Below are 72089 nucleotides of genomic sequence, written 5' to 3'. Positions count from 1 at the left end.
GTGCGCGATCGCCAAGAAATATCGCGTATCTCGTGTATGTATAATCCTCCTACAGAGTCTTACGTTGGCGGCATCGAAGAGTTACGATGGAAAAGGAGTACGACGAAAAAACGCGCGAACCCTACACGCGGTTAACTACCTGCAAGTTCCGGTCCACTGTGAACAGGTAAACCGGTCCAGCAGCGGCCATTATAACGACGCAAAAATATAGATGCCCCGAATACTTGCGGGAAAATACGCTCTACTCGGACCGTGATATTAACACCTAGAAAACAAACGAGTGGACGTAATCGTATAAAACACGATTTCTCATTGACACGCCGTCTAACGCCGACCAGTTCTTGTAAAATCTATTCGAGCAGCAATTGGTTTCGATATCGAGAGACAACAGGTTCGACAGAAAGAAGAGCAGCGGTGTACACATAAGTCCAGTAGGTATAGCCGCATCCAGTGCCTGCGAACAGGTAAACCGGTCGATTCTTTATTTTCTCGTTTGCTTTTTTCGCGCAGTCTGTCCTTTCCACGGCGCCTTCGACGCCGTTCCAGAGCGAAAGAAGGGCATAGGCAGAAGCATTTTTATCGGATGAGTCTCGGCCGCTTACAGGAGCGGTCTGGGGGCCTGAACCGGGTTACCTGATACCAATGAATGAATACTCCTTATCCACAATGCGCTCGCTCGCTCCTCTGCTTCTGCTCGTCCCACAAAAAACCTGGCCGTTCTCGCTCTGTTCTCCGGCACGGTGTACCAACACCCTTCCCGTAGCTACGTGTCACGTTTAACGATCGCGCAGTTGCACACGCACGTGCATCACGGTTTGATGCAACGCGAAACCCATCCCACAAGACACGAACAGAGAAACACAGATACGGAAAGGATAGAGAGGTCGAAATACAGAGAGAGAGAGAGAGAGAGAGAGAGAGAGAGTGAGAGAAGGTTGCAATTAGCTAATCTCTCGAGTAGAAACGATAATTGGTATAATCGATGCACCAATTAGAGAGAACGCGAAGCTAACGAGATTCGACCGGGCCACGCCGTCTAACCAACCGCTGCTCTCTCCTCTCTCTTTCTCTTTCACAACTACCCTCTCCTTCCTCTTTCTCTTTCTTATTCTTTTCATCATCCACGATGCTGCTCCTTTTCGCGTTTGTGGATACCCTCTCGAGGGAGATCTTCTTATCGTGGCCAACCACCGTATCGGATCCAGAGGGAGGAATACGAACCGAAGAAAAGCTTCCCATCGACCAGTGATAATAGCCATTTGGCGAGTATTATCTTGGAAAGCAATCCTAATCAGACGAACCTATGGTCGACGAACTTGGAGTAACGAAAGGCAACGATGCACACGTATGCGCTGGAATTTGGGAAAGAAGCGTGGGTACTCGGCCGCGTTGGTTGAGAGATGCGAGAAAAGTATGTGCGGCTATGCGATGGAATTTTTATTTCCTTCTCTTCCAGATTCTTTTTTCTCGTTAGAAGGTTAGAATGAATAGACGTAGGGAGCAGAAGCGGCAGGAACGATCGGAGAACACCAAGGTGAAAATAACGGACCTTTCACACCGCCATACTATACTCTTTAAACTCCAATATGTGCATCCATATACATACACGTGCGTACATCTATATACTGCATACACGGGCACGAACACCTACAGTGCCTCTATATGTATGTATGTACGAACTTTGGTCGCTCGCACGGTCAAAGGGTTAGGATATACCCTCTACGTTTCCCTTTACAGGGCCAGAAGCACTTTTGTCCTCGACAACGAGTATATAAGGCACGGAATATGAATTGGCGTTTCACGCTTATTGTGCGACAGGAGGTGAGAGTGTGCCGAATTAATAGCCACTCCAGAGAGACCCGGGTTTCGAATATACCGTCGTGCCACGCCGTTCAGAGAAAGAGGAGGCGAGGGTTTTCAACTCTCACCCCCGTGCCTCCCTCGAAAGTGTACCCGAAAAAAGCACGGCGTGAACTAGTCCACGTTAGTTCGCTCTGTGCACAACACTTCACAATGAAGGTGTTCCTCCGTTTTACAGACTGTATGACGAATCGACGCTGGCTTATATACGCGAAATTCGCTTTGACACGGTACTGTTCTGTGTTTAGCAAACTCCTTGAATTTCGCCTGATATTTTTTTATAAACGCTCGAAAGTAAAGTACTGGCTCATATTCTCGTATTTCCTTTCGTTTGTAGAATGAAATAATAAAAGTACCGGAAAGACCGATTTAAAAATTAATCTAATTACATCGGCGCCGGTCGTAGAAAGTCGATAAAACTCCACACCCGATCCTTTTTTCCCTGATGCTTTCCTTCCCAGTTTTTATTTCGTTCCTCTCTGTACTTCTTATCTCTTCTTGTTCTTTCAATCCATTTGGTATGCCACGGCTAAACTCGATAAAAAGTTCAAAGAATACGGATGTTCGATAACGTCCTGGTTGTTCTTGTACGACACCTTACAAAGCAGTCGATGGAATCCTTCTCCGGGTCAGTTTTACGCAACAATTTTGACATTGTCTAGTTCCCTGTCGATGCGGGTATGCGAAGAGCGGGAAATGAGTTGCGGTGGACTATGCCGAACTTTAGATTGAATTCAACGCCGGAGTTCCGAAAAAGAAATCCGAACTGGACTTTCTTCGGTTATGGACTCTCGTGGGTTTCCTTATTTCTTTTTCTCGTATATACGTGTACGTTCTTTCGTCATTGGTATACGTTAGAGACGTATCCAATTTTCGGTGGATGAGACGGAATTTTTGAACTCGTTGGGAAGATCTTGCGAAACGAAGGGACATCAAAAGTCGTTCGTGCTCGTTCCTTTTTGTTCACGTTCGACATTTTTATGTGGATACGTCGTTACCCGTGCTTGCAGATACGTGCTACTTTCGTTTGCCTTTCGCGACGAGAATTCGTTTTGACACTTACGTGTCTTACGGTGAATATCAACGTTGATAAAGCGTTACGATCAAAAGGAATTAAATGACAAAGAGGCAATCCAATTTCTCGGCATGTTGCGTTTGCCGTTCGTCATAATTACATTCAATTAAAAGCCCAGCAGGTCACCACGTCCACGATAGAACACGCGTATATCGATAGATATATCGAGGCATATTCGCTGGAGCACCGCACAAGTGCGAAATCGAACTGATCCATGGAGAACCCGTATCTATAATGCATTCTCGTGCGACCACCGTAGCTGGCACACGGATGCTCTCATACACCGGCGCTCCTACAGATACGAAGCTACGTTTATTTCCGAATGGCGCTCTGTACGTAGTTCCGGCGTCGACACGATGCGACAGCCCGATCGCGGCACAAAACGGACGCCCCACCGCTTAAACTAAATAATGCATGAGATGGATCGAACGCAACATTTAAATACGTGTATTCAGTTCGAACGGTTGCTACTACCTTGGCCTTGCACGATCGGTGCCATTCGGTTAAACGATCGAATTTCTTGAAAATCGAAATTTCCCTCCTACTTTACTACGCTACTGTGTGATATTAAAAGGGACGAAGAAACATTTGGCAGTTGTTATCGTTACATGGTTGATATCGTTGCTATCGTGTTAGCTGTCGATATCCATAATGCCGCGAGAAAAGTACTTCGTAAGTTTCGTGCGAAACACGGAGCCATAAAGATCCAGGAAGGTGGAAAAAGGAGGAAAATAGTACGTAGTCGATGTCGCAGTAAAGTACGATCGTTCTTGCATGACTTATGGGCACATTTATAGGCACGAAACTGGGTTACGTGAAGACTGGTTTAAGAATTTTATTACAAATTCCCCAAACGCCATTGCTATGCCTTATATAGCGAAACTTTTACACTTTCCTAGTTTCGAGTTAGCATAGAAGTTTGCGTTATAGTTTCTAATTTTAAAATCTGATTCGTCGCGGCTAAACTTCCGCGAAACTATCCTGTAACCGACGCACAGCTTGTCTCCGCGTATTTCGTATTTACGACGAATGAAGGAAGGATCGTAGCAAATTTACTAACAAGACGTTTCCGTTTCGATTCCGTCTTGCTACCTTCTAAGGGAACGAGTCAGTCGTGAGGAGAGCGCATCAAAGAGAAACGCGATAAGAAGAGGAACATACTGATACCTTGTTGATCAGCGCCGCTGTGATTAATCCTTTAAAGGAACTGGATCTAGTAGCCCTAAAAGAAATGCTCGTAGCCTTATTAACTTTTACTGGACGATGCAGGATGCGTCGGTTACTAGAAAAGCATCACACGCCGGGAAAGCTGACTCGTACGGTAACAAGCGTCGTTTACGCGCCGCTTAAACTATTCGCGAGGATCGAAACGGCGGGTGAATATAAATGAAGTTGTCTTTTGAGGCGCGCTGCCGCGTCAACTTTCGTCCATGTAACGTAATGAGACAGCAATCAGGGGGATTATCGGAGGTGTGACTTTGTCGGTTGCTCGAAAAAGGGATTACGGAACGCGACCCAAGCCACGAATGGAATAATTCAAGGCGGTTTGCAAACATTAACACGTAACGAGATAAATACGCAATTTGCGAGTTCCAGCAAGTGACAAGAGTGGCGTTTCTTAAAAATTTTATAACTACGACCAATCAGAGATGGTTAACTTCGTTTAAGGACAGTTTAAGAACCTAACTCGCTGCCGCATGAACTTTCCTCTAAGAAAATTCGAATCTAAGGTGTCCTCTGCCGAGTGATCTCGTTTATTTCGTCTCGTCTGCTTCGCCGTTAAACGCTTTCCTGTTTTTCTCTCTCGTTCTTTCGCGTGACTCGTGACAAAGAAACGATCATCCAGCTTGGATTACGAGCACATTTACGAGCAGTCCAGCCAACTCGTCCTTCATTCTCGTTCTCGTCAGTGTTCGTGGAAAAGCAAGACCGCCGGATTGAATCGAAAAGAGAGTCTCGAGGTAGGAGGAAGAAGAAGAGACGGAGAAACGTCGAAGTTAAAACCCCCGGAGGTACAATTTGGCGGGAAGAAGCGCGAGAAAGCGGGCAGGCGACGTAGTTCTACCGTGTTCGAGCTTGACGGCACTCAAACTGGAATTAATGCGTAATTAAGGCGCGTTCACGCGATTGTCGTCGCGGCTCAAGGGCCACTTAAGCTACGCTTCGTCCTACACTGGTTCATCTCGCTACCTTTAAATTGTTGAAATCGAAATGAACGGCGTTGATTGCGGGACGAATCCATTCGGCTCTTTGTTTCAAAGAATAACATGGTTCTTCCGCACTTTTTCCCCCTTTTTCTCCCATCCGTGTATCCGTGACTAATTTCGTTTTAATGCTCGCTCGTCTCAGTCAAGCTCCGCTATTTTACCTTCTGGACACGCTTCATCGTATAATTACCACGGCCATAGCTCGGTATGTTTACACAATTAAGAAAGTCTACTACTGAAGAAGTGCGAACGAGCGTGTACAGCTATAGAATCAGAGAGTCTAGAGGAGAAGTCGGGGAGGCTGAGAAAATTTCTCGATGGAACTTGCCAAAGAGCTTATCCAGAGAAGACGTCTATTCACAGTTTCGGTCTTTGTGGATTTACAAGATTACCAACTTTGCGACCAGCTCGCGTTTACCTCCAGTGCCCGGCGAGACCCCTTGCTTCGGATTTGCATTCTTTAAGAAAAGTGACATCAAAAAGTTTCCTTTGCTATTTCACCTTAAACCGGCTACACATTTTATTCGAACTAAACGGCCACGTTTATCGATCTTTTACCTTTATTCGACGTAATTGATTAACACGAATAAAATGTTATGAGTATGATTCGTTCGGAGTAAAAAATAAAACACTATAAAACGTTTCCTTTTTTGGTAGTTTTAAATATCATTCATAGCATCGTGACGACAAAATGATTTTAAAATTTTCCTGTCCAGCAAACTTGAAATTTCAATCGGTGAAACAAAAATACAGAACGCTACGTCATATCGCGATAACACACAACGCATAAAAATTCACTTTTAATAACGCAATTTTCTGTCAAATGCAGGCGAAAAAGGTGGATGTAAAAAACGATGAAATAAAAACGGTCGCTGGAAAAAGATACGCGTGGAATGCGCAGCTTGACCCAGTTGACAGGATGGATTTTGCACGAAACGCGCGTACTTCAACCTGTCCAAATCAACCAAAGCTTCTCGATGCGACACCGGCCGTGTATAGCCAACTTAAAATGGAAAACGAATTTTCGAACGCTTTGTCGAGCGATTCTCGAGCGATCGTTGCTCGCAATAAAAGTTAACGGCAGCTGGAAAATTAAGATCGTACAGCTTTTTATCCGAGAAAATATTCGAACGATTCAATCGCGAGGCTGTGTTTTATCAGCGCATCGCTCGAATTAAAATCGATAAAGTGATTCGTGTACAGAGAAACGAGTACGTGCTCAGGACACGATATTTCCGTAGATATTGCTCCATGTATTTATTCCGTGATGAATTATCGGACAGCATACCTTTCATCGTACTAAATACATATTTCATAATTAAACGCCGCGAAACTTGGGCTATGCCGAGAATGTCGAACATAAAGGGGATCGTGACGAGACCGGGGTGAGTTAGAAACGTGAAATTGTTCGTATCCCTTCGTGAAATATCACCCCTTCGTTCTCTGTCTTAATTCCGAATATTTAAATAGGGGGTACATTACGCGCAGTCCTGCCCTGAAAAAAATTAGTAATAACGTTTAGAGCTAGGGGCAACTTTCATTTTATTTCATTTCGCGCGGAAAAAGTATTTGTACATTGGAGAAAACGGAACTGATTGGATGGCTAATTAAAAACTATGTCGCGCGCAGTACAGATCTAAAAATGAACGAAATTAAATTCCATTTTTTGTTGTGTTTCCCTTTTCCCATTTTCTATTTCCTTTTACCTTTTAAATTATCGTAGACTGTGCGTATTCGAAGGAAAAACGAAACACGAAGTTTCTCTATGACTACGAGTAATGAAATTCTAATTTTAGATGGAGGGTTAGCAGGAAGTACACACTTATGAAGGGATATCCCAGCGACACTTAAGAGCTTAATTAACGCTACGCGAAACGTGGCTGCTTTTTGCACCGATGCATACCTTTCGAGCGGCACTGGTCCAAGCCAACCGGCATTTCTACCTTCGTGTGTGCACGGTGGAGGTCCTTGTATGTGCACGTGTATGAAAACATCAAGGGAGTCGAAATTAGGTTAGAACACATTGAGACGTTAGGGATGACTCGATTAAATGTAACTCCCATCTGTTTAGATTTGATTATGGCACATGCCTTGATGATCGCTGAGGATCGATCGTATCTACGATATAAGATCTTCAAGGATAAATATTTTCTCGTTGGAATTTATACAGGTAAATAAATATCGTTTCACAAATTTGCTTCTGAATAACGAAATTTATGTTAAGATAATTTACGTTGTCGGTGTCATATTTTAGTAAATTAATCGGATCCTTTTCGAATAGATTGAGTATATTATAAGGAAATATGACTAAGAACAAAATCTATAAATCTAACTTTCGAAGTAATATGTTATAAATAGTGATATAAAAACCGAAGAAAGTCACCAGGTCGGTCCAGACGGTCGTTAGAACGACGATAGTTAATCTCTCGAATAAGTTTAATAGCCACTTCTAAACTGTTGAAACGATCGAAGAGGTGCGCCAAATGTCGATAATGTACTTGGAAGCATACACCAGTCCGACAGTCCGCGCCCTTTCAATTTCGCTCATAACTAATGGCTCGAAACAGAAGACGATACACGATTTAATATCAGGAATTGATATACCGCCTAAAGGAAAGTAACGCGTCACGCAATTAATTCGTGGAGAAAAAGTATTTCGATTTAATCGCGGACCACCTTGCATCGCTTAAAACGCAAGTTTCTTTGTGAGAGTACCCCTTGCATTCATTAAACGCGATTCGCCGACATTGACATCTGTCGAGAAAATTTTCTCAAGATGAAGCGAACACCGAAAGAAGAGACAAAGAAGAAGAGGGGAAAAGAAAGGAACGTGCAAAGGCGAAAGAGAGGCGTTAGAAAGCAGAGAAAGGGTGGGAAGAAGAGGATAGGAACTTTAGACTCATTACTCAACCCCAGGATTCGGTAGAGAGGAAGGGCCAAGACTGGTATGAATGTCTCCTTTATTTCATTTTACGAAATAACACCGTCGTTTAACCCACTGGAGCTTGTATCGTCCAGACATCGTAATGGTGCTCGAAATGAGAACACGGTTTTTGTGAATCGCGATAAATAGGAACAGCTTTACGGCTACAGAAAACGTGTATGTCCAGCGCATAAACGCTCACCGATGGACCACCGAGTATTTCTGTTTCGCTGAAGAAATTAATGGGCAAAAGAAATCTTACTTGCAAACAGAAATATCATTGTTCGACGCTCGCTTAATTTAACGTATCCACTTTGTAACATTTCGTTGAATCTCTTTTCTTATCACGAATTATATTTTGTAGAATGTAGAATAATGCTAGGACGCAGAGTCAGTATGATATTTGAATCACTTGTATATTATTATAATGAGTAATAAGAAAAGTGGAGTGTACAAATGGATGGGAAAAGTAAGCCACCGTTGCGGGATGGTTATTCAAGTTAGCAGGAGTTTGAGGATTCCGTGAACCTCATAGCGGCCATGCGGACAAACAGAGTATCAATTTCCCCGGGAAATCCTCGTGTAATCCGCTAACAATGGACACTGGGGTTGGTTGGTCGACCCAAGATTCTCTTAGGCAAGCGCTGTATTTGAAACATTCAATGAAGATCAATTGTCTTATAAATGATCCCCTGATATATCCACGTAGAAAAATATTTTGACACTAAGCACTCCTCTTATCGTATTTCCACCTCGATACTTTCGTACATCCCCTTGTTTCGTTCTATAAGTTCTGTGTACGAGCGTGAAAGTTTTAGAACCGTACCGATAAAGTAACCAATAGTTGTTATCCCTTTCCCGATAAAAGCTATATTTTTGATCAGATGCTTCGTAGCACGATTTCACGTCCGAAGATGTATTATTTACCGCACCGCCTACCGGATATTATCTCCTACTAGAAAATCGTTTGGATTGGTCGATGCGTACCTCGATCTTCTTGCAAGACCAGCTAAGACGAAAATGAAGGGAAAAATCGTGCACGTTCTCGAGAAAGTTTCCAAGGCGAATTCGCGTTTCTCCAGTAGTCGATCCTTACTGCGGATCAATTTAAAAAATTACGAAGAACAATGCTATCGTTATTTTCTGCGAAGATACGTATATCGTGAATTACGAATCTTATCGTTAAAAACTTTCTCGCCGCTTCTTAGTGCCGGCATTTCGTGGAAGATCTACGATCTCTGATTTATTATTCCATTTAACGTCTACACGTGTTGGGGCGAATGAACTCTGAAACCCTCCTTTAGTACGAAAGCTCCGTTAATTGCGGTATCGAACTTCGCAATCTCATTCGTCTTCGACCAACCGTGACGACACCACCTTCGTTCGAACGTATCGGTTACGGCCACTCTGACCGAGTGAAACGGACAGTTAGACTGAACGAACGAAGTCAGAGAAGTAGGGTTGTTCCAGCGGTCGCGGACTGTGGCGAGGGTGCAAGAGCTCGTGCGTGTTCGAGAGACGCTAAGAGCGTAAGAGACCGAAAGTGATGCGAGCGTGTGGAGTACAGAGGTAGAGAAGAATATATTATACCTAGCGTCAGCTGTGCTTTATAACCCAAGCATCAGGCTAGCGTCACGGTGTGGGTTTATATCGCGATACACAGTGCATCTGCCAACCCCTGTTCTCTCATGCGATCAGCTCCGCTCCTTTTTTCCTCGAGGTGCCATTCCTTCCCTACTCCGTTCGCCTTCGACTATCTTCCCTCGTTCTTCCCTTTCTCTCCTGCTCCGCTATACCGCAAGAGCAGTGGTTTTTGCGCCTCTGATCATTACACAGTCGTGCAGCTACACAGCTACACCGGCCATCTCAAGAAGAGATGAAGTTATCCGTGCGTACGTGAGCAAGGTGTCAATACTTTTAGCCAGTCATGGAACTGGCAAAAACGATCACCGTCTCGACCGCAATTTAAAAAGACCAAATGGAATGCGTTATGACAGCAAGAACTGGTTCTTTATGAACATTTAATTCGTTTCGTTCGACGTTTTATGAGTTGAGAAACCTGGCGATTTCCAAGCACCATTTTTTCTACTTTTGGTTTATCGATGAATAAAACTCATCACACAGTTGGAAATGCCGGTTATCGTCTTATTTCCTGCCTCGAATTTCACACTCACGCAGCCTCGATTCTCGTTTCCCTGCAGATGTCGTATATTTGTCGGTCGTAATCACTAGACAGTCGGAAAAGTGGTCTTAAGACGAAGTCATTTATATTGTATAGCGTTTTGCTGCCGCATTCCCAAAGACGAGATGCATCTATAGACGAAAGGCGAAGAGATTTGAAGCGTAAAGCATCAAACAGGAGCCGTTGCATTGAAGAAAGCTAAGCCCTTATGAACATTTAAGTAACTCCCTAATGGAAGTTTAGATCTCGTCGCACCGTAGAAAGTTGATAACTCACCAGACACCCACCGTACACAGCCAAAATCTCGTTCGTAATTACGGACCTTGATGAGTACATACTCTGTCTCGAGCTAGCGTACAGTCAGACATGTTGACGTACCAGCTCCGTTGTTGGTAAATTTTCTAATTAAAGCAACTTTATCACGATCCTAAATGTCTATAAAGTTTATTAAAAAAATTCCTTATAATTTTTGGAAAAACGGGATCACGTCAATTTGTTTGCCAAATTTCCCTCACGACGCGACGGTACATCGAAAGTTCAATTTGAAATTACACGATTATCTCGTATCACTAATTCGCTGCATTCTTACACTTCACATTACGTTATCAGACGTTTATTACTAATCGAATAAGACATATTCTCGCGACATTAGTCGCGCTCATTGTTTCAGAATGCAACCACCAAGAACGTGCCATTATACGACTCAAGACCATTTCATAGATCGGTAAAGCATGTGCTTGTAAAGCAGGCTGTAGTCTCGGCAGCATGCCGCGTATTAGGGCACGTGTGTACGATTATATATCCTCTCTACTGTGCACACGGTCCGCACACACTACTGTGAATTAAATTACGTCAGTCTATATCGTGTAACAATGCGCTCGCAAAATTACACGGGGAACCTGCACCTCTGCACGTCGTCAGTGGGACGTGTTACAACTGTAATGAGGCAGAGTGATTTCACGATGAAACAGCGAGAGACAAGAGAATCCCGTGTATAAACCTAGAAGCCGCTGTGAATCAAGTTACATTTATCTTCTTCTTCTTCATTCATGCTGAACTGTTAAGCTTCGCCTTCGGAGAACGATCTATTTGTCAGGAACGCCTTTCACCTTACAGAAAACTAAATTTAACTGCTTATACCGATCAACGTTAATCCCCAATTTATATTTTCCGACGTTTATTTATCGCAAATTAAATTAAAAATTAACACTCGCGTTACATATCGAGTGTTTGAAAACATGAAATCGTCTTCATCAAGAGGACACGTAATTTGTATAAATCGTTATTAAATTGTCTGAATAATAGATAAGCTACAACGCTTTTATAACAAATATAATGTTCAATATGCAGGACGTATTTGGCGATATCATGGCACAAGAGCGTGTTCAATTGCAGAAACTGCTGAAGTACTTGCATCGCTTTCCGATACTATTGACAAGTGATGTATACGGTGCATATGAAAAATATCTATCCACGATACATTACACGAGAACATCATTTCGCTATGTAGCTGTTAATGGAATACACGGCGATCAATTTTATCAGAAATTTTTTACAATATACGAACATAAATCCCATTACAACACCATTCTATCACTAATATTTTTCCCGATATAATTTAACAGCGCGATTGCATTTTCACTGGCTGTATAATTGATCGACGAAAACGAGGCAGGGCAAAGAAAGGAATTGAAAAGAAAAGAAGGGTAAAAGAACAACGACAAATTTTCGCGCGGATTACGCAACGTATCGCGCTCATTTTCATACCATCCAACGACGTAATCAAACGGCGCAATAAATCACCATCCTCGGTATGTTTTGTATTAATAAAAATTCCATTAATCTTCGCGGTACCGAAAGTAAAATAAAGGAGACAGGGAAAAAGGAGAAACAATTTAACCGAGTCTCGGTTCCAGGCCCCTAATAATTTAGTCGTCCGGTTGAGGGGTTGCCTGAAAATCGTCGCGCGATTCTTCACGGCGCAGCGTTAATTTTATTCCTGAGAGCGCGGAGAGCGTGAATTAGTGTCCAGAAAGGGATGGTACCACGCCGGCTACCATTACGGCCGAGTAACATACGTAAGGGCTCCACGTACGGACCGACCTGGCGCGATACCGGCGAAGAAACATCTCCGCGTGCCGTGCTGGGACATAATTCATTGCCGGCAGGAAGCTTGTACCTTAATCTCATCGTATTCTGACCGAACCGCTGCAAAGGACGAAGATGCAGTGTGAAACGTACTGTAGCTTGTACGTGCAAACGCGGTGCTTATAAAGGCGACCAATGTATGCATGGTCCACGTACATAACTATCAGCGGAATGTATCATCTCCGTAGTCCAACGGCAGGACATGTTATTCTGACTACACACCAATCCCTGGGAATCCAATGGGAATTATTATGTAACCTCCATAATATAAATGCATCGAAGATTTGTCGAACGATAGACGTGTACGCGTGTACCTACCTACTATACAATATTATGTGTAATGCTGTGACGCGATGTATCGACAAAGATCGCATAGTAGATTGCATTGATACGAGTGAAAATCATGTTCAATGAATCATTTTCATCGGCCTTTAATTGTATAGACACAACAGAGCCTCGTAATACAACTATCCGATGTTGATTCTTTCGGAGTACCTACATATTGTTGGAACTTTAAGTATCGATCGAAATTTGTTGTGTAATTGACGTTATACATATACACGTGAGTATATGTATTTAAAACGCGCGTATATGACAACGTACCAGAAAAAGCGACAAAGATTAACGTGAAATTTTCGACAAAGCGAATATTCGACTGGACAACGTGAAGCGTGACAGCCATTCGAACTAGCGTGTTAGATCTGGAACAGAGTAGAATTTGGATACTAATTCTATGGCGCCTGGTAGAAATTCAAGCCATGCCTAACGCACAATAATGTACTCGAATAACGCAACAACGTAAAACGACTTGGAACAAGTAGAATAATTTGTGAGCAATGCTTTGGTAATTGTTCGTCTTGCAATATGTTTGAAGATCGTACAGAAAATGAGACTTTGCGCTTCATTTTGTATGTACACGATTCAATCTGCGATGAAATTGATTGATGCACGTTCGGGTAAAAATCATAGCTAGTTACTCTCTAATACGCTTGCGCTAATACCGTCAATTTTAGTATTTTTCAATGCAATCACCTGGTAGGATTGCCTCGCATTACAATAAGGAAGTTGCATCGACCTGGGATGGAACGAAGAGCTTTACGAAGGGATTTGCAGAAAGAAGCAAGGTAAAAAAAAAGTAAAGGAGACAGGTCTAGTGCATGTAAATAAGCGACAAGCAGCCTACAAGAAGAAAACTGGAATAACACGGGCTGTTATGGCAAAGTAAAGGCACCATGTTTTCAGCAGGCTTTACTCCGTGATCAGGTGCTACTATGCCATTCTCGAATCGAGATAATGTGATTCGATATAGGGCCGGTTGCTAGGTAACATGCAATCAATAGGGAAAATGGAAGATCGAAGCCTATAAAAAGAACTTCCGATACAAATTCGCCCGATGTGTAATTTAACCAAATTTAGGATCTCCATCAGAAAGACACGAACGTTTTTATCGATCAATCACGATGAATCTGTGTACATGCTCCAGGAAAAACACTTGATTTATAAATTTAAATGTTAGCATACGTATAGAACACTTGTTTAACGAACCGATGGACTAACGATAATTAATACAAAACATTACACGCGAGATTCTTGTAAACAGAGAATCAAAGAGACACTTTACCACATCGACAGCTTTAACGTAACGCACAGTCTATGTACAGACACAAAAATATTCACGTAATTTCCCTTCATTCGAGTGTGTGGATCGATCAGTTCAGTACGAGAATCATTTGATAGAAAGCTATTTGAGAATTACTAGCGTTGAATCACTGTTAATGGTACACAACGCTGGCACACGACAAACACACAGTGAGAGAAGAAAATCGGTCAGAGAGACCGAAAGGCAGAGAGAGAGAGAGAGAGAGAGGAAGAGAGAGAGAAAGAGAGTAAAATTGAAATAGAAAGAAAGGAAAAAAGAAAGGGGAGGGTAAATTAAAAATCGAACAATGGACTAATGCTTGGCAGCCGCAGTGACCACCACCGCGTGGTCGTTCTGATTTCGCAGATTCGGTCGGTAGTTATACTTTAACGTGGTGGTACTTAAATAAATTATCAATCGTGTTGAAAGCCACCGGCCCGGCCCCGGGAGAAGCCAGAGAACCAGCAGCGGGAGAAGGAGGCATGAAACGGGGAAGCCAGAAGCGAGGGGACCAACAGAAGTTGAAAGTGAGACGAAGCGTCGAGGGCGATTAAGCAAATATCCAATTTTCCTTTTTTCAACGGCCGACGTATGAACGTGCCTCGTTTTATACCGGGCAAGCTCGGCTTTTATTTGCGGTACGCCGGGCATTCGACGTTTGTTAAATCGCTATAAGCGGTTCGAGTGGTACCGAGAAGAATATAAATGGCTGCCGAATTGACTCGCGTGTCGGTGGAGCTACGGCGCGAGTGGGAAAGTAAATCATAAGGATCCAGGGGTGGGCGTTTTTTTCCTTTCCAACATAATTACAGACCTAAATGATATATTAGTCTGGTAATCGAATAGTGGTGCGCAATACCTCGATAACCGGTGTTGGAAGCATACGACAAACACCATTTCATTGTAAATGCTTCCCGCGATGCATCTCGATCGCATGCATGAAAATGTAGTTGTTATTTTTAAACCGAACGTAGTGAAAATTCTTAATTTCAAATAATTTGAGAGGTAGATTCTAGTATGCAAACACAATAAGGATACGAATTTAAAATAACGCAAAGGTCGGTTTAGATCGCTCCACGAAGAACGGGAACTCAATTTTCTCCCATTTTACGACGAATAAAACTCTGCTCAATGCGTTTCGATAAAGATATATATACACACCATGTATGTACAGACACCAGTGTATACCATATGCATGAGAGACAGTTTGCGAGTACTGGCTCCTTTATAGTTTGCTACCATACTCGATACATTGTGAAGATAGTGCAACATTCACTTGTCGAGAGTCAATTTTCTCAAACGAAACCATTACAAAGGGAGATCAGGTTTTTAGCGAAGCATCTCTTATCTTATGTTCTTCAATTATCTTCGAGATCGCGATAGTAACGGGGGCAGAAGTTGTTACGAGAAATTTTTATGAAAAATCCTCGCTAGCTGAATTATCAAGGCGTGTGCTGTATCTACTCTTGCACTTTTAACGTAATCCTCTTAACTTTCTTCTCTTTTTTCCTTTTTCAGACATATCTTACCAACTACGGTACCAACTACGGTAGGATTTGAATTTGTCGAGAGAAAATGAATACACGGTGCCACGATCCATTCTAGAATCTACGGTTACGTTTAGTATCGGTATCGAGATTGTGCACGAGCATTCTTACCAATGGCGGAACATACATGGAAATGGGACTTGGAAAGTACATACTGTATTAAAGCTGGTCCAAATAAGCTTTGGAAAACTTTAAAATAGGTGTAGATTGTCTCAAATAGAATCGTACGATACTTCGATACCGATCTACACGAAATACATGTCATTCGATATACTTCAATTAATTCTACGCCATGTAGCCTGCTTTCAACCTTATTTGTTTTATCCTCGACCCACCAACGACGTACAACCCCTATCTTTTTTTCCTTCCATTAATGAACAGGAAATTGAACTCTGAAAAAAAGTGACGTTAATGTCTTTCATTGTAGACGTGTACGCAGATACGCACATCCGACCAGCAAGACCCATCGATTTAGACGATAAAACGCGGACGACAACGCTCGACATTCAATCCCGCTTCGACAACGAATTGGTTTTTGCCCGTTAACCGAGCTCGCCCACCACTCTGCTCACTCCCATCCCTTTCTACCGCATTAGTCAACCACCCGACGAAACTCGAGGACAGATCGATCTTCGCTTCTCGACTCTCTGCTCCACTCAACTTCGATACTTGTAAAATTCTCTATCCTGGCTGGTGGTTCTTTAACGCTCGCGTGGATGCTGCACACGTATGCGCATCGATGCACACGTGTACGCCTCGTGCACGTAACGGTTCGGCTTGCAGTGCACTTGACCCTCGCGCGAAACCCGGTCCAGTAAATCGATTTCGACGCTTCGACTCGACTCACCCGGTACATTTATAATGCCCGACCTCCGAGAACCGCTCACGGCAACGCACGTACATCCTGAAGCCGGTAGGGGCGTGAACACGCCGGACCTTTTTCGTTCGGCTTTCAATTCCGCCCTTTTTTCCCTCGGCGTGCTACGGCGCGCCAAGAGGGAAAAGGAAACCGATCGAACGGAACCATCCACATGTACACCGCCCTCGTCACGCGTGTATCGGTGGTTTCACGGGAAGAAATATCGCGGTGATACGTCACGACTCCAATCGAGAAGCGCGCCGTGATCGTGTACCCGGCGAAACGGTTTCGAGTTTCGAGAAGTAAAAAGCGAGAGGAAGGTCAAGAAATCGGTCTCTGAAACTCTTGCTCTATCTGTGGTTACGTTTAAAGGATTTGCCTCATGGCGGTATATGTAGTTTAAAGATATTCCTTGCTTCATTTCCTCTTCTCTTAATCCAACACCATTGCACTTTTTGGGGGAGATACGGAACGATTTTCTACAAATGGAATATGAGAAAAAAAAGTATAACAAAAGATTGCCATAGAGAAAGATATCATTGGGTAGAAATCTAGAGAAACCTAAATAAGAGTGTATAAAAGTAACGAAATGTAGAGGAAAAATAAAGTGTACGGATAAAGATGCAAAAATATTAAGTTGAAAAATATGATTTCCCGACAAGAAATGGTAGAATGGTCGCATAAATGGCGATAAAGATCTCACGTTCTCTATATCGAAACGGCCCCACTACACAGGAAAGCTCGCTTTTCCCACACGAGAAGGCGTTACCATTCGTGGAATGCTTCAACGTGGAAATGCGGTCGTCTCCTATCCGGAACAAGGACATTCACGGTAATATCTCGGATGAGATTAAACGGAGCTTGCATTCTTCGTATAGGGCGTAGGGTAATGTTCTCGATAAATACGATGTTTTCGGCGACTACACCAGAGATACGAGAAACACAATTGTGCGTATGTAGAAACTAGAAAAACTACTTTCACATTCAAAATCTATGTAAAATATTTAGCATTATGCTACGTTGTTACACTTTGTGTATTAAATTAAATGTTTTTTTAAACGATAACACACCGTTTCTAGAAGTGTCAAGTGCTTTAAATTTCTGCATTAATTATTTCGCAGCACGAATTTTGCACGAATGTCACTTAAAATCTATCTTTGTTTTACACCGCAAATAATGTTAATCTAAAGTACTTGTATACGTATTTAAAAATACTTATCTTTTTGTGTAAATCGTCAAACAGAGAGTAGTAGGAAGTACACGCTATCGTTGCCGAATAAATGTCTAACGGAACGAACTACATAGCTAGTTTCGCGGTATCTCGGATTTATCCGTATAGAATGCATAAATCAAGGCGATACAACGCGCGCCTCTAGAAGGTAATTACATCGAAAAGATACAGTGTACAAGATAAGAAGAAGATTCTGTTGTAACTTACATTGGATTGGTGGAGTTCCAGTAGATGTCCGGCAGGCGGGAACAGGTGGCCTCCCGAGGGAAGGCCTCCATCACAGCTAACAGAAGAAGAAATAGGATGAACCAGGGCATGATGTCCAGCTGAATCTTGAGGCCGTTTGTATACCACTTCCAGGAAAAAGCTTTGTGTCGTATCGGTCACCTAAGTCATCGGGGTGCATAATTAATAATATAGTTTGGTTGGATAATCAGCTTATACACGAAACACGGACGATAACTCAAAGCGTTGCTCTGTACAAGTATTTAGCGTCCCTCGGTATTACCGAGACCGAGAGAACTACTGTGCTTAAATAAAGCCGTAAACTGCACTGTGTAATTAGAATCCAAGAATTCAAGCTAATTAACGATTCAAGGGAGACTCCTATACCTTAGATATCCGCGAGAGCGTAGAAGATTCTACTGTAGACAATAAAAGGAAACTAAAAGCCTGCCGACTCGTACAATCGTAACGAAGAAACCTGGATTTAATTTGTACCACGGTACGGTCTTGTATTCCCGTAAAATCGTAACAACGTATTTTGCAGCCTATGCGTGAACAAAAACTTCGGTTTCACTCCTCGATCGTTTTTATCGTGTGACAATTCTATTAGGGCCGTATAAATATCGTAAATTTTTTATTAATATTACGATACATCCGCTGAATAAACATATTTCGATTCTTCGATACCACGTTAAAGATTACACATTTATGTGCACAGAATATAAAAACAAAGTGCAATGACGGAAATGGGTGGATCACGAGACAAATTAAAAGTTTTACCGACTGAATGGTAGAACGATGGAGAAGCGAGATCAACTACCTAAGAGCAGCCGAAAGATACAAAAGGAACAACAAATCAAAAGCGATGATGATAATGCATTTTTCAATGCTGCTCGATGCTGCAAGCAAAGTATCATATAGTGTCGGATAAAAATAAAACAAGAAAACTATACAATAAGAAACGATAAAAAGCAAGCAGACAGAGGCTGCCAAGTGTCCGGACGCAGCTATTGCAGTCACGTCTAGTTCAACCACGAAAGCTTGCGGGTAAAGCAACCAACTGCCTCCTGTTTCTTTTTCACGTTAACTTCGCTCAATTTATCCCCCATCTACCTGTCCTTCAACTTCCAATTCAGTACAAATGTATACATTTGAATACCGTAAAAATATGCATTTTGAATATAATACTTTTTAATTTAATATTCGAAGAATCCGCATAAAGTATTTATTTGTGATTTTGTTACATGTCAAACGACAAATGGCAATACATTCGCATAAATTTCCGAATTTAATTTGCGCGCTCGCGTCTACTGTCAGGCATGATCTCCTCAGCGAGATACCAGTTCAACGTTCGTTCTTCATTGCAAAAGACCCCCCATCGAGTGAATCTTGTTTGGAACAGAGTCACCTGCTTTCAGAGCCGTAGCTCCGGATGATCTCGAAGGAAAGGCGGAACTTTATTGCGTTCTTGCACGAAAGACACGTTTACGACGTGAGTCGGAAGAGAACGAGAGTGAAACGTGTGGCATGGTCCGATCAAGGAGAGAGAGAAGAAGAAGAAGCTGGAATAAAGCATGAAACACTGTACATCCAGTAGGGAAGAAGACCATTAAAGATCTACCGAGCTGTCGGATAGCTCGCTGTTCCGTTCGCGGGGCAGGCTCAGTCTTAGCTACAGGATTTTTCTTCCGTTCTCCGTTTCCGTCTTTTACTCTTTGTTTCATCATTCCTCGCGCTCATCTTGCTTTCACTGCAACCCTTTTCTCCGCTGATTTACCATGTCAACATGTGATTTTCTCGAGAAGTTTTAATATCACGATACGCGGTACACCGTTTAGATTTCCCCTGTTATTCAAGGAAGTAACGTGAATTGATCGAATCTCAATCAATACATTTAGAAAACAACGCATTCCATAAAGCAACCGTAATTTCTTGCTTAATTATTTTCTGATTGCTTTTAGCTGCGAATCCTTTATGTTGAATGTTTCTTTTGCTATAAAACTCTATCTAGAGGTAATCGTTCTAGCTATTAATTAAGTTTCATTGCGAGACGTCAGTCATAAACTTCATCTCCAGAATTTATGTGCTAATAATGATAAGAAAAGGAAATACGTTGGGGACGCCTCATTACAACATAAAGACATCTTTCATAATTAATTATGTGTCCACAACGGTAAACAACACAAATCAAATTCTCAATTATGTCTAATTATTTACGTACGCATACAGCTTGATAATTAAACAGCCCAGTTAACAAAAACAATTCCCAGCAACGTTCTAGAAAATAACGTATAACAAACATCGATCTACGTTACTCCGAAACTCTCGCGGTAAAATAAATCGTGGTAAAAATAGATTCGCTAACATGGAACACAGCCATGTACACGACACTTCAACGAAAAAAAAAAAAAAAAGGAAAAAGAAAATAAAACCAAACCATGTAGCAAAATTTAGATCCTCATTAGTGTCCCTTCCGCAACCAGCGCCTCGAAATGTTAATTAAAACCGACAAAAACAATATTGTCACAGAGCCGGTTAACTTGCAAAATGTATGCATATAGATTCATGCGTGTGCGTGTATACGTACGTGTATACCAGCATATCCGTAATGGATGAGCACGGTTGTTTTGTTTTGAATGAATACCGGAGGTATCGCGCGTGCACGCGCACGCATATCTATATGCAGGTGCACGCAGACACATGCACAAAGGAACAGTGTAAGTGAATCGACCGATACACATTCACGCATCGCATTCATATACATGAACCGTGGATAGATAATGGTAAAACGTGACAGGGTACTTACTTTTTACAAGTGACCGAGTGGGCTGCGTCTGCACTTTCGTCACGTAAACACCACCGTTTATTGTTCTTCGCGTAGACAAGCGTTTAACCGTGCGCGTGGCACAATTACAGACCGATTGCCTCCACGGAGCAACGCGTAATCCCGGCTAAATCGGACAAAGGATCTACGAAGAGGCTGGGGTGCGTGCACCACGAAAATCGAGCTCGAGAAATCGTTACTCCCGGTGATAATTGAAACCGGAATTAACCGCAACGATGTCGATTCGCGCGTAATCGAATTTCCGGCGTTAGCGTATAGAACGAGGGAATTTCCGGTTACTAGCGATCAGTAATACAACCTTGAGAAATTTACGAAAACATACGATCAGCAAGGTGCAGATACGGGAGTAGCACGATGTGTCGGATAGTTAAAAGCGATCGAACGAATTAATTAAGATGTTAATTAATCAATTAATTAATGCTGTAACGATGCGCGAGTAATTGGCCACGCGCTGTCTGTTGTCTCGATCGACACGTCGAATTTGGAATTCACGAGGTCGCGGCAATCCTTCCACTCGTGCGGAGTAAACACGAGATGTCGATGACTTCCTTGTAATCCAATTGGGAAAGGAGCTTTCTTTACACACACGGGTACCTTTTTTCACGTGATGATACGATTCGTCCACGAGCACCAATCTTCGTAGCACACACGCGTACCGAAATGTCACGAACAACCACGCCGAATTAGTAACCGGTACACGCAGAACGTTACAGATGAATTTCAGTTGTTAAATGCAGGTTTCCTGCGCCACTGTACAGGATTCAACGTTTAGATTATAACGTTATGGCAAAACACGGCGTCTTGAATACCTTAAGACGATAGTCCTCTCTATGGTCTTTCGTAAAAACCGTGAAGGGAAGGTTAGTTCAATCACAAACCGGTCGTTAGTCGCCTCTCTCAGATTGTTTTCCTCAAGGGTCGGTCACGTACAAGTCGTGATACGCTCGATCGAATACAAGCTTCGAAACGTACCTCCTCTCGTATGCCAGAAATTTTATATTATTCCTTCTTCCGATATCGGAACAAATATTCCAACTCTGATATCTTCTTCGTAGTCGACCGAAAAACTATCGAAAGAATCCAACCGTCCTCGAACGTCGCAACCAATACGATACTCCGTTTGCGCGCGAAACAAGATCTCAATTTTTCGAATGCGTCATATATCACAAGATTATAGTTACAACGTACTCTATATTTCAGATCAATGTCACTCCGTTGCTTCGATTTTTTATCCCCTCTTATACATCTGCAGATTTTGTCTTTATGACTTCCTCTGGGGCAGATACTCGACCGTTGTGGTCCTATGAGATATTTTTTTTCGATTCGAGCTCGTAGATCGAACAAACTTCGATTCACTGTTAGCCACCTTCAGTTAGAAACTTCGATGGTTCGTCGATGCACTCAGAGTAAACGTAACGGTGTTAAATCGGCGCACGCAACGACACTATAACACAAACCGACCGCGGGTAAAAGTAGTCGCGACGAATTATTTAGCCGCTACAACGGACACTGATCGAAGCACAAACTCGATTATTGGTAAATCTCGCGTAATGCATTCGTACCGGTAGTGATTTCCACCATAAATAAGATACACGCGATCTAATACTTCTGGTATATAAACCACAGCTTGCTCCTTTCTTGCAGTTTGTCCTTGTGAGCGATTCGATATTCTCGTCCTGCTAACCTCTCTGATGTAAACGAATAAAATGTCACACGGCACAGATATCCCGTAAGGGTGCTTTACACGAGTCACGTTTAATCACTGTCAACAGTTTTGTTTCCTTTCCACTACTCTTTTCGCTGTCACTCTCCCTCTCCGTTATACGAATTGAAAACACGCGAGACAGACACCGGTAAGCACTGCGGCCGACACGATCGTGACCGAAGCGAACCGAACGAGATACGAGCGCTCGGTTCGAGTGGACCGAACGAACCAGTGTGTTACACCGGCAACTGATTTGCTACCGCAAAACAGTCGGTGAATACTGTTTAAATGGATGTTCTGTCACGATGCAATCCCTTCGTCTGTTTTGATCTTAGGTACAAGCGTGTATCTGTACTCTTTATTTTCACGAAGATCGCGTGGATTCTTTCAATCGCAGTCCGGTTCCGTGGCTGCTCGCTCGTCCGTTGGCGGGCTTCGAATGACGAGCTGCGATCGCTCCCCACGCAACGCTCCGGCTCTCTCACTCGTTCTCACTCGTACCTTGCGCATACTCTCTCTGTCACGTTCGTAAACGTTCCGTCTCGTTCTATCACTTACTATCTTTCTCCCTTCCGCACGTGAGGCTTTCGCTGGCTGGCGCACACTCTCTTCCTCTTTCTCTTTCTCTCCTGACGATGCAGCCAAAGGAGAGCAACGAGGAAAGAACACGTTCGAGCGTATGCCTAGTAGCGTGTGTACGACAAAGACGAAGAACAACGTGCGCAAGCGCCAAGAACGTACATACTTACTGGTGCTATCTGCTAGGCGGTAAAAGCACCCCCGCGAGCGCAACTTCCGTTCAGAGGAGGAAGAAGCGGGAGTCCCCGCAGCACCCTGCTGTAAGATACAGGGGGTGCGCGACTACCTAGCGCACCGAATACGTGCACACAAGAAAGATCCACCGCTATACGAACCTATCTCCTCGGTTGCGCGCGAGAGAAACATTTTTAACACCGATGAGGCGGCTCAGCCGGCCATCTCATTAAGGGTGTGCCACGGTGCAAGGGGTATGTTGCACTCGCACGATGCGTTTCGCCAAGCACGCAATTAAAAGTCGCACTTTCGTCGTCATTTAAAGTTGTTGTACGAAGTACGAAAAACGCATGAGACGCGAAACTTTAAGTAAACCGTTTAAAATACCTCCTCGCCTTTGACAGAACTTACAGCGTATTTCGAAAGTTTTACTCGTATTTTGAAGAATTTTAAACAGTTTCTGGGAATAACTGTAGCATTTCATGATTCATTTTTTAAATACATTTTCTACCAATTTATACCGCTTCTTTTTTTTTTTGTTCATTTAGTTTGTTTATGTTTAACCTCTGTAGCAATTTATTATTGCATGCACGCGTTGCCTGTTCCTTAATTGAATAAATGAAAACATGCAAATTCTCCATATTGGTTAAACGTTGATTTTCGATATTTTCGTTTAACTTCGTGTAAACAAAATCTCTTCTCTAATATTAATCAAATATAGTAGTTTTGTGATATATTGGATTGAACAAACCATTTTTCATTTTTTATCTTCATTCTACTTTTCAGTGAATATATGGACAAAACATTCTTTTTTTTTTATATTGTATAAAAATCATTACGTAAAAGTTATAAAAAGTAATATCTACTGTGACTTATGGAAACAATGTTTTAATCAATTCTAGAAATATTTATAATAATAAAACCTGAATTATTATGTATGTGAATGGATGTTTATTCGCACAATGTGGAATTTACACGTGGAACGTCACTGGTTTAATTATGATTTCTTTGTCAACTCTTCCTTTGTGCCAACTATTATTAGTATTTACAGCAACTCATAGTTTCTATTTTCGATCAACTTTTATTGTTGATTATCTAAAATTAATTACGATATCCATTGAGGTTCAAATTAATTCATTATTCGTAAGTGAAGATTGAAAATAATAAAGGTTTTTATCTATATCATGATAAAGTTCGTAGAAAAGAATGTAAAACGTGATAGATAAGTAGAAATTTTAATAGCGCGTGATTTAAACTTTGAAACCAACGTGAGAGTCTAAGATGTACTAAAACTTGCAACGGCTAACTTGTTCGGTGTTAGCTATTAAAGTCCTCTTATCTAAAAACTCCTTTAAAAGTGTACTACCAAAAAAGACGGCACCACAGTCCACAAGAAGCTAGCTTGCCTTGGTGACTTGGGAAAGATCGTATCTCTCTACTGTTTATCGACTTCACTCGGTAGTTACGCGTGCTTTCAATGCAATTTTTCAGTAACAAGCAACCTGTCAATATAGGGTAGAAAATTGGCCTGTTTTATTTTTTGAAAGGTAAATTGCGACATTTTTATTGCTAGGTATAGAATCTTTCGAAGCAATCGATACTCCGTTGCTATCAGAGTTGCTTAATATACATAGAACTTTGCTTACGAAATTTATTCGATATAATACATTTACAACTCATTTAAAATGTTCATGTCCTAATGAAAACTTTCCAATTAATATGTCATATTAATATTTTATATACTGAAATTTGAGTATCAATACAATTTTCAATTAATTTCTCGTAGCACAATATGTTTGAATGCAATGATTAGCATAGTGCAATTTTCAAGCAAATACATGTAAAGTTTCAAACATTAATGAAGCTCCCTTCTTCTCCTATTATACATTAATTTAGCACTAAAAATATTTTAAAAGAATAATTTCTGATAATGCCTCCCATAATTATCAATTTCTTGTGAAAACGAATCATTGAAACGTAATCGTGTTTTGCCAATGTTTCCCTCATTCAAAGATTCAACTACCGGAAGTCATTCGAGTAAAGTTTGGGATCAGACCGTGTAGAAATGTTCCATTACCTCGTTTCTATTTATGAATGGAGTATATTTTATGCATGAATAGTTGACCCAAATTCATTGGTATTCATATTTCAACAATTTCTTTCTGCAACATCGTAATCATTATAATTTTCTGAAATTATTCAGACGCCATATTGCGTTAGGATGAATTACATTTATGTAACGCACTCTTTTTATAATTATTACGAAATTATTTCGCATGTAAATAAAAATCGCTGCGGAAACGATTTTGAGAAAACAGTAAGTCGCTTAAATGAAGTTAAACTAAACTGTACAAAAAGATTGCAGTTTTAGTATACATGCATATGAGTAAGTTGTCTGGTAAATTACGATCGATATGTGGTAGAAACGACGTGTCGACGATCCTCATTTTTCTCCGCCGCTCTAAATAATGAAAGTCAACCCAGTCTTGGCAAATACCAGCCAGACGAGGAATTGTTGCGTGTTGCCTTGTTCCTGTCGTGTTCATTTTTGTTCGTTTCGGCCTGTCTTCGAAAGACAACCGTCCTCGTCCGTGTATTGAACTTTCTTCCTGCGATTAAATATTTAACGCCTCGATCGATACAGTTCCGTACATCCACGGTCTGCGACACGAGCTATCTGGCTGTTCTATACGAAACTCTTCTACTGACCAGTCGGAGAAATTACTAACCGACCCTTTGCTTTCCTCGTACGCAAACACATTCGTGTGCGTCACTCTCAATCTACTTCATCCTCCCTTTTCAAGCGACTAAAAACATTTTCTTGTATGAGACAGTCGAAGTGGCGGCACCCTTGTAAAAATATCCGAGACACCCTTGAAAGAGGTCCTCTCAAAAATTCACTTATCATAACCCAAACATAAATATGTAGATCGTTCATAAAGTGATTTATAGTATTCTTTATAAAGTTTCATGAACGAAATTACCTACGTTACCTGCACCTTAAGACTTAAGGGGAATAAGAAAAGGAAAAATTTTAATACTTACAAAATCTACCGTTATTATTTATTACCGCAAAAAGATGTAAATGTTTCGTAACAAAGCTACACCTGTAACCATTGTATATAGTAGCCTCCATTTAGCAACTTCGTCATTTTCCTAATTAAGTTTCGATATTAATCCGTTCCTAAAAATTATTTATATTCATCTTTAGATAATAGCTTAATAGGTGTAACGTATTATTATTAAGATCCATAATCGTATAAATTACATAGTACAAATATTTTAAAATTTATCATATAAATATATAAACGATGTTTCTCCCTTTCTAGACAGTTCTCCCTCAGATCGATATACGAAAGGCGCGTAAATGTCAATATTTATTGACGTGAACCCCTGTATCCCTTGACAATGATTGCCTTTGCTGTAGTTCACCTACCTGTCCTAACACCCACCACTTTACGTCCTTTTACCTTTTCTAACTCTCGCACGATATGTCATGCCATTTTCTTGGGGCGTGTTATAATTTATCTTCGGCAGTAACGTCGCGCTGGAAATGTAAGAAAGGGATGTTTATAACCGTGATTTATTACGTGAAACGTTTTAGAAAGCTTAAAAATACGAACTTTACAGAAATATGAATGTAGCACGATGTAATTGAAATAAAAAGTATCAGGCAATGTATTAAAAAGTGACATTTTTCTATGAACGTGTCCTTAATTTTTTCGTTTCGAACGTGTATTACATTTGTTTCATATGGACAAGTATTTAGAAGTACTTTTGTTCTGCGGTACATAAAGCTTTTAAACTGGTTGTCCCAGTTTTTTCTGAATTTTAATTCTAAAATATTCCACTACTTACTTTTTCAAACCGTTCATATTTTTATTGCAGTTATTTTCTCTCTTTGTTGAATGAATTAACTGACTCTAGTACATTGACCGCGCACCTAAAATAGAAGTTAAAGGGTAATTAGCTTAACACGATTAAGGTGGTTTAAATAAATCCCCAATAGTGGTAACAAGTTGAATTCAAACGTAGTTAAGCTTTTAGAAACAGGAAGTTTAGAAATATGTGATTATGATATATATATCATTCAAATTATTTTCAAGAAGGCTCTACTTTATAATCGCTTATTTATCGTAATTTAAGTTGGATATGCGTTCACAGTTAACACTACATTTGATATGTTCTTAAGACATCCCTTTTAATCACTATAGATCTTATCGTAATATGATTTTCTTTACAAAGAAATCGATCAAAGGGTATTAGTCAAATTTGTTACTTATGTACATAAACGTAAATTAGTTGGTCAGAATATCTAGAGTTCATACCAGTTAACGAGCTGACCGCATGGGACAATACAGTTGACTTACGTCGTGGCCGTACTGTGATCTTGCATTTGCGGCTAATCAGCAACTGAAATTGGATTCAAAGGACTTACAGCTGGTATCGAATACATACCCCTAAATGTTCCTATAGTTGATACACCAACGATACAGATAGCTACATGTAGGTACATCTTAGTAGTATCGAAATAATATTCCAAGTTTTTCGGTTCAAATCCTCTTAATCATCTTTCCTGTAAATCATAATTAAGAAATTATATAAACCAATACAAATATTAACTTAATACCGTAATTAATAACATTACATTAAGGTGTAATTTCATCTACGTGATGTAGAAAGTTGTCCGTTTTCATTAATCATTTCCACATGTTGGTTAGTGCCGAAACAAATTTATAGAACACCGTGTATCTATTTAATCACTTTTATCGTGCGATACTTTGAAATCGATGTATACAACTCGTCAGAAGCATGTACTCAGCTCTCGCGCGGATGAATCTTTAACTTCATCAGCTTTTACAGTAGGTTTGCTTGAGTCGCGTCTCGAGGATCAAACGGAAAATGCAAGTCAGTTGGCCAATCCATTAAAACCATTTCATTGGAGACTTGCTGCGTAATGTCTATAACTCGACTGACTTGCATTACGTCGGTGATATTTCAGGTAGCATATGCCGAACGCTCATAACCTGCTTCTCTTTCGCGTTATTTTAGTATCTACATATGGAAAATAAAAAAGATAATATATCTTAAAGCGAATCATCTCCATCTTTTTGTCTTAGCTTGTCCGAATGTAGGGGAAATTTATGTTACTATTTTACGTCAACTCTTTTGCGCTTCGGATCTAAATTTCGATAAACAGAAGAAACACGTCCTGTTATTTAGCTTAGAGTCTGAAATGCTGAAACTGTAACTACGGCTTTCCGTTTAAAATTGCTCGATAATGGTCGTTGCGGTTTCGGATCGATGGTCGGTTCTTTTGTAGGTGCACCAGGGTGTACGGTCGTGCAAACACGCTTTCATTCGTTCGTTCGTTTTCGCCCAATCCTGTCATCGAATTGTCTGTCCGACGTCGCTTCGCATGCACGTTTGTTCGTCAGTTTCGCAACTTTACAAGCAATAACCAAAAGCGTGCGGGACAGGTTTATGACTAGGCGCGGTGGTCCTTACGCTTTCGCATTACGCTCGACTGACAGCTGCGGTCGGATGTTCGTGATGCGTGCACGCTTTACGAGCCATAGGTCTTCTTATCAGAGCTGATTGCATAGGAGGAAAACTACTTTATATTCAAAGAACCGACCTTCGGTTTTATCAGAGTTTCCATCATCAAATTATGGCTTAAATCCATCAAGATAGGAAAGAAAATATAATGACCTGTATCCAATATGAGATATGCGATACCGTACTTGTGTGGAACAACGAGTTTCCCGGCATATCAATTAAGCGAAGATCGATATTCGTACAAAAAAAACATCCAGAGAATCTAGAATAGAACTCTATAGTCCATGTACATATATACATACTCTATAGTACATATATATATATACGTATATGTATATATGAACGCACAACCAGGTGTCAAAGAAAGGAACTCTAGATTTCTTTATATACAGAGCTATTTTTAGTCAATCATCATGATAGTAATGGGCGACGTTTTTATCCTCCGGAACATATGCTGTGATTCTTTTCTATATCCCCGGTATGGCGTTTCCCTGTAGCACCTAGGCCAGTGATTTCTGATTGCTATAAGTAAATATGTACTAAATTATTGACCACTCTGTCTATATTTTGAGAAAATATAGCGCGAAAGTTTGCAAATTATCCACTTATTTCCTATGTGTTTAGCCACAGTAACGGAATAACTATTACAAGATAGCTATATCTCGAGTTGTTTATCAGAACATTCATGCCGCGTATCCGAAATAGAATTATAAAGAGGACGTTCTACCGCTACATCGAAAATACGAACAATGACCCTGAGAAGAACTAACGAATTACTTACAGCGGGTTATGCAAACAACAGTCAGTCTATACTCGCGTCTCATGCTTGGCAACGGTGCACGTTCCACCCTATTACTCGGACAACTTTAAAATGGAATTCCATTTCGCTGATATTTAAAGTGATTCACGAGCTCGTTTCTATTTACGAAACAGATATCTACTGACTTCTCAGTGTCTGTCGTCGTTAAAGAACAATCCGTAAGAAAGAAAACCGTATTTCCCCCTGGAGCGAGGGCACCTTTTGAGAAGGTTGGAACTGCTGACAAACTAGGCACTTTCTAACTCGTTGCGTGGGTGAAACAGAGATAGAATAAGTAGGTTAACGAAATGGTCGTTCGCAAGCTTGAGATACCGCCACCAATTTCAGTGGCCCTCAACTCGATTCGAAGTTTCTTCTAGGCGGTACGATCCCCATGGTAGAACGCGCCACGAAGCGACAACAATTTTCCAGTCGGTTGTTCCTCCTTCGTGCTACCACGCATGCATGCACAAAATGTACTTTGCACGTAAGCCTCGGAAACGGAAGATCACTGCCTCTTAGAAACGTCTGCGAGCTACGCCGGGATTGCGAATGCTACGCCGAAGAAGCGGAAAGGAACGAAAGGAAGAATTATCGGGAGCCACCGTTGGGAACGGGGTCTGCTTGATTAAGGCATACAAGAAAGACATTCCATCAGTGAATTCCTCGCAATCTGTTTTTCGACGAACGTCCAGTCGTTCCGCCTCAGCGTTAATTGCATTATTATCGACACCAGGACTAAATAACTTTTCTTTTTCTTACGTTCTCGATCTTTCTTGCATGTCCCGCATTCTTGACTTGCGTTTACTTAAAAACTAGTATTTATATATTTCTATAACGATTACTTTTTGATCGATAAATTTTATTATATTAAATAATTGACATATTTACTTCAAAATTAGACAAATTCTTTAAGATGTAAAAGGTTTTACACGAAAGGAACAAGTAAACTTTGATTTGCACGTTGCATTCCATAAATATATCCAAACAGCTGTGTTCGTGTCAGTCATACCAGTTCAGTATCGTGAGTATATCTCGATGACGAAGTTGATTCCATGACCCCTCTGGCTCTTTAGTCGGATGGTAACGTTCTGGTTTCCTGGGCCACCGTTGGTAATGCTGGCGTAGGCACCGTTACCATTGATTTTCTGATCAAGTGCCTGGATCATGGTGATCTTTTCCCACCTTGAGACGTTGAATGTTTTTTCCTCGACGACGATCCTTCCCCAGGAAGAATTCTTAACGACACTCTGTCTGAGTACAAGCCTGTCACCAGGCATTCTGTACCCAACGATCAAGTTGTGTGACTTGTTTGTGTTGTTGGCGGCATAGTGACCGACTTGCGGGGCCGTGTTTACTTGCGCAAAGATTACAGCTATGGCAACTATTGCCAAGTAAACGATCGTTTTTTGCGCTCCCATGTTCGATACGTTTGCGAAAGATTCGTACAAGTTCTGTGGTTTCGATTATGTTACTTTGTACAGACTGAGTTTTAATATCTGCTGGCTGCTTAAATATCTGCACCGATCGGCTTATCAGTTACCTGACTTATCGCGATATGTTTGTAAGAGTGTACTTGTTCATTCTGGAAAGATTTGTTCTAGGAAAGCGCACTTGTTGACGGTGATATTGTTTTCATGTCATGTATGATAACATCGATCAATTATCGCTTGCGATAAATAAATTACCTTCCCAGAATTAAATATCACTTGTTAAAAATAAATAAATCGCCTAGTTTAGATGTTCTCGATTATAAAACATAAACACCGAATCTTATTTGTTCCACGATTATAGAAAGATACATTTTTCTAATTAATTTTATATTTCAATTATCAGTTCATTTACGAACGTTGACGTCGTTTCTGACTCATTCTCGAAAACACAACAAAATTGTTCCGCGTATCATGCGCAAACATTTTTATCTCTCCGCCATTTATGAAACGTGAAACACATCTCTATTACATGTGTTTCTTTCTTGGAAATTCAATGTAGAATAATAATTTATGAGAAAGATTCATATACCGATATATTTTCAAATACAAGCGATAATCATCATTATCAACGATAGACCACCATGTGTAAGATGTTTGACCTCAATCTCGTAATAGACGGCGATCTCTATAATTCATGAGCATCCAACTCTATCTAATGCTGTATCCTGCTGTGTGTACTCTGTTCGCATGCACGCATACGCCCTCGGATTCTATGCACCTTCGATAGGTTGCGTTCACAAACTCACGGCATGAGGCCTTTGAAAGCATCCATATAACGTATTATGGAATGATTTAACTCATGCTTGTCTATGTTATAGCAAAAATAGTCTAAATAACTAATTACACCGGCGCAACGTAATTTTGAATACGGAGAATATACTCTACGATTCAAAGTTCGTTTATGGTGTTATTATTTCCATGTATTTTGCACGTATAATATGGAGAATCAGATCTGTCCACGAATAAATATTTAACATCGCCATTGATACTTTGTATGCTCAGCTGATAGGATTTTTATCATTTTACCGCATGGTTTTTCGAGCTTTCGTTATACGCCACGGCAGACCGCGGAATTTCGCAGTTGGCGCTCTACATTAACAGCTCTCCTGACTGCGAGAGCTGGTGCCGCTTTGTCAAGGCCGTTGTAGGTTGTTTGCTCAGATGCTTGTTAACCGTGTGAGCATCCAATATGTTACCTCGTGTATGCACTTAGGTTCTGCATCGAGAGTAGATTCACTCGGATCATTAAGTCAATTGCTGGATACACGATGACAGAATATCGGTGGTAACAGCTACGACATGCATTCGCAGATGGAAATTATACCGCTAACAGGATGTTGCCTAAACTTTTGGTGCAGAAATAAAATTCGACTGACAGATCGCTAGAATAATTTCTATTATTAACCTGTTACAACATGCGTTTCCTGGAACTGTTTAATAAAGTGACGGCGAGAAACAACCCAATAATAAGCAAGTTTTGTCACTTTCATTTCCGTGAGATTACATATGTTTATGCTTACAATTGGATCTTTCTCGCATGTCTAACTAAGCTCAAAGTACATATATGTATAGTAAGCGTGGTAAGCGTATAGTATAGACGTGCATATTTCACAAGACAACCAACATAGAAACCTTGCTTTCATACGCTTACAAACATAAATACACAGGTAAGAGCTCGGTCTCTACTTTCATGCACAGAAACGATGATGCACGATACGAGTGCACTTACATTCTTCATTCTGTGAACGAACATTCGGTCGATTCCGGAGCTACTTGAATCTAACACGCTGGGCGGAAGACGATATATCGACGACAATATACTTTTACCATTAATTATCTGCTTGTGTTCGAAAATCCGAGACGAGGGTCCATTTCAACCGTTTTAACGAGCTTTCCGGTAATGCTGATCCAAGGGGTGAATCCGTTTTCCTAGTCACTCGAAACGTCTGCCTGTGAACGCAAACCGGTTGAGTCACGACAAATTTTCTATTGGTCATTCGCGAACGTTAGACGTTCGCATCTATCGCCGCGTTCAAACATCTACGGCATAACGGATCGCGTTTTGTCGAATAATAATTAATACGTTACGATGAAATTTAATTGGATTATGATAAGAAGGATGAATTGGAACACGGTTCATCGGATCGATAATGCGAAACAGCGGGGATTTTCATTGGAGCAACGGTAATTATAAATCGCTTTGCGAAGAGGAGAATGGAAGAATCGTGGGAGTATGAGGCTAAAGGGCAGGGATAAAGGGATAATAAGCGTTGAGGTTACCCGTTGGGACAATTAGGCGAACAGAAAAGTTCCATCGCAGTTTTGTAGCCTCCTGACCGCTCCTATAAGAGTCAGAATGGCAGCTACTAGTTTTCTCCATTACTCAAAGCCGTTCGCATCTTTCCAAGAATTAACATACTATATTGGACTCACACAGCGCATCAGACGGACGTGTCTGCACGAGTAACTAACGAAACGTTTATCCTTATCGATTATTCAAACACTAACATCTGTTAATACGTTGATACGTAAAGTGTATGATTAGCAAGATGATCGAAAGTAAATTTTTCTTAATTCTCGACGTAATTCTTTCCTTTAAAACACCGTGTTGTTAATCGATTGATCGACCGCGAGGATTTCGCGATATTTCGTCGACATAGTTCGCTTCAAATACAGAATTTGACGTTTCTCGAAAGTCATTGTTACATCGGTAATTACACAAACGTAATCGATCGGCTGTATGTTTGTTTCGAATCGAAATGGTGTATCGTGAATCCGTTATTCGTTGATCATACATTATGAAGAGAAACTCAGCTGCATTGAGCCGTGATAGTTTTGGTTTATGGTGTTCCGATCATCCCTATAGAGTTGCATGCGGCAGCGGCGTGCATTTGTACACGTAATTTGCATTCGTCGCAATACGATAAGGTTAAATAGTTACTCCCGACAACCGCAATCCCAACGTTCTAAACATTCAATCGATTCGCTTGTATTATTACGATAGACCGTAACAATCTATCGTGTTCTTGTCCATCGTTATCGTCGTTGCGATCCTTCTCGCTGCATAATAAATATACTTCTAATTACGAGATCGATAAACAAACACTATGTAAATCTAAAAATCTGACAAGAGGTCAAATTGATCGAGTTCACAGCGCAACAAGGTTTCGTTAACCTACAATTATCTCTACATTTTCGATCAAGATATCCTATCCAGTATGGCATGACGATTACGATAAAAACGGGAATTATGGTGCACTATGAGAAGCTCATCGAATCGAAATTCTCGATAGATCCGTAACGTGGATGGCCGCAAGTTCCCGACTAATCCTCGGGAAGCTCAGGCTGCAACGATGTCGATGCGCTTTCAGGAAAACGACGTGTGCGGCCGTAAAGTCATCGAACGACGTCCCGACGGCCCTTTCCCTGTGCGGGTAATCCTCGTAGATTGGCGCGGTGCAATAATTCGTCTGATATCGGCCTCATGGGGGCAGGACCGAGAGGGGTGTTCAACGACCGATATTTTTTCCTCGAGAAGCGCCGGCCTCGATTTGTTACATGCCTTACCTGTCGTGCATCCTATCCTGCGTTCACCGTGCCAGTCGCCCTGAACATTCTCTTTATACGCCGCCACCTTTATACATCGTTAAAACGGGCAGTCGCACCGCGCCAGTAGTAAAACCGCAGTAAATCGATGTATAGTTGCGACGACGATGCTTAAACGCGGCAAGGGTTGAATGGGAAGCAGAAAAATGAGAAAAACGAGAAACCGACCGAACCTCTGCTATTCGAGTGCTAAAATGCCTCGAAATAAATGAACGGTGCAACACAAATATATCGAATCTCCTCAAAATTGTTCTAGAAATTGGAAAGATGTATCTTTGCAGACATATCTTTGCGTTTCATGTGTAGTGAAAGATCCGTTCGAACGTCGTCACGATGACAGAAATTAATACGGCAAACAGAACTTTTCGTTCGTTTGAAGAAAATTATGTAATAAAGGAAAAGATTCCTCCTGCGAGGAGCTAGACGCCAGCAACTTAATTAAGACCTCTCGTCGTTGATCCTCCTACGAAATTTTCGTCGTCCGTTCTTCCGGAAGACATGACAGAGACGAGCAAGAAGCGGAGAGACAAACACGGAATAGCCATGAACGCAGGAAGACCGGAAGGTGCTGCGAGGTAGCGTAAACAATTGCCAGCACAATTAGGAAACGTTTGTCCGTCTGTGTTTATCGAAGGATCCGTAACTAGCTAAGGTAACACCTATCCATTTGCTACTCGGCAACGAAGCTTCGGTTTGGTCATGCGGACAATCTACAGAAATGTTATTGCGTGTTGTGAAACGACGGATTCGTCAGAAAATCGATTATGACTCGAACGGATACTTTCGCTCTTGATGTTATCCATCTTCGAGTGCGTTATACAATATAGTCTGTTGTCTGCCGTCTTCGACGAAATTTCTTTTTACTGCGAAAAGCTTAGCCATGAGTCAATCGCTTATCCTTATCTAGAATCGTTCCATAATCTAAGAAATTCTTATCTACCTATGAGTGATAACGAGAAGTGGAATCAATCAAATAAAGATCTCGCAAGAAACGTGCAATTCAACGAATTAACTAACTTGAGTTCTTCAATGTTAGCAGAAATTCGATTTAGATCACTTGCAGCTAAACGATCAGCATCGGTATAAAACGGATATTTTTCGTTCTTTGTAATCGGTAAAGAACAGAATCGCTAGTTTCAGGCAGACTGCCCGGCAGATTATACGATTACGAGTTATGTCAGCGAAAATGGAGTTATTGGCGCACCAAGCACGGAGCATATGCCATGGAAGAACTTGCCCTGACGTACATTAATTTGATATTGGATAACCGTTTCCGTCGTCGGCGCGAACCGACGCGCAACGCGATTCCGAAGGCGCTACATAATGGATATTTCCTCTTTCGCGAAAAATGCATTACCGTATAGAAAATAGCAAATGTCGTTCATGCAAATTTTTTAACGTATATTGTTGATAACGAATTTTAACAGAGAATAAATCATAATTTTCTAACCGTTTGATAACTGCAAAATAACGTAATATTTCTACCACTTTCGCGACTCTTTAGATAACTTATAACACAATAACAAGACATAATAAAAACAAAGGGGCAGGGAAACTCGATTTAGAAACAAAATTTCAAAAGTTTTAATTATCTTCTCCTTAAAAAATGGTCCTTCAAGTCGTATGAACTAACTAGTCTTTTGCATATAATGAAATCGCATCAAATTCTTTTAATATTTCATAAGAATTTCATATCTGTCGTTGCACTAGTTTATCTATTTGTTGTGGGCATTCCTGTCCGCTCGTATCTATGACAGAAAATGAGAATAGTCTTCATAGAGATCTTAGGAAGACTTAGGAAGCTTATTTCCGTGGCGTTGTGTAGAAGGCGAATGCGTCGCGAAAAAACACTAATTTAGTTCAATCTGTCCGTTTCCGATAGATGTAGGTGTATGTACGTGGGTCGACATGCGGGTAATCGTTCTACGTTTCCAATCCCTGCGGATACAAATTTTTTAGAAAATCCTCGCTGGCCGCCCGACTCGTTCTGTAATCTACAGACGTTATAACGGACCACCATTATCTGTAAAGAAAAAAAATAGTTAATGGTTGCAAAAAATTCATGAACCAAACGAGACAGGAAGGAAGAAAGGAATGATGGGAAAAGGGATACTTGCTTTTTACTTTCCTTCTTTCCCATTCGTCTTTTACACTGCTTTACACTAGTCGATCGTACTCTATGCAGTTCTTATTTTGCTATCGTCATTATCTTAAAACCTCAATTGTTTCTCGTAATCGAAAGATTATTATCATATTTTTCTGAGTAATCGTTTACAGATAATCAAGCACGTGTAAGACTCGTTTTATTTGATTACAAAATAATATCGAAGCTTATTTTTAAAAAAATGTATTGCTCTTATATCGTAACATGCAATGTTCGTATTTTTTTAAATAGACTATATACTTGTAGTATAAAGCTGAACTAAACGTAAAAGACGGATAGCGTGCAACGTCGCTGAAATATGGATACCGTGAAGGTACTAACAGACTCAAACAGAGAACTGGTCACATAATCCCTTGACGGCAAACTTGTCGCATTACCCGTTGCATCACGTTCGGCAACTAGGCGTTAGTTTCCAGCCAAGGGACATTAGGTTCGGAGATGCTAAGAGAGTTGACAACAGGCACGAGTCACTTGTGAAACTAACGAGGCGAAGTTGACTTTGAGTTCTGAGAAATATGCGAGACAAATTACTGGACAAGCCCTATCGTCGCTACTGTACTTTTCGACCTATACAGATGCTTAAACGAAACTCCGTATACACGAGACCAGTACATGAATTCAATTAATTTCTCGATCAAGGGGAGCATTATCACTTCTTTTATCGAAGTGTATTATCTTTATCACATGCCCCATCAAATAAAAATTTATGCATCAGCTAAATTTAGAAACAGGTTGTCATAGAACGATATGACTCATATGATTGATATACGAATACGATCGTTGACAAATGTTTTATGCCATCGTTTAATTCGTGCTTTTACTTTTAAATTACAACCGGCTGCAACGTTCTACGTTGCAGCAATGAAAGGCTGATACATCATGTCCTATCGAAGGAAGCCATCAATAGCGTAACCAGGAAGCCGTCCAAAGTTCTCTAACGATGATGTATCGAGGCTGTACGAGACCCCTAACTTGCGACCATTCCGATACACCGTAAGTTACCGTTTCTTTCGTTCTTTCTTTCTTCTATCCTTTCCTTCGCCACCCTTACCGAGAGAAGCATTACGTCCCTTGGTATCCTTGAAGTTACCATCGATGATGACCGTGACAGATAGCCTGTCATAACTCGCCAATACGAAAAACATATCTGTGGTCTGACGTTTGCTAAAAAAGTAACGCATGCCGGTTTTTTGATCCAAAAATGGGCAAGAATTATGTCGATCAAATTATGCAGCGTCATCAATTTTTCCTTAATAAACTAAGAATTGAGTTTACATTATACATCATGTAATATAATATGTAGAAGTATTAAAATATATCTCTAGTTAACCTGAGGCTTTTTCATTTCCTTGTTTTCAATATATTTTAAAATACTTCTAATGTATTTAACGTATACTTTCTGTGTGAAATATAACGCAGTTCTCGGTTATATAGACCATTGGCTAAGCCGCGTCGAAATGGTATTTCCAAAGGAATGAAGGAATGCAGATTTTAATAGCTTATGGTAAAGAAGAGTTTGGAAAACTGTCAAATCAAGCTGCGATGACTTTTTAAAACAGAACGATGCTAGAGGGGTCAACGAGGAACTGTCAGAGTAGCTTTAGTTTCCCGAAACAGCGCCGCGTATTTCTGCATGGAGGAGACCACTCTTTTACGGTGATTCGCGACGCTTTTTATCTTTCTGCCCTTTTACGCTGTCGCTCTTACTCTGGAACGACATTGATGATACATTAAAATTCATCTGCACGTTTATTGCCGGTCGTTTCATAAAAATTTTTCGGACGTTATCTTTTCGTGGCATCAGCCACGTTTCGAAGAAGCAATTTACGCGATTAGATTCGATAAAAAGGTACTTAATAATGTTTGAAATTGTGGCTGGAATACCAGAAAATAGAATTAATAATCTTCCACATAAATTATAGAAGAAGTTCTTTGGAGATAGCGTTTGTAGTAGCCTTAATAAAATCATAATTTTGGTCAACGAAACCAGAATGCTGCTTTCTATTTTGATTATGCGTCATAATTAAATTTATGAAAGTTGACAGTTTGGAACATCGTGCCATCCCAACGACGCGAAAATGCACTTGCCCCTTTAAATGCCTAAAGGGTTTACGTGCGTGCTTTTCCTTGTATACGGAAGTCCATATTTTTAACTGTTATTGCAATTCTGTGGAAGAAATTTAATGTTTCCTTCAGAACTAAGAATATAATCGTTCTGCATTTGAAACTGGCCTTAATCATTAATAGGAATATACCTATATGTATATATTAAAGTACGAAGCATGTATGAGTACTTACGGAAATTTAGAAAAATTCCAACTTTTAAATTTGAAACATATTTTCGAATGTTTTAAATTATAAATTGTAGTTTTAAATATTTGAAAATTCAAAAATTATTTTTTAAACTTTTCAAATGTAGTAAAGTGAAGTAAAGTATTCATAATCGTAGAATGTTTTTTGAAGTACATATATTTGATGTATATTTTTATTTTACTTCATTTTTATGTTCTTCTTTACATGTAATCTACATATCCTATATATCTTTAAATATAAAAATATTTCATAAATAATATATTGTAAACATAGACGAATGTAAAGAATATACTACATTATATTTCAAATTTAAATTAGACGCAGCGCATGCGCAGTATAATATTCGTTGAAAAATTTGAAAAGTTCACGTCACGTGACTCAACTTAAACGCGTCGCATCGGTGTGGAAAGATGTTGAGATTTTAATGATATAAATTTATATTAAAAAGTTGTTTAATTTACGCGATCGAATAGTCTTACAGACAGCGTCATGTACAAAAATTGAAATGTATAATACTTTAAATGTGAAGTGAAATAAGTGTAGAACGTTGAAATCAATAGATCATTTACCCTGGAATGGAAATCGCAATATAAGTCGTAGATAAATTTTATTTGCAATTTTCTTCGTTTTATTGAATAACAAATTGTATTTTTGAATATATCAATTACATACATTTCAAATATGTATAGTTTAAAGTAGAAATAAAGTATGTTTATTAAGTTAAAGAGAATTAAGAGTTTAGAATAATTTTAAATTCATTTAAATAAATGCAGTTTAACGTTTATTTAATGTTTTAATTACATTGATTACATCAAAATCAAAACAGATTATACGAAGGTGAGATAAAATATATTTAAATCTTTTTCTTACCTCCTTTAGTATCTTACATGAATCAACTGCTTAACTACAATTTATATTTATCTCAGTTTGATCATTTTAAATTGAAAATAAATATAAGATAGACAGGTAAAATCACTCAGAACAAAGAATGTTTATAATAAGATTATCTTCATACAAATTCTGTTTACGATACTTTCCTTACAATTTTCATGACAAATGTGTACAATTTAAAAATTATACAGACTTTATCTCTACTTTGGGTGCTGCGTTCTATTTAAAATTAAATTACATTATATTCAACACTCTACAATTGGAATGTTTTGTTAAATAATCATGGCATTTCTTAATTACACTTTTATAAAGTGGCAGTATATATTAAATTATCACTCTTAAAATAACTGCTAGATAGCTTAAAAATTCAATATATATAAATATTATTTGTTAAAAGCAATGTAAAAGCAACAGTATTTTGGTGATTAATCATGGTGTTAATTCGTGAATATACACTTGATCTCAACTGTAACATTCCTACTTAAACATAATGTAATTAATATCTATAGCTTTGATCATCTATTATACAGAATTATTAACTGATATGTGTAATGAATCCATAGAATATCTTCTTTCTTGTTGTGTTGTTTTCAACCATTGTTTATGTTCGCACAAGTAAGGATATAACGGTACCACTAAAACACTGATATCATCAACCGATGCCATAGGTGAAAACTTTTCATCAGTTTCTTCAAGATTTTCTGATTTACCAACCCAAGCTCGTCCCACTAATCTACCACGTGCTGCTTGTACCAATTCTTGAGCACCCATTGTGAGTCTGTAAAACGGATAATTTTATAACCTTTATTTTTAATTACTACGAATTTTAATTCATACGAATTCTCTAATTTCTAAAAACAAAAGAAAGAAAAGAAAGAATACCTGTATTCTAATGATGGATTATCTGGAGTAAGTGTCTTTCTAAGTATATTTGCTGCTGTTTTATCTGATACAACATCCCAAAGTCCATCTGTAGCTACAATAATGCAATCACGTTCTGTGAGATTACAACTATCTAAATTTATAGACTGCACTTCGGGTTGTGATGATAGGAATGGTTTTATATTAACTCCTGTACTTGCTGCTTTTAAGCCATGGTCTCCAAAACCACGCGTTACTCCTATAGTACCCATTACACGACTCTATATAGTAAAAATATATTAAATCTTTTTTAACTAACTCACAATATTTTCCGATATTGAGAATATTTACCCTTTTACCATGTCCAGAGATAAGAGGTAGCTTCAAATCAGAGAGCGTTAAGACTTTATACGCCCAACCAGTCATAAAAGGTTCTCTATACAAAACCATAGATCCTAATTCTTTTTGCAAAGGTCGTTTTCTAAATTCTAGTGGTGTGAAATGACCTTTCAATAATTCGGTACTTCTTAGAAAACCTAATGCTCTGACGCGATTTGATTCTGAATCAGGGGTATGATCTCTTGTTAATGCACGCTGACTGTCTCCCAAAACTAATACAGCTCTGTCAAGTGTACATTTGGTAATATTCTGATTTTTATCATCCATATTAGAAATTTAACTGTTGGCATTATTACCTTGAATCACCAGCACCTGCAGCATATAATCTACCATTGAGAAATAGAATGGTAATTGCTGTGCAACCTCCACCTCCTCCTTGAGCTTGTGCTTCTACCATTTGATCCATTTGTCTATATGCTAATTCAATAGCACCAATTACTAAATCTCTTCCCTTGATCAGTTCATCTTCATCTTCATTTAGCAGCATATTGCCAGGTATTGCCATTAATCTTCCCTGGAAAAACAATTTGGGTTTAAAAACTTGACGTTGAAATATATCAGCAAAATTTTTATCTGTTCTTACAAGGATTATCCTATGTAAGTGTAGTCTTGCCGTTAAAGCCACTTGATAGCCAGCATGCCCATCAAACATAGAGAATATGACATAAGGTAACGTAACATTAACATCTGATAATTTGAGGTCTCCTCTGGTTGCAGAAGTTTGATCTTCATTCCATGTGCTTTTTCCAGCATTTATGCATTCTGCATAGCCAGCACACCATGGTAACCGACTCAAATCCCTTGGAACTATAATTGGTCTTACCCTATGATCAGCACTTACCTATTGATTATATAAATATTAAAGGTGTTTTTATTACTTATAATAATAATATGTAATAACATATCCTGACAATGATAATACTCCTAAATACTTACTTGAGTTTCTTCTGTTGTTAATCCTAGAAAACTGGGTCTACTATACGGTTTATTTTCCACTTCTGCAACAATGTTTAAATTAAGATAATCTGTTACTGCTTCGTTATCTGAGTCAGTAGGATATTGCAGACCAAGTTCACTTCCACCCACAACATTCATCAATACTGATTTAACTCTGTTCAGCATTTTTGATTATTATTTTTTATTATTATTTGTGAATACAGAAATCAGAAATATAGCACATATACAATGAATTTAATAGACTTTATCATGAAACATATCTTGAAAGGGAGATATCACTTCTAGTGATAACAACTGAATCTGTTTCAATTTTTATCAAAAGACACGAATTCGCGTCTATGTACAACATTAGAAAGCAGGAAGTATAAATTTTAATTGCTAACTTGGTTATCTGTCATCTGTCAATTATTAATCACAAAACTAATTCCGCACAAGAAATAATATTCTTATAATACCAATAATACTATCTTTAAAAATAAAGTATTTCTATATGATTATGCTTCGAACTATTCATAAGTCTGTGTTTCGTTTAATTGGTATCATCTTGTTGACAATCATTTGTCAACAATAAGATAGGTTATTCTCTGACACGAGTAGCAGTAGCAGGTAGCTGTTTTACCGTAAACAACTCGCAACATAGATTTTACATCGAATATATTTTCATATTCCACATTCTTAAGGATTCTGAGATCCTTATTTGAGATTTTAGCGTTACCAGATGATGTTACCGACGTGGTATGGATTAGGACAGAATGAAATAAGGTTTGTTTGGTAGAAATTTGACTTTTTGCATGATCGGTATTTCAGAACATGAGTCACAAAGCTCTATAAGATGATACGTCTATATTTTTTTTAGTTCACGTTTGTATTGCTGTATATTTATGGTTTAAAAATACATATATGCAGAAAGCAGGCAACATTTGTATGACATCATAAGAAGTCGTAAAAGTTGAGTGTTATTTATACGAGTTGTTTGTAGTAATTTAATACATATTGAATATTTCGTAAATCAAATATGTCAAAAGGAAAGAAGAATGCATATAGTAGTGAGGTAATCACTTTCTTTCATATTATTTCAGTGTGGTTTATCAACATTTGTATACTTCTTGTGAATACTTCTGAATAAATATTCATACAGTTTAATTAATAGAAACATAATATTAAATTTTAGGAAGCTAGTAGTTCATCTGGCACTTCTTCTTCGTTATCATCTGACGAAGAAGTAGATGCTAGAGATTTAAAACCAATTAAGGAATATTTGTCAGATCGCAGGGAATTAGCTCGTCAACTTTTTAAATCAGTTAAAGCTGAAAAAATACAAATGATGTTACCTCAAACATTAAAGGTATGCTAATTCTTGTGTTAAGTTAAGACATCATGTGTTAAATAGGCTGTCATTTCTTTTTTATTTATTAGAACCAAGTAATTTTATACAATATAGTTCACAGAATTATTCCTTTTAGAAAATGGATTTTGGACAGTTAGAAAAATGGTGTGCTAATGAATTAAGTGGCATGTCAAAAAGCCGTATATTGTGTATTTTAAATGGGAAACCTATGTTAGAATCATCAGATACAAATGAATCGGATGATTCAGGTATGTTTAATGTTATGTGTTTTAGGACTTACTAGTGGTAATTTATATATGATATACAAATAATTATAGGACCCTCGTTGGAAATTATCTCAGATACAGAGGAATGGTTTACCGATGATGAAATATGTAAAAAGGAAGATGGTTCAAAATTACCTAAGGGAAAAATAAAGAAAGAGAGAATCAAACAAAAAGGAAAATCTCAACTTAGTAAAAAAAGTGATATTAAATCTACTTGTAAGAAAATTCCTGATTGCACTCATAAAGATATACAAGTAAAGAAGGAGAATGTTGTAGATAAAACTAAAGAAAAGGATGGCGATAGCTTATTGGATTTGTTAGAGTTAGAAATGCGTGCAAGGGCAATAAGAGCTTTAATAAGGAAAGAGGAAGATGTAATACCAGATACTTCTAAATCTGTGGTAAGTAACGATACGTCAAATGAAAATGCTGCGGCTAAGACTGAGCAAGATGAAATAAAAGAAAAAGAAAATTGTAGAAGGCAATTAGAGAGAATTATTAGTGCTCAGCAGAATACAATTACTGAAGATGAAGATGTTGTATTAGTTGTTCAACCAACTCCGACTATTGAGTTATTGTCTAGTGACAGTGAAGGAGAATCTCATAGTGGTGTGCGTGTAAATAAAAAATTACAAAACGAACGAGTTATAGAGACCAAAGACAATATTAATCATACTGAGAATGGAGATTTAAATAATATTTGTAATATTAATAGTACAGAAAACTCGAAGGAAAATAAAGTAACTAAAAGTTCAACAGAAACAGATAAAGAAATAGATAATACACATAAAACTGAAACTTTTAAATGTAATTATAGCAATAATATACTTCGTAAGGATAGTCAATCAAAATCTAGTAGTAAAAAGCGAAAAACAAAGAAAAAGTCGCATATAAAAGAGCAATCAAAAAATATAAGTTCTAAAATTGATACAGATGATATAAAATCAAGTAATGCTAGTCAAAATATGAAAACTACAGAAGGTGACGATTGTTCGTCACAAGATGTGAACTTAGATGATAAAGTACATGAAAATAATATTAAATCAAAAATAACGCATAATAATCCTTCACATAAACACGATTCTACCGAAACAAGTATTTCAAGCAAAATAGGTTTAGATGAAGAAAAATCCATCGACTTAGATGAAATAATTGATTTAGATGACTACTGCGATGATATGGATGATATAGAAAATAGTGAGAATGATAAAAATAGTAAAGTTGTGGAAAAGAAGGAATGCAAATCGCAAATGGAAACAAATTCCCCACAGAAATCAAATGGGGCTGAAACTTGGGCAAGTCGTTATTATCAAACGGATGATGTACAAAATGTAATAAAAGAATCGAAGATCCAGTCGGAAATTCGTAAACGATTAAGGGAACGTCAAAGACTTTCTAAGCTTAGTACGTCTCCGAATAAAAATTTTCCTTCGTCACTGCCTATAGTACAGGCAACTAATAATAAAGTTATCGAGAAACATCCGATGGGTTCCGTCGATGAATATTTGGCTTTAAAACACACTGCCGCTACAAGCCTTAATAGCGTTAATAGCAACAATAGCTCTAACATATTAAAAGATAGCATAGTATCTATCAATACACATGTAGGTGCAAATAGATTAATTGAAAACGATCACATGTCTAATGTATCTAATTCTGTATATTCTAAAAATCAAATAATTGACAAAGAACCTAATTTAAATGATAACACAAATGATAATGATATACCTGCTACGAACAATGAGACTATAGTTAACATGATTAACGTTATGAATCCTGGTTAATATAATTTTTAAGTAACATACATAATTATAATAATTATATCTGTAATTAGGTAATTGTAAATATATTTCACGAGCACTGTCTTCCAACAGTTGGACATAAAATACTTTTTGTACAACATTCCTATACTATAGAGCTGAAATAACTTGTACTTTTCTCTGTAATTATAAGACATAAAGAAACGAAAAGTATGTAATTATAGACTTGAAGAATATTGGTTACTGATTCTCATCTGCTATTAAAATTATCTAAAGCTATTGGATGGATTGATATTGGATTAGATAGAAATATGGAAGTATATGAAGATCAGTTTCTATGAAAGTATTTATACGATTTTAAAAATCTTTATGTAATAAGTGCCTGTAAATGAAATTTCATTATACGAATGAAAAATTATATTCTTTACAGTCCTGTTGGAAACTAAATTACCAGGAACTAAGTTGGAAACTAAGATATGTAGTAATTTATTGATAGTGACAATGTTAAAAGCAATTTTTACACATGCAAACTGTCTGTTATATCAAATAGCTTTAACCCACTATGTTGCTTTGTAAATAATGATCTTAAAATAAAATTGTAGATATAGTACTATCCTATATTTTCCATGTATATTATTTTCACTATTTAGATTTAATACTTCAAATATATCGTCTATGATTTAGCTTCATAAATTACAACAGAGAATAAAACCACACGATTGACGTATCATTTATATCTGATCTGTTTTTTGTAAGACAATCATATATTACTTAGAGATGATATATTACTCAAATACGTACCTACGTACCTGCCTTATGTATTTTACTTTACGAGCATTCTACATTCTAAATCACTGACTTCTCTACTTTCGTTTCCGATTTTTATCGTTCGTTAACACGCGGAAGAGTTTTCGATTCTTCACAATTTCGCTAATTCGTACACTCGATAAAACCTGTACAATATATTGCTTAATCGTTCTTAAATTTCGCGAAATTGTATATCCAACGCAGAACGACTTTTTCTTAAAAAGAAAGAAAAACGAAGAAGGAAATGGGAAGAAAAGAAAATAAAAAAAAGAGAATAATATGCATAGCATTTACACTTGTATAATATCTATTACGATTCAAAGAGATGGGAACGGTGCGGAAGTAAAGATCGAACGTTCGATCAACGCTTGTGCACTTGTAACGCACAAGCGATCTCGTACGACCTAGGAAATGCATGGATTGGTCTGCGTAATCTCATTGACTTTGTGGCCGCGTGTACGAATGCTGTAGCGCAGGCATTACGACACCATGCACACACACCGGAAAGATTTTTCAGAACGACGACGGTCTTGGTACAAGGAACTTTCGATCGCGATGGATGGTTCCGGTGCCGTGGAACTTGGAAAGTTTCTCCGCGACGATGCAAATAAAAGATACAAAAGGGAGGGAGACCTGTAACTTTGTACGGTAACAGAAAAGCCGATAGTAGACACTCTGCATCATACAAGACAGATTGTTGACAAAGATTCGAGTTGAATTTAAATGAGTACATATAATCCTGTGACGCGTTGCGCAACATAAGGCATTTATATGTAGTCCACTTCCGATGAAAGTTACATTTAGAATTCCACAACATGATGTACCAGTTAATACGGTGATAAATTCAGATGTCACCATTGCTACAGCTCCTCACGGTGATTTCTCTGATCGAATATGCATATGGAACATGGAAATAGCAAGGCTATATAATTATACATATGTATTTTTCTCTACAGAGGAATGCCGTTTGTACTCTTTGACTACTTTGGCATTAATAACAATGGAAAAATGAAATGCGATAGAGTACCGTCAATTTGACGTTTAAATAGAACATTCAAGCACTGCATGCGAATAGCGAAAGATAGAAGAAAATTTGTCGAATATTCGTAACAAACGTAGTCCCAGTTTCCTCATTTTCAATAATGTTGATTAAACGGGTGTTATTTTCCACGTGGCTCCTCTTTTCCTTCAGGAATTCGATAAAGTTTTATCAGGGAGGAACATGGCTTAGGTGGTGGAAGTAATTTGTCGCACCCCTGTGAAATTACGGTCTAGTAATTACGATGAAGTTACGGTCTTATTTTAGTTACAACTCTGTTTCTCATTAGAATTGTGCTGTAAATTGCAGGAAAAGTTCTTCGTTAACGTAACTAGTTAAATATCTTCTTTAAGGCTGTCAATTTCACGATATTACGATCTTACGAATCTTCCACTTCCTTTCATCTCAGTATCGTTTCATTTTTTGATTAATTTATGTTCCATTTTTTTCACCATGCAATAAGGACAAGAGGGTGCGAGCAAGTAAAACGCAAACTCGAGATGCGTGCGTGTTGACAGAACCAATATTAACGTAATGTTGACGATCATTTCTAGTGCAAACAAGGTAGAGTCTATCGTCGAACGTGACTGATCGTATAGAATGAAGGATTGCATATTCCCTTCACGTTGCAACGCGTTGTATACTGGTATGGAATGCCAGAGATTTTGCCAGAGATCTATAAGAAAGGGACAGACAACGGAAATATAGAATAAGCTTTTAGACAGGCATGCGACAATTTTTATCCGCATGTTTGTGTCGTGCTAAAAAATTTGAAGATTCCTGTTCCGGTTGCTTTGCCAGCTTGAAACGAAACTTTCCTCGAGAGTATTCCTACTTCCTACATTACGGATGTATTATAAATTTCCATTTTCCATGAAGATATTCCATTTGCTCGATTTTGTTGACACGTATAGCAAGTTTACACGTTTACGTAGAAAGTGAAGGGGAATATCAGAAATGTATACGCTGTACAGCAAATAAGAGATGTTTCGTCATTTGCAAAAGAAAAAAAAAAAAGAAGGAAACTAAGTCAGTACGAAATCAAAGGTTCAAACGTTTCATCATACGTGTAGCAAACTCGTTCGCATTCTTGCTACATTATTATATCAGGCAACCATATGAACGTTTTGCAATAAAAACAATAATAATAGCCCCCGTGTCTTTCTAATTAAAACAAGAAAGTATAGCTTTATTATTTTAACGTTGATACGTTTGCTTTCAAACGTCACTTTCCAATCTATTCGTATGGTATTCTCGTTACTTAGTTCACAAAGATTTCTTTAACGAATCTAAATAGAACGAATGTTAAATAGAAAATCTAAAGAAATAAAAGATACCTTTAACGGTTACTATTAAAGTTACGCAGCGAAATAAGTTAGTACAAAACTAAAAGCGGTTACGTTAATGTACTCTTTATAAACGCAACAGTTTTTATTGTTGATTTTTTGTGATATGCGTACAAAAAATTGTTCTCCCAGTGTAGATCATTAACGAAACTTTGTATCGTATGAATCGGATCACGGTGTAAAACGAAGCACGCGAGGCTAGCGTGTAAAATCAGGCAAATAGCGGAAATAATAACGTGCGGAGATTGCACGATAACATAACGTCGCAATCGGTGCGTATGTATAGTGGGAAGCTCCTGACGCAACGCGCGGATTTCCACGTATATCAGAATAAAAAGTAGTGCGAATGTGAAGGTACCTCCTTATTCGTCTCTTCCAAGTATCTCCATAGAAGAGGCACAATAGAGATTGATGCAAACGCCAAGTCACGATTTTGTACGTTGTAAAACGAAAAAGAAAAGACGAAAGAAAAATAAGACACATCGTTCTAAAGCATGTTGCGTAACATGGGTAGACGCGTCTACGTCGAGCTGCAGCACGTTCTGATTTCTCGGAAACACCTGGTGTTCAACGATTTCGCGCCAATTTCTGGGGAACGAGGAAGCACAGAAGTTGCTTGCCTGTGCCATGCGAATAAATAATTGGGAATTTTCTTACGTAGTTATTAGAGAGCGACTCAGCACGAAACTTGAAATGCAGTAAATGAAAGCATGCAACTTTTGAAGGATTTATATTTATCTTCCGTTGAACAAACACAGAGAACAAAATAATGGAAAATTCGAGGATTTATCGATCGATCTAAGTGTGCTTTAAATTTAGCGTAGTTTCAAGTATTTACATATAATCTTACGATCGTGCAAGGTACGAAATAATTGAGAGATTGCATAATGTAGATATGGAAAGTATTAGTCACAGTCGATGGTGTTTCCTTAAAGCTAATTACGAGTATCCTTCTATCATACGTTACAGTTCGTGATAATATTTTGCGTTGTGTACACGTCAAAAATCGTTTTGCTCGATTTAAACGCGAAACAAATGAAAATGATACACGAGAAAAAATAATGCGTTTGAGCAAAAAAAAAAAAAAAAAACGTTTACATCACAATTGACGGAAACGTAACTCGCCGTATGCAATCGTCATACCAGAGGTACCAATGCGTATGGTTGAGGCAACATCATACCTGCATCGTTCCTCTTTGCACGCGAACGCCATCCATATGCATTCTCCGGCTGATCGAAGAAATCTCTCTTTCTCTTTCTCTCTTACGCGAACTTCCTAGACCATTAAATATGATTACCTGGCTTGCGGCACGTTAAATAACGGGATTTGCTAACCAACAGTCTGCGTGTCTTGCTATATACGAAAGCATCGGTTAGCACGTTTTAAAACTCGCCTGGTCGCTAGGAGATAAACCTGGCTAATGGTTGTTGTATCTTAAAGACCTGGTAAATATTATACAGTAACGAAGCCCCGTTTCACCGTGGTTTATAAACTGCCTATTATTAAAACAGATGCACTATCCGCGGTAGCCACCCCCTCTTCACGTTCCGTATCGTCGAAAATTCAATTTCACTATCGAAAGCGTTCATTAATTAAACGAATCAGATACCGTTTAGTTTTTGTTACGATTCGATTCGATTATTTCCTGATATTTCGCTCGATTCGGAGCAAGTCGAACCGTGTACAATCTACTATTCATCTCGTCAATTAAGTACAATTATGCAACTCGTGGCAGCTTGCTTGTTTCTCTAAATCAGCGATAATTTCTTCGGCATGCGGTTCGAAATAGCGAGCAGGATGCTCCAATATAATTTTGCAATCGATAGGCGAACGTTCGAAACACGATTGTGCTGCTTCAACGTAGTTTCCCTTGATCGTTAGACAAGGTCGATAGAACGGATATTCGCAGAGGGCATTCGTCAATGAGCTGAAATTGTCGTAAGCACGTCTCCTCGTTTCTGGCGAATTCGCTGAGCCAAGCAAACCACAGTCGCGTACGTACGCGACACGCTTCTGTAATTTTGTACCGCGTGTACACGTAACATACTCCAACGTTGCGCTCTAGACGCCCGTCGAACACGCTTTTCCCAGATTTTAAAATTCGATCATACGGACACCGGAGTCACTTTCAGTTTCTATTTGTTATCAGATTAGCGAGAGCGTAAAGGGGAAACGAACGTTGCACGCGGAAATGAAATCAGGCTAAGAGGAGAAAGGGTTCTTCGTTTGGTAATTACTAGGAATTGTGATTTGTTCAGATAACGTCATGCTTATCAAGGAAATGTCGTTAAGTTCGGAGAAGACATTTCAAATCGAAAAAATTCTATAGAAAATTTATTAGCTCGAGAAGTAGCATAGTTGTGTAAGATTTTCATGAAACAAAGAAAGAAGACAAGGGTTGGAATGATGGAAACATCGAGATTGCTCGAAGAGAACGGCGGGCGTAAACGTCGTCAAACTCTGCGGTACAAGTTTTTACGCAGTTGAACGTTCATTTCATTTTCCCTTTCTACACTATTAATTTGCGTGGTGATTCTATTCGCGTTAACGACCGTACAATTCATACGAGCCTTTTTCTCGCTGACATTTCGCTTACGGTAAAGCAAGTGTACCTCATAACGTAACATTAATCGGTGAAAGTTCTGTCGCGATTCCTCCCGTTCGCGTAACCGTTAACACAGCTTTTTTCCTTATCGAGCAATCTTATATCTGCGAAGGTTACGTAATCGCTTTGTTATGTATAAAAAAATATCGCTTTATTCATTTATAAAAAACATATTATACAATAAAATTTAAGGTTCGGGATCACGGTGAATACAATATTGGTATATTCGACTGACGTCTACTACGAAGGGCACGCTTGTTCGTCGATTGGTGTTCGCGTTTCGACCAGCAAGCGTCTCGTGATCTCGGATGACCGGATTCACGAAATCAGCAATTGCGTCTTGTTGCAATCGATGGACAAGACGTACGTAGAAGGTCAAAGACTTTGATACTCTACCGAGTACAAGCCTTTGCTTCAGAAATGCTCGTAACCTCCATAACCTCCGCCAAGATCGTGTCCACCTCCTAAAGACAGTCCACCACCGAATCCACCTCCGTGTCCACCTCCGTATCCTCCACCGAGTCCACCTCCGAAACCACCTCCGAATCCACCTCCGTGTTCCTTCACGACAATAGGTACAGCCTCCTTCACGACCACGGGCACCTTAACAGGGTAGGGCACTGGTTTTGGTACAGTGACCGGTACCTTGACAGGTACCTTGACCGGCAGAGGCACCTTTATTGGCACCTTGACGGGCACCTTCACAGGGTAAGGTATTGGCTTCTCAACCGGGTAAGGCACGGGCTTTTCGACTGTAACGGGGTAGGGCTGAGGCACGTGGACAGGATATGGCTTGTCGATTGGTACTTTGACTGGTACACTGACGGGTACGGGGACATGTTTTGTGACCTCTACTGGGTAAGGTTCTGGCACGTGGACGGTCTTTGTGACCGTGACTGCCGGGACGTGTTCCGCGGATACATGTTCGCTGCCACCAAAGCCACCTCCGAAACCGCCTCCAAGGCCAAATCCGCCTCCGCCTCCACCTCCATAACCTCCTCCAAAGCCATGATCACCCAAGCTAAGCTCCAAGCCGCGTTTCGTCTTCTCTTCTTTTGGTTGGGCGCTAGACTCCGCGGTCTTTTTCGCTTCCTCGGCCACGGCCGACAGTACCAGGCCGCAGAAAAGTAAGATCTGGGGGAAATAAATTGTAGATTATTAACATTGCTTTGAATGATATTTTCTATTGGTTTTAGAGGGGATTTTAATGGCGATAAAATATTTTTTCGCTATTACGAGCGATAAATAGCGAGGAAACACTCGTGCAACATGAGTATTATTTGATCTTCTTAGGAGAAAAGTACACCGATTCGACGAATATGCTTCGATTGATTTAACCAATTGCATGAAGAACGACAACACGCTCAAATTTTCACCGGTAACGTCAGTTTCGTTTGCGTGGCTCGAGAGACGGGAATTCAAGTGGCTGCCTTACTGGAGCTACTCACTTTCAGCTTCTCTGTGCTGTTCATGTTGGTCGACAGTGAGCACACTGGTTCCTCGATGGTCTACCCTCGCTTTTATAGGGGACGCAACCGCCAGTCCGGCAGGCAACTCGAGCGTGCCGATGAAATTGTTGCGGAGTAGGAAGTTAAGAGAAGGAAAGGTAGAGAACGACGCCGTGGACGACGCTTTCCTCCGTTAGCTTTTGTCAGCCAACATTTAGCAAGTCGCTTCGCGTTCCGTTCAATTTCTTCCTGAATTCTGCCTATGCTTTCAAAGTTTCTTTAACAATTCGGCAAATCCTTTGAGACATTTTCGTCTCGTTCGATTCTTAATTTCACCCCTGTGCAACAACGCGCCTCCAACTTCTATCTAGAACAATTTCTATCTATCGAAATTTGTCGAATCTTCGAAGGATGATAGAAAGAAAAATATCGATCGAGTTTCGATTCAGATTATGCTCGTCCGGATTGTAGAGCGATCGCTTCAAACTTTCTCGTTACTTACGTACGTTTCCCGAGCCAGCGAGTTTTCAATTACAGGATGAACCATCAGAACGAACCGGTGCAACTAATACGGATTCGACTCTGACGGTGTCTCTTTTTAATCCGATTACTTCTCACAATACGTTCCTACATCTCTGCACTCACATTCCCGAGAGCTTCATTAATATTAAGAGCTTAATTAAAGCGAGAAGCGAATTATTAGAAGTTCTCGCAGGCATTCGAGTTACATCCTCCCGTATCTTTGCACCTTTTTCTCATTGCTTCTGAGAACGAAGGAGCTTCTTTTACTACGAAACTCTCTATACACTTGTGTGTGTAAGTTTAATCTACATTCGGTCGGAAACTTTTTGGTTTGGAATAAAACGTTCCTTCTTGGTTATGCGCTCCTATTAAATTCAGTTAGCGTACTTTAATGATTTCTTCGATACAAGGTTACGGTAGTATTGGTACGATACGACGAAAGAACTATTCGAAAACGAAGTAGGAGATCAAGTTTTAAACGACAAAGGATCGTAATAATAAAACGATCTATATTCTTGAAAGTAAAACCAGCGGAATCGTCGTCGTAACGGGTATATCGATTACTCGATCGAACGTTATTTGCGGTTCATTCGCGTATGCTTCAGAGTTACCGCCTGCAACGATTTTTGGTTACCACTCGGAGATCCCACGGGCGCGGTTAATTTCAGAATGACTTTGTACCTCGATCTCGCCTATTGGAGAGCATTAGAATATCCCTGCGTATCCATGGTTTATCAGGCTTATCGGCGGGAATAAATTTCCATATATCTGAATTTGAATCTCCATATTTGAATCTGAAAATATTGATTTGACTCGGTAGCCGGGCTAGCATGACGCGTTTCGACGTCCCGAGCCATCGCGACGTCGGTTCGATTCGGTTAGTCCGATCGGGCTGAATGAAAAGTGAGAGGAAGATGTTTGTCGATAGTTTCTGTCTCACCTTCAACCTGGATTAAATTGTTTTCGATGAATTTATAGTGATTTGCTGCGGTTGCAATCTCCTCGAACTAGAAAGTGATTTCCATATGAGAACGAAGTTTATCGATAGAAGTTCGATAGCCGTCTGTGCGTCATCGTGACGTGAAAGCGATCGGTGAATATGAAGTTCGGAAATTCATGTTATGGTATATCGGTTTGATATCGTCTCGAATGTCGAAGAGAAAATGTTAAGACGTAAACGTTGAATGACATAACGACGCACTTTAATTAGACGAAACGTCGCACCGGTAACCTGGTAATTGCGCAAACCACTGTGACGCGAATGTGTTTGTTCGACGTAGCAGTTTCATTCATTGAATTTAAAGCTAATAACACGAATCGATGCTACGACCTGGTCAATTTTACTGCGATTAATTGTAATTACCATGCCAGCACTGATATGTTTCGTGCTGCTATTACGCCGCATTTACCCCCTCAAGAATTAAAACGCGTGAAAGGTGTTAAGATCCATAAAATACGATCTGCGATACCTTCCACTTCTTCGGTTTTTGCGAACGCTCGTACGTTCGGTTTACGTCGATGAATACGCAATTATGTAGTTTCTCTAATTTTTTTCCTGTTTATTGAATCGGTATTTGTTAAGCAATTTGAAGCATTTCAGACAGATTATTTATCGGTGATTTGAATATCCTCGTAAATATTTATATAAAAAGACACATGTTAAGAAATCGTTTTTAATTATGATCTGCTCGACCAAAATCGTTTAATTTACTCCGTGCAACTGTGTACGTAATATTACGTACACGGAACTTTGTTAAGTACTGGAGATCGTATTACGTGGGGATTCTATTATACTCGTGTATGATTTTTGTCTACGATATTTCTGCCGAGAGTTCTTGCTTTCTAGTAATTCACGGCTATTTGTAACACACCAATTACATAAACGTCTGCATATTGTACTTCCTGTTATCGATACGTCATGAATTTTTTATCGGTGCCTTTGGTTCTCATTTTCCCAGAGCGATCTCATGTTATCGGTGTTGCTTACGGAAAAACGCACTTCCTCGATCTTTCTCGTTTTAATTCAATCGTATCGTCAACTTTCGAATCATCGCCAGACGTGATTTTAGACCATATTCGAAGGAATCGAAGCCCTCGAACTTTGCATTCGTGCACCACGGTTACAGAAATGCAGCCTAAAGAGTACGAAGTAAATCCCTGTGGTCGACGAGCGTACAAGCAGACGGTAGGAGCGGAATTTTCGCGAAGTCTGCATTTCTGCTTCACCGACCGCAAACGTAACCTTATGCAATAATCGGAAAGGCTTTCGAGTCGGCCAGACCGTAGCTCTCATGAATATATGGATGGATGTTCTCGCTCAAGGTGTTTATCAAGCCGTTTTCCAGTTACGCCCTCTCCCCTTTTCGCCCTTTTCGCGACTTCCTCTCTTCCTCTAGAAGCAAACATAATTCGCGTTCTAGCGTGCCTTCGCTAAAGGGATGCTAAAAGGTGTTTCGTCGTCTACCTTTACCCGTTCTCTTACCTTTTCACCTTCGTCTTGTCTTTATTCCACTTGTCTACGGTCCCTATCCGGTATATTTATCAACAGTATTATATTGTGTGAATATTAATGAACAAGATTTTAAGCATTTAAATGTTCGGCATAGTACATTTGTGGTAGAGATACTATCGAATCTAATTTAACGATCTCTCGCTTTCTCGTTAGGAAATGATGACGAATATCTCGAGATATATTTTTGCCCTTTGCCAGGCGAGTTAATGTTAAAGGTACATTAGAGTTGTAGCTAAGCAGAGACTTTTTCTGCTCACGATGGAAGACTCCTTTCTAGCATACTGTGATACTTGTAATGAAAGTGGTCTCTGATCAAATCACTTTGCATTAATTTCGTAAACCTGGTTAAAATATTGGATAGCATGTCAGGAGTGAGAGTCACGTATAATGTCAAAGTATCTATAAAATGGTTATAAAACTGGTCCTGGTGAAAAGTTTCTGTCAGCTAAACGAAATATCGACGCACTCACGGTAGCTGTGATATTAATTACCATCACTAAATTTAACACCAACGCAAGACGTTTTCTCCCCTCTTCACCCAGTCTATCGATCAGATTATAATACGTCTACAGCTCGTTAATTGCTACGATATGTGTACGATAGAAACCAATTATTAGCCTGTTTAAATGCGGCGCAACGTTGCAATTTGCTATCCGATGAATCAGCCAAAGGCGAACGAACGAACGATTCGTTTCACACGGCTACCGCAACGCACAAGAATATTGTAATTTGTTTTCTTTCGCAAAATTAAGTCACCTATTGCTCGAAGGAGGCTTAAACCTATCCGACACACTGACTTATTTTCCTCTTTTGTCTCATGAATTCGAGGAAAGCGTCGGGTAAAAGAAAACGACTGCCGCTAGAAACGCGCAACGCGAGAGATCAGAGCCGGCGTAGCATTGACGTTAGCGACAATGGTGTCGTTCACCGTGACGCCTAACAACTTCCTTCGCATATCGTGTATCTATCTTTTTTAATTAACCAAGCATCGAGCATAATGCCGGGAATCAGTCAATTAAGTACATAACATGCGCGTGTCCGAGACAAGAGGAGAAAGTTTCGCAGCGAGTCGCGTCCCTTTGCGAGTTTCGTCGTGGCGCATTTGCAATTTTTTTCCTTATTTAATTACAATTACATTACCGATGGAAATCGACGAAAAACCGGCGTGCCGTGATTAATTACGGTTCAGCTCGATATCTGGAAACGCGTGCATTGGCACGTAAGTGCCATTACCTTTGTGAGGACAACGATCCAGCGATTTTCACCGGTGTTACGTATATTACCAAAAACTTTCTTGTGCGAGGTATTTTTGATCGCGTAATGAGAGGCTTGGAGGTTCTGAACTACATTATACGAGTGAAGATTTACGTATTCAGCAGCCCCGGTGAAAGAAACGAGGCACTCAAGGCCTCAGAAATGGTTATCGGTCAATTTTATCCTCGATATTAAACCCTTAATTATACCCCTTTTACAACTTCACATCGATTAAACCTTATTCCAGGTTCTGACATTACATTCATTTTCTCTCGATCTGATTATATAAACGTCACTTTATGCGTTGTACAATTGCTATAAGCAAATGCTTTAACACGCCACGAAATTTCGTTAGACGTTTAATCACATCTATTAGTTGATCGACGTAATCGAAGAATTCATTACTGCAATTTATTGCAATTAAATTCGCTTTATCGAGCCACAAGAGACAGTGCCGCGTGACGTAACGCTTTCGTAATAATGATATCAAATTCCTGGCTAAAATACAGACAATGCAAGGGCCAAAAAAGAGGAAAAGGAAAGAAATTCCCTTTAAGGAGAATTAGCGATCTTACGGTTCTTCTGTTCGATCGGAGAGATCTGAAAAATATTACCGTGTATCGAGAACGGAGAGGCATTGCGTAAGAGACCGAGGAGGTTCGATCGGAATTACGTCCGGAATCGTTTTTACGAGGCACGAGCGAGAACGACGGAATCTGAGGCGAGTAACGATCGCGCCGCTCCTTCCGAAGTGAAAGAAAAAGAAACGCCGAAGAAGACTGGTCGCTGCGATCATTGCACGCTAAATTGCTGGCTCCTCCTCGCCGAGTGAACGGACAAGAGAGCGATTCGAAACAGTTCGAATGTACAGGGGGTATGTTACGCGTGCGGCAGATCCGGGGATCCGGTAGTAATCAACCAGCTGGTTGGTAGCCCGTGGGAAAACGGCTTAACGCCGAACGAACGCCTTTGCACGGTGTGGTAGCACAATCGGTCCACTTTAATGTTGGCGGACGAGTAGGATTTTCCGGGGAGTGGGCCAGTAGCCACGGCGAAAGTGCCGGTATATATGCCAGTGATTGGCGCGATGTAACTTCAGTGTGCACCTTCGAACGATACCATGAGCACTCCACAGGTGAGCTCGCGGTTCCCCACTATATTCATACACGATACATATCATAGATTATCGTACACGAAACGGACAAAGGGATAGGGATTATGTAAGGTGAGAAACGGAGAAAGTTCGCCAGCGATACGCGGTTGCATTGTTGCGGAACATTTTTCAAACAGGGAGCTACATTGAAGAAAGCTTCTATTTTCTATTGTTCTCTGTTGCGCGTTCCCTCGACACCGTTTCTCGACTTACCCGCGTCTAGAGTGTTAAAGTTGTAGCCATAAGTCAGAAGAGCCATGTTCTTATCGATAATATGATAACATGTTCATGATAACTTACATTTATCGCTAGAGCTTCGTATATTGCTTTCGCCACACACTTTCACCCGTTAGGATATTATATAAGTTATTTTATTAAGCTATTTTGAACAACGTAAATCACATTCGACGTAAGGAAACGTACAGACACCGCACACGATACATCACGTCTGTCGAAATACACCGTTCGTTCACTTAATCATGTTTATACCTTCAGAAGCTTATATTACTCGCCTTGGTGGCGACAGCCCTGGCCGGGGATGCTAAGGAGTCGAGCACGAAACCCGCCATTGAGACGAAAGAAAAGAGCAAACGAGGACTAGAACTGAGTCTTGGAGGCGGCGGTGGCCTAGGAAGTTACGGAGGCCTGGGAGGTCATGGAGGTTTGAGTCTCGGCGGAGGCCTGGGAGGCCACGGAGGTTTGAGTCTCGGTGGAGGCCTTGGTGGAGGTCTCGGCGGAGGTCTAGGTGGAGGATTGGGAGGAGGAGGAGGAGGAGGAGGAGGTGGCGGTGACGGAGCTCGTATAACTGGTATCACGATTCACCGAGAGAATCAAGTTCGTGTACCACAACCGTACCCAGTCGAAAGGAACGTAGCTGTACCATACCCGGTCCCAGTTAAGATTCCCGTGGAAAACCCAATCCCTGTGCACGTACCGAAACCTTACCCAGTTCCAGTAGAGAAAGCAGTACCGGTGCCAGTGGAGAAACCGGTCCCAGTGCCGTATTCCGTGCCCGTCAAAGTGCCCGTCAAGGTGCCTTTCCCGGTTAGCGTGCCAGTAAAGGTTCCGGTCGCGATCGAAAAGGAGGTTCCTTACCCAGTCAAGGTTCCTGTCGTCGTTAAGGAGTCCTACCCAGTTTTGGTTAGCGGTGGCGGTGGCGGTGGCGGCGGCGGTTTTGGAGGTGGATTTGGAGGTGGATACGGAGGTGGACACGGAGGTGGATTCGGAGGAGGTGGTTTTGGAGGACACGAACTGTCTCTCGGCTTACATCATTAGATAAGGATGAACTTCATCGACGTGGATCTTCATTCACACTCATATATTTGTATATAATGATTATATTTTTTTATGCAAAATAAATATTAAATTATTAAACGGTGTTTGTATCTATCGTGTTGGTTAGTTATAACGATTACCTTGAAATCTCTTAACTATTAAGCGATTAGACTATTGAAAATGTATCTCGAGGTTTGGCGATAGGCTTTCCTTCTTTGCTCTTTAATAACGCCGAGTAAATGAGCGTGGTTACAAGATATCTTCCACGAAGGTATGAAACGGAAAGTATATTTATGTTTATTCCGCTCTCCGTTAAGAGCTTGGCCACATCTTCCCGAGCTTTTACCTACCTTCCAATTTCACGTTTAGACGCCGATGTGTCTTTGTAGAATTATAGTTCGATCAAGATGTTTAAATATTACATCCCTGTGATGTTACCGTAGGAACACTGAGCAATTCTCGTTTGCTATTCTTAATTTAATGCACGTTTCCGTGGAAGATCGAGATGAAATGCGCATTATGAATTAAATTATTATGCTTATCTCCCTTTTGACTCCTTTGCGTCGTTTGTACTTGTTTGGTTCCGTCGTTTCATGAGGTAGAATGATTGAAATTTCATTCGAATGCCGCTCTATATCCGCACGAGCTCTTATATTACACCTTCTGAAAGCTCTCTAACTGCTTTTTGAAGGTTTGTTCCATGGAGCATCTAATTAATATTTGGCTTTTTCAGCTAGCTGCCAATTTTAGAAAATCTCGTTACAGTCTTTCCACGATACAACGATCTCTTAATTAATTCAACGTGTACTATTATAATTTCTAAGAAGTTTTGTTATCGCACATATTTAATTTCCACTAATTTCATGTTGTTTACATTTAAACAAAGCAAGTTGCGTCACGAAATAACATTTATTAACAAAATCTATTATATTACAGGGAACGAGCATTTACATCGCGCTGGTTGTTGTAACAACGTCGGCTGCTAGTTATGGCAAGTACATGAGAACTGTTTTATTAATTACGAACATATTACAATTTCCATTAAAATTGCACAACGAAAAATGCGACAATGTATGATGATTAAATCAAACAAGATTGAAAATCACGTAGGAAATATTCCATCGCGTTGAACTCGAGTTTCTTCCGATCTTTTCATATTTCCGTCCCATCGATGACGTTGCTTTTACTTTTCACAGAACATCTAAAGCGTCATATTTTAAAACGAGATAAAGGGAAAGTTCGGGAAACATTTTTGCTGCAGACGAAACACGCAATCGCGGCATATAAACGTCGCGACGTCTCTTCCCTTTAGCGACATCGTCGCCGCCATGAACATCCGGCACTTTAAACGGCGCGATTTGCTCTTACGGTTCGTTAAAGCTGTGCTCTCTCTGCCGCGTGAAACACCTCTTTCTCGATACACGGTTAACCAGAATCTGTCTTACATGAACAGAGAAACTGTGGTCCGACATGAACGAGCCTGAGCCACGCGCACCGGAAGCAAGGTAAAGGTCAGACAATTTTTCTTCCGTATCCGAGTTCCTACATCCCGTTGTTTAGATGGCGCCTTAACGATGTTTGCGAGTAATTTCATTTCTAACATTTGCGGAGCAATCTATATATCTACGTCGTGTGTACACACATTCGTACGTCTTTCTTCTCTTCCTCTTTCTTCCACGTTCTTTTTTATGTATCGGTCAATATTCGTAGAAACAGTTTCTCAAACATACAAATACTCCGATGTGGTTGCTATTGGTGCAAAAACATTGTTATCGTTTTGTAATTTACGTTGTCCGCGTCGAATGTTTCGCAAAGTGAAAGTCCCATTTATTTGAATCGATCCATCGTGCAAATGTTTCTGCAAATCGAGTCACTCGGACGCGCCATTAGCATCGGCTTTCATCGTTTCTTTTTCCCTCCTGTCCCGAGGATTTGCGTACGATTTGCGGCGGGGGGGGGGGGCGATCATCGATGTTTCGCGCCTAACTACGATCGTTTCGAGCGGAGAGAAATCGTAAGGTCTCTCTTTCTGTCGCGAAACTAACCGTTCCGTTGAAGCTTGTGCAACCTCCCGACAATTTTCCATGCCACCGCGTCGCGTCGTGGCACAAATAAACGAAGAAACAGATGCTGTAATCTCGCTTCGGCAAAGCTGTACGAGATCCCTGGCCGAGATGTGTTTTGCGTCAAAGTACGTTGGCTCGTCCTCTGTCCTTCGTCTAATCCCATAAAACTCGAAATCCTTTTGATCTTGCAATGACGTTTCGTTATAACAGCCATTTTAATGCGACTCTCACGAAACGAGATTACTTTATCCCGTAGCCGATCGTGAATTTACATTTAAAAATGGAATAGCGATTGAGCACATTTAGCATGGCGTCCGTGATACTTTATTCTTTTACGAACGTCTAAGTAAGATATTTTTCTGCCAAGGAAATGCAGTGTATCCGATGGTAACGTGAACGCTCTGTAAAGTGGTTCTGCGGTTGCTTTTGATACTTGTCTCATTTTATGTTGTGTAATTTCTCTGAAATGCTTTTTGGAGGTCAGGAGCACAGACCTGATTTCTCGTCTGAAGCCCCAACGAAGAACAAGGTAATTAATCGACACGGTGATGCGAAATAGGTATCGCGATTTAATTGCCTATATAATCGTGACTTTACACGACGTTAACGACTCACTTATTTATGAAATGTCAGATCGTATCTCTGGATTACATTCTTTGCTTCGTTCAATCTTAATTTTATCCATAACAGGTCCGCTCGCGTATCGAAATTTTTTCGATTGAATTCCGCGTTTCACTTAGTATCTTACATATAACATAGTCGTAAATCAAGGGGCGGAATCCTTGAAAACTCCATCGAGTTTCATACCGTATCTGCTTCTTCTGACTTTCTATATTTCGTAGCTCTTGCGTTCTCGGAAACGGTATCTCTTCTCATATCAGCAAACATCGTGGAAACTACGTACATATGTACGTTTCGCCGTGTAATCCACGGCCAGACGTAAGAAAGCTTGAATATCGTCTTTTTATTGGCCAACTCAGGAATAATTACGATAGGTGGGCAGAAACTGTCAGTCGAATAAATCGTAACGATCGTTCGAAACGTTACGCGACACTACCGCGAAATTGCTGTTGCGTTGCTGCTTATCGTCGTAATAATTTTATTTTTACGACGGTGTTTCATCGCGGTAGCAGCCCCCTTTTATCCGCAATCTGAAAAATTACCCGACTCCCGGACAGTCAGGTAATCATCGGTGCATAAACGGATAGCACGCGAGAAACTCAACCAGCTATGCAGAGATGTAACGCAGGGATTATATTATACACGTAATATCTTACGTGGTACGCGCAACTTCGATTCGTCCCCGTTTCTCACGTGGATTCTCTTAACGATACATAAAAATCTGGACTTTCTCAGAGCACCGTGACCTCGTCTGTGTCCACCAGGACTTTCTTCTACGAGAAACCTTCTCGAATTAGCCAAAGTTCGTTCAAACGCGAACGTTTCGTCAGTGAAGACGTTTACACAACTGGACTACCGTACGTTTGAAAGTCACCGTGCACTTGTTCTTCTTCTCTTTTCTCCGGGCACGCGACCATTTGCCGCAAAATTTCGAGGAAGAATGTCGAACGATTTCCATCCTTTCTCGTTTCGCAATCGCGGCGAAAGAGAAAGGCGGGAAAAAGGAGCAAAAGCGTGGAAGAGACAAAGGAACAGTGGCGAAAGGAACGTTAAGGGAACCGATCGTTTTGGAATGAAACTCACGCATTCGATCGCACGCCTTTTCCCCCTTTCTATTCTTCCTTCTTCCTTGTGAGTAAGGCGAAAACTTGCTTTAAGCCCGGGATACCATAAACGAGTCTGTTTATATAACGTAATAGAGCAATTATCGCAAAATCGATATTTCTTCGTCGTGCTGTTTGATCCTCTTTTTTTGCTTCTTTCTATTCCTTTGCCCTTCCGAATGGATACTCCTTTTACTTTTTCCTCTTCTTCTTGCGGTTCTAAAGTGGTCCCGTATTAAGAGTTCAGGGAATGATGTTTCGATCTCTGTCCTTTCTCTGTTTGACCAGCTCGTAACTTTTACACGAGGAGCAGTAAAAGATTAGCTTAGGCCGGAATCCATGCAATTTCTCCGGAAATAGTTCTCATAACGACGACGAGCGATCACCGGTTCTCCTACGTCGCTTGTAGTTAGACGTTGTTCCGTTTGGGCTCTGTGTATCTAGGATCTATGAGCTTCAGGTATAGTGTAAACGTAAATCATATATTAAGCTCGCTTCATACCGAAGTCCGTGTTAACGGACGCCTAATGTCCGATCGCCCCGATTTCAGGTGGCTCGGGTACAGCTGCTGCACCGGTTGCTGATATCTCGAGACAATATCCTCGCAGATCGATAATTTGCTGGGAATTTTGGATCTTCGAAACGAATTTCAATATTAATAGTATCCGTTAAACATCGACATAATTATAAGTACGATCGATTCGTATTTAGTAAAATAAGGTTTCATGGTTACGACATTATATTTCATTTGAGACCGTTGTTCTGTGGAAAATGTTCTTCCACATGGAAAATAGAAAAAGTTTCGCGTAGTTAGAAATTTTGCAAAGAGTATCCGCAGTCGTTACACTTAACCCAGACTACAGGATCATGTATACGTATACGTGGCGCAATATTAGCGGCTAACAGGATCCCACGGTGGCACGAGAACATTTGTATTCCGACGATATTGTTTCAGGAGTTCGAAATAAAGCCCACAATTTGTGAGAGACCACTTTGCTTTTAGCGTTTGTAATGGTGGAACGAGAGGTTTGGAGCACAGATAATTTGTCCGTGAATGGAATTAACGCCGTTAGGAACGTTAATAACATGTGTGATTCCTAGTTGCTAATTAAAAGATTTACGTGATAATGCAGCGGTCGGTTAAGAGCCAGCATGCGAAATAGTTTTCCAAATGCGATTCGCTTATTATACCAAGTTAACGCGAGTCGCGGACAAAGGCGCGAGTTATTATTTCACACAAAGGGGAAGCAAATCTTGATAAAACAACGGGAGAGTCTTTAAAGACACCGCGGAGCGCCATTATAATCGAATGTTTTTTATCATTTTCATACTCGTCGTTCCAACAGTAAATATCATGTTTATTCTTTTGTTTCGAGGTTCAATTAAAATAGCGTATTTCATTGTAACTGCTGAAATTATCGTATCTCTAAAGATTTCGTCATCTGTAGATTCTTATTAGGTTTCAAGGTAGTCTACGCGATCTGTATGATATAGCAATTTTCTTTAGCGCTTTGTCTGAGATCTTGAACGATCTTAGCATCAATGGAAGTCTGTCATTGTATATCGATACACGTTCTTACGGAGCACGGCTGCACGGTGAATGGGATCGACTTTCTATTAATTACTTCCGTAGATTGAACTTACGTTGACGTCACGTGATTACAGACTTCCACATACTCTATCCGGTAGAGCTACTACTTCCGACTATTACACCGACTTTATCTGATTCGTTGAACTTGGCGTCTGGAGCATGCAGATATCTATATTCGATACTTGGGACGTGAGTCGGAAATTGTTAAAAGGTAACAGTCTCTGCGGATGAAAAAAAAAAAAAGAAACAGGTTGAAACATTTTTAGGTGAAATTCCATTCTTCTCGGGTGAACAGGACATTTTTTTTCTACGATGGAATGTTTTATTCATTCACGATGGAAAGTATGTTGGAGAATTCAATTTTCTTTCAATTTAACAGGTAGTTCCGTCCTTTCTTTTTGTTCCTCTTCTCTTTCCTTTTCACTTTTTTTTTCTTATTTTCATTGCGTTCATTCTTTCGTTCCTCCTTCTCATTTTCATTGCGTTCATTCTTTCGTTCCCTCTTTCTCATTCCCAATTAAAGTCCTTGCCTTTCCCCTGATTTTCAGAAAAACTTTGTGATTTTCTTAATTTTTCCCTTTCAGTGCTCCATTTCCTGCCTCGAATTCTCTCTTTCTTTTCTGGCTCGGTTGCTTCGTAGAATAAAAGGGAATTAATCAGTACTCGCCGTAACGGTACCATTTATATTCAATTACAACCGTGAAAGGATACACGTGAGTCGCTTCGTTTCTTTCAAGAATGTCTCCTTTTACGTTTCGTAGGAGGGAAAAACGATGGAACTTTTGTTCAAATTCTACCGGAACGAATCGAGCAAGTGTAATTATGAATTTCCGCGGAAATTCCGATGGCCCCTTACGACCGTGCGTTTCAAACCGTTTTGTAATCCTTTAGAAGACCGATAATGGGATTTTCTTGGTTCTTTAATTTTGCGCAAGAGCGAAACTGAGTAAATGTCCCGCGTTTGGTAAAGCGATCGATGAGCTTGTGGTCGAGCCAGTGACTTACGATTTGTACGAAAGCTTTCGAGATTTTTGCACACTTTTGTACAACGAAAAGCTTTCAGGTGGTGTGGAATAATACATGTGCAAAGACTGAGTTAACATCCGTAGCAAGCGGTTGATGTCCCTAACCGGTGACTGATTGAAACAAAGTTTCTATTTGATCAAACGATCATCATCTTCGTCGCTTGCTTATTTTGACCTCGCTTTATCACTCACATATTTTTCATTTTCAGAGTCATCTCACTCGTACTCGTGTTCTTAGTTTTAGATTAAATTTCACGAGCCGACACGATGAATACGTGTCGGTAATTGTACGTCAAACGTATCGATTAACCTAAATCTAAATTCCGCAATAGCGTTCAAACCCACTGCTACGATAATTATTTGCCATATCGTCATAGATTTTTTTCTACTCGTAATTGTAGATACCGTCACACTGTAACAACGGTTTATTCCGTCTAATTGATTCCAATACGCTTGATAACTTTTACTGATCAAATGAAACAGTGAAATATGTATGCTTTTGTGACGAATATCCATCCATGAACTTTGATTCCTGCGTTTAATTTAAATCACTTTGCTTCTGTTAACACATTTACCATTGTTTCATCACTGTGGCAAACGAAAGTCTTTGTTGTATTATTCACGAACCGAATCAAATCGGGCTAATGTTCCTCTGCTGTAATGTTTCTTTTTCATATCTGATTCTTGTGTATTCGATTTCATTAATTTCAGCCGTTCGTTGTGCCAATTAGATTCGTGTTACGAAATAGCATTTTTCTGTCTACTAAGTTATTTCAGTTTAGCGCGTTGAAAATATACCGAATCATCTTAATCATTTATGATATGTTGAATATTTTTCTTGGAGAACGAACAATAACAGGAAGGAAAACGTTATAGCAATAGGAAATCTAAGCTGGTTGTATCACGATGATACACATGCCCTTGTCTAGACGAATTCCCGAAGCTCCTAGACTCTCGATCGTAACGCTAGGATGGGTGAATATCGAGAGATATGCGAGCATTCCTCTATCCTCCAAGTCCCTACGGGTACCATAGCCGCACCATAGATAGAAATGCGTTTATATCGAGATGCCACGTAAATCGTGAATTCGATATCGAAGAGAACTATTTCGTTCCGATCTGATCTTTCGCTTCAACAATCTACGTTACGATTAGGAATATTTTATTTGTTCGTTTGTTTGTTAACATTAGATCGATCGATCGTACATCTTCGTCGATATGCACGAAATATTACTTTTATATGGTTTAATTAACTTAATTCAGCGAAGCGTTCAATTTTTGTGTGGATTGTGTGAGACGCTAATAAAAACGACGAGAGAGCATTGGAAATTATTTTATCTTTTTGTTCGTGTATATATCCTTTCAAGTATGATCTTTTATACAGACATTTCTCATATCGTTAAGAAAGTGTTTCGTATGGTTTTGAGTACACTGGCACCTTCTCTTTGTTTCAAGTCTCATCGGAAACGTTTCGAATTCAGCGGCAGCCTGGGGGACAGTGAATCGATCGTTCGACCCCAGGAACAATTGGGTCGCTTCAATTATGCAAACCTAATTTTCGCCATCTGCACGATTCGAAAGTGTCGGATTATTACGGAAAATCCTATTGGCAAAAGCATGTCATCCACAAAAGCGCAAATAGGGTTGTGCACACGAGCTGGAAATCGTGGATTCAGTGGTGGCCAAGTTATAATTAGTTAATTGCGTTCGAGATAACGATGCATCTTTAGCGAGGCGGAAGTTCCAACTATAATAATACGTTAATTAAGGGCGCGCAATGCTCGTAACTTAATCGCACTTTTTAAAACAAAATCGATGAGAGAAACCGTTTTCGTATTTCCTTAATAAATAATTTCCTAATATTAAATGAAAAAGGCACGATATTTGCGAGCAGTGAAATTAATATTCGGGAAACCGTGTCAGTTTCACGATAGAAATGAAAAATTCTGATTAAAGCTCGTAACCGTTGAACATTTAAAAAAGTATTATCATTGCCGACGATCTTTGAGATTTCATACGGTTCCTTTAAAAGCATCGAAATCTTATCGTGATACCCGTAAACGAACAAAAGAGAAGGTTATAAGATACGGTACAGTTATTGGATCGTGGCTCGACTTTCTTACGACCAGACTTCCTTTACGAACAAATTCCTCGGCTTAACATTCTTTACGAATGTCGTACTGCGGAGTTTGATTCTTGGTTGTTCACTTGCTCGGAAGGTTCCAGCTATAAGTCACATATAACACACACGGTCACATTTGACAAGTTGGTGCAGTCGATGGTGTGTGGAACATCGTCGACAGAGAAAAGTAATTTGGTTTGCTCCGCAAACACTTCTAGAAGTTCAACAGGAATTTTCAGTTGATCGTAGAACAAGGAATTGAAAATTGTATGAGATGCAATACTTTATAATTCTGTCACTCTTCAAATATAAAATTATTTGTATTATACACACGTGTAGCATAGGGAATGACAATGGAAAATAATTGGAATTCATAGCGTTTATGAATTAGCGAAAGTTCAATCGACGTAAAACAATATCTGTGTTGCGGTTGTTTGGTATTTGTGTGATGCGGTACAAACAACTACAAATGCGAAGGATTCGATACAGAAACTACTGGATTGGGTGCAGTCTGTTATAGACTGTTTCAGGCTCTTGGATAACGTTATAGATTAGTTAGAAGTTGATACAAAGCATTAGATCTGCAGAAACTGATACAGACAGCATTGAATTATCTGAAATCTATATATGCGACTCTGAGTCGGTAGAATATGATATCGACCGTGCGAATATTATTAGAACATATAAACACCACAATAAATATGCAAAAACCCCTATATTATAGACATCCAAATTTCTGGACCCCGAATCTTGGACCACTGAGTCCAATATCAGATTTTGTGTACACAGTGGAACTTAGTATTCTACGGATCTGATTTCGCTTCTGTAGAATTCCGATTTGAATGTTTGAATTCTTTTAAAAGAACTTTACATATAGGGCGTTTATTAAAGCCCCGTTTAATTTGGTAAATTAATGAAAGTTAATTAAAAAAATATCGTATTACCGTACTCGACTTTATCGATACTTTTTCGTTACGCCTCATGCATACACAAAAGCAATAACGATTTCTCTGATATTGTTTACATTAAACGGCCCACTATGATTATTTGATCGTATAGGGAGGAGTAGAAAGGTATTATTTCATAAAATAGAAATTTCTGTTTATAAAACTGTTTGAATTTTTTAGTCGATATTTCTAGCGAATATAAAACTTACAATTTTTATAAAATTAGATTTATTAAATCCGTTCAAAGCTAATACCCTGTGCTTTTATCGATCGGAATTGAGGCGTTGAGGCAATTCATAACGCAGCATCCGAAAGTGGTCGATCAACGGTTATTCTATTAATAGCCTTAACACGAAGTGACAAGGTAAAACCTTCGCAAATGGCCCAGCAATATTACGTATTGATACTTTTAGATGTTGTCCGTTCTATAAAAGCCTATTAAATAATATTGGTACGATAACGAGCTCTGCTCATAAAATTCAATCACGAGAAGCCCAGAGAGTATGGTTCGATCGATGTAAGTCGATAGTTGGTCGACAAAGTCGACTGAGATACAGAAACGGCTGTAAAATTACTACTGCGATCAATAAATTACTTGTCCAAATAACATTCGAAATTAACGCGGTCATTCTCCTTCATATATTTTTCATAAAAATCGAAGAGTGGAATGACCATAAATGTTAATTTAGTGTCTCGTTATATACGTAATTCTTTGTTGTGTACAATTTCTGTCAGAACAGAACACACGAACGCGTGTATGTGTGTGTGTGTGTGTGTGTGTGTCACAATTGGTCAACGGAAGTTGAACCACGTCGGTATCTGAGCCGAAGACAAATTTCCTCGGGGACCAGTTCGTGAATCAACTTTTTAAACTCTCTGCTGGGAGGTTCGTTAGCGATAACTCGAGCACGTCTGTACGCCACGGGCGTGAAAACTTTTGAAAGGGTGGTGGCCGGCCTTCGGAAATTACGGGCGACACGACCCTTTAGGGTGTATTCACAAGTTTTTCTCTGTTAGTTGTAATTCAGAACGAAGCGTCCGACTTGACGAATGCACTCGTTTGTGCATTAAGGAACTTCCCTGTTGATGTTTAACGTTCCTTCATCATTTTGATATTGTATTTTACGATATATCTATATCTATCTAGAACACTACTTTTGTAAAATATCAATATGCTTAAGACACGCTGTTGCAACGAATGTGAATCAATTATATCGATCGTTATCACGATAACGAGCAGATTAATCTGGCAACTATTGCGTAATTCGAGCGTAATAATGTCTTTCTAATGTGTGCATGTTAAATGTACGCTTGGTACCTACTAATGAAAAGGCATTCCAGGTCAAGTACCTTGTCATTAATCAATCAGTTAATTGAGATGGTTTCATCAGTAAAGCATACTACTATCCTTCGTCTTCGATAACCTCTCCCTGTGATATATCTACAATTCTCCTACGAATAATTAGATGTATCTGTTCAAATGTCTTACGATTGTAATTCAAAGTATGATGTCGCTTCCTACAGCTGTAATATTTTATCTTTCCAATTATGTGCTTTTAAATATAGCCCGATTTATCATTTTAACCAAGTCCGTAACCGCAGAAGAAATTACTAACTTTTTCTTAGTCGTGTTGCCATAATCGTTAGCCGCATGTTTAGGGGTAGCCGTGAATCGTCCAGTTTAACTGGTTGTTGCATATTGTTTTACCCGGCGCGTATCTCCGCACGATATACAAGGCAAAGGCGGTAAAACTGTGGCCGAGGCACGTTGCCAGGGACCACGCTCTCTCTCTTTTTCTCTCGCCACCTCACGTCGATAAATCTGACCGGGTACACCGGCATTTTAAACGCAATGTAAACCACCTGTAAAGTACTCGCCTCTGCGCGGCCAACACGCCAACTTAACTGGACGCTCGCTGCGTCTGCCGGAAGGGCCGTTACACGCTCTCGCGCAAATGAGTCCCGTTTCATCGCGCTCCGTACCACGCCGCGCGTTTTAATGTATTCCCCAGGCCGATATTGCTCGACCGTGCTTAAGTTTCTGACCGTTGTAACCAGCAATCAGTTTGTTTTGTGCATGTTGTTATCGTTGGTTTCTCCTCTTTCCATCTGTTCTCGCCCGCCCCTTTTCCCCTCCTCTGTTCTCTTTTTTAACGATAGAGCAATGATAGCGCAGCCAGCAAGCACAGGCACACGTTCCACACTAGCAATTTTCACAATTTCGACGAGATAAGCGCGTGTTTTTTTTAATCACAAATGGCTGTGTTACTTTTTTCTCTGGCTATCGCGAATATCGCAGGTTACGCGTCATCATAGATACGTTCTATCTAATCCTTTTTCGTTTTCGTTTCGCCGGTGATTGTAGAAACAAACTATCTTATCGGGTAATTCTAGGACCGTATAAGAGAGCCGATTTTTCTTTCTTACGTCCCCCTTGGAAAACAGAGGGGTTTTGGTCTCTTCTTAGACCCTCTTTGCTTTGCTTTCCGCCTTCGTACGATTCAAATCGCATAGATCTCAACAAGGTCGCAAACCATGATGTCAAGCTTTATGCGGGTCGTTTTACGAATCGTTTCCTGGGTATTCGGGAAGCTGCACAGCCTTCTACTCGTACAATCCCACTGGATGGCACGAGAGGGTATATAAGAGGGATAATATCGTGTCTAGTGGGATTTGTCGGGGGTAAACAGAGTGCAAGGCCGCTGCAGGCGAACGTATTACCGCGGAATACCTCGAACACACATTCACCACTTCAGTGCCGTTTCTTTCGTTTCCGCAATACCTTTTCCATGCGTTGTATCGCCCATACCGTTTCTTTCGTGAGTCGAATCTGCCCCTTTGTGGATATCCTCGACGTTTCCTTCTTTTCTCCCTTCTACTTTCCTTCCATCTTTACCTTCACGTTCGGTCGTCTCACCATTGTTTTTAAGAAACTATTTCTCGCGGTCATGAGTCGCGAATGTTTCAGATGCAATAGAAACGAATCGTTCCTCTTACTTCTCCTAAACGCTATTTCCATGGTGACTAGAGAATGGCA

General features: G+C 39.8%; 5 protein-coding genes and 2 long non-coding RNA genes across 7 annotated transcripts; 2 read left to right on the top strand and 5 right to left on the bottom strand.

The window, feature by feature from the left end:
* Window positions 1-24469: 24469 nt before the first annotated feature.
* LOC122574261 lies at window positions 24470-27828 on the bottom strand. Its single transcript, XR_006318974.1, has 4 exons — window positions 27658-27828; window positions 27058-27142; window positions 26636-26746; window positions 24470-26383 (listed from the first exon to the last, which is right to left on the bottom strand). It is a non-coding gene; the product is annotated as an uncharacterized LOC122574261 (long non-coding RNA).
* A 2570-nt stretch (window positions 27829-30398) lies between these two features.
* Window positions 30399-31042, bottom strand: LOC122574258 (probable salivary secreted peptide). The gene has a single exon (XM_043741639.1). The coding sequence runs from the start codon at window positions 30976-30978 to the stop codon at window positions 30574-30576; it is 405 nt and encodes a 134-aa protein (XP_043597574.1). The 5' UTR covers window positions 30979-31042; the 3' UTR covers window positions 30399-30573.
* A 5174-nt stretch (window positions 31043-36216) lies between these two features.
* Window positions 36217-37354, bottom strand: LOC122572785. Its single transcript, XR_006318567.1, has 2 exons — window positions 37142-37354; window positions 36217-36679 (listed from the first exon to the last, which is right to left on the bottom strand). It is a non-coding gene; the product is annotated as an uncharacterized LOC122572785 (long non-coding RNA).
* Window positions 37355-39963: 2609 nt separating this feature from the next.
* On the bottom strand, window positions 39964-42854 carry LOC122573810 (protein phosphatase 1H). Its single transcript, XM_043740697.1, has 6 exons — window positions 42221-42854; window positions 41868-42125; window positions 41581-41798; window positions 41237-41507; window positions 40907-41166; window positions 39964-40802 (listed from the first exon to the last, which is right to left on the bottom strand). The coding sequence occupies exons 1-6, from the start codon at window positions 42404-42406 to the stop codon at window positions 40547-40549; spliced, it is 1449 nt and encodes a 482-aa protein (XP_043596632.1). The 5' UTR covers window positions 42407-42854; the 3' UTR covers window positions 39964-40546.
* Window positions 42855-43122: 268 nt separating this feature from the next.
* Window positions 43123-46235, top strand: LOC122573806 (myb-like protein D). The gene is made up of 4 exons (XM_043740682.1): window positions 43123-43292; window positions 43413-43586; window positions 43705-43837; window positions 43907-46235. Exons 1-4 carry the CDS (start codon window positions 43257-43259, stop codon window positions 45637-45639), a joined length of 2076 nt encoding a protein of 691 aa, XP_043596617.1. The 5' UTR covers window positions 43123-43256; the 3' UTR covers window positions 45640-46235.
* Window positions 46236-51545: 5310 nt separating this feature from the next.
* Window positions 51546-52912, bottom strand: LOC122577812 (H/ACA ribonucleoprotein complex subunit GAR1-like). The gene is made up of 2 exons (XM_043749410.1): window positions 52862-52912; window positions 51546-52547 (listed from the first exon to the last, which is right to left on the bottom strand). Exons 1-2 carry the CDS (start codon window positions 52883-52885, stop codon window positions 51828-51830), a joined length of 744 nt encoding a protein of 247 aa, XP_043605345.1. The 5' UTR covers window positions 52886-52912; the 3' UTR covers window positions 51546-51827.
* Window positions 52913-58177: 5265 nt separating this feature from the next.
* LOC122577811 (H/ACA ribonucleoprotein complex subunit 1-like) lies at window positions 58178-59577 on the top strand. The gene is made up of 2 exons (XM_043749409.1): window positions 58178-58284; window positions 58798-59577. The coding sequence occupies exons 1-2, from the start codon at window positions 58270-58272 to the stop codon at window positions 59575-59577; spliced, it is 795 nt and encodes a 264-aa protein (XP_043605344.1). The 5' UTR covers window positions 58178-58269.
* The last annotated feature ends 12512 nt before the right edge of the window (window positions 59578-72089 follow it).

This window comes from Bombus pyrosoma, linkage group LG2 (genome assembly GCF_014825855.1).
Source record: "Bombus pyrosoma isolate SC7728 linkage group LG2, ASM1482585v1, whole genome shotgun sequence".
NCBI lineage: Eukaryota > Metazoa > Arthropoda > Insecta > Hymenoptera > Apidae > Bombus > Bombus pyrosoma.
Note: the sequence above shows the minus strand (reverse complement) of the source record. Positions and strands in the feature narration are given on the sequence as shown.

Bases quoted from the DNA above. Each gene is read 5' to 3' on its own strand.
- LOC122574258 (XM_043741639.1), bottom strand. From the start codon at position 30,978: ATGGGAGCGCAAAAAACGATCGTTTACTTGGCAATAGTTGCCATAGCT.
- LOC122573806 (XM_043740682.1), top strand. From the start codon at position 43,257: ATGTCAAAAGGAAAGAAGAATGCATATAGTAGTGAG. The intron at 43,587-43,704 runs GTATGCTAATTC...TATTCCTTTTAG, and splicing joins TGTTACCTCAAACATTAAAG to AAAATGGATTTTGGACAGTT. The intron at 43,838-43,906 runs GTATGTTTAATG...AAATAATTATAG, and splicing joins AAATGAATCGGATGATTCAG to GACCCTCGTTGGAAATTATC.
- LOC122573810 (XM_043740697.1), bottom strand. From the start codon at position 42,406: ATGCTGAACAGAGTTAAATCAGTATTGATGAATGTTGTGGGTGGAAGT. The intron at 42,126-42,220 runs GTAAGTATTTAG...TATAATCAATAG, and splicing joins TAACAACAGAAGAAACTCAA to GTAAGTGCTGATCATAGGGT. The intron at 41,508-41,580 runs GTAATAATGCCA...TACACTTGACAG, and splicing joins GCAGGTGCTGGTGATTCAAG to AGCTGTATTAGTTTTGGGAG.
- LOC122577812 (XM_043749410.1), bottom strand. From the start codon at position 52,885: ATGAACAGCACAGAGAAGCTGAAA. The intron at 52,548-52,861 runs GTGAGTAGCTCC...TATTTCCCCCAG, and splicing joins ACAGCACAGAGAAGCTGAAA to ATCTTACTTTTCTGCGGCCT.